This window comes from Arachis stenosperma, chromosome 2, assembly GCF_014773155.1.
Source record: "Arachis stenosperma cultivar V10309 chromosome 2, arast.V10309.gnm1.PFL2, whole genome shotgun sequence".
NCBI classification, from domain to species: domain Eukaryota; kingdom Viridiplantae; phylum Streptophyta; class Magnoliopsida; order Fabales; family Fabaceae; genus Arachis; species Arachis stenosperma.
The window spans coordinates 68,735,677-68,807,765 of NC_080378.1; the positions used below are offsets into that span (position 1 = coordinate 68,735,677).

Genomic DNA, 72,089 nt, shown 5'->3' on the forward strand with positions numbered 1-72,089 from the left:
AGTATATTTATTTTGCTTTGGAGAGAATATTTATACTTATGTTTTGGATGAAAATTTGATTTATAATTATAAAGACTTTAATGTTTATGAATATAAAAAATATAATTTTTTATGCCTTTAGAAATTATAAATTTATTAATATAGTTGTGAAATTATATATATTATTTAGTTGTTAATAGTAAAAAAAAAAAAAAAAAAAAGAGGAGCTTTGGCGGGCTTAACCCGCCAACCCGTAGTTAGACGGGGCGGAGTGAGATTTTAGAACCGCCTCACTAAGCGGGGCAGGACGGGCTTCTAGCGGGACGGAGCGAACTTTTTCGCTTACCACCCCTAATCAAAATAAGGAAATGAAAAAGTGCCATATAAAATTACTGTAAAAAAATATTTAAAAAATTAATTCATATTTATAAGATCATTAAAAGTAGTAATCGCTAGGTTAAAAATCCAACTTTTGAATTGATTCAAGTACATTCAATGTTATTTTATTTTAATATTTATATTTTAATTTTATTTAATAAAAAATGCAATATATTTGCATCTATCAAAATAGTTGATAATATAAATAGATGAAGCTGTAATTTTTGAAATAAAACTTAGTAAACATAACCTTAGATATTATACAAATAACTATTTGACATAGAGTCTTGCAATATTGTAGATTTATAATATGTTATAAATTTAATTAAACTTTTCATGATTTTTTAAAAACTATTTTTTATTAAATTTTTTTATTCATATTTATAATTACATATTTAACATTATTTTTATAAAATTTATTAGAATAAAGTACTATTTTTATCCTCAATATTTGAGCTAAATCCTAATTTAGTATCTAATATTTCAAATATTCTATTTTAGTTTTAAAAAAATTTTAAACATGTTCAATGTTGTCTCACAGTTAAATTTGATACAAACAATTAACATATTTAAAAACTAATATAATATTTGATTTGAATATGAAAATAAAATCAACTCATCAATGATCAGTAATGAAACAATTTTTTATTAATTATTTGAGTCAAATTTAGTAATAGAATAACATTAAATTCGTTTAAAATATTTTGAGACTGAAATAGAACGTTTAAAATATTAGAGACCAAATTAAAATTTAATATTAACATTAAAGAGTAAAATCGTACTTTATCCTATTTAATAATTGCTTATATTATTTATTTGAGTTGCATGTGCAGGACTAGTTCAGATAAAAAGAGGAGAATTCAAGGGAGCAAATTAGAGAAAACTTATGTTTATTTTAGTTTATGTTTTAAGTTAGTTTTTTAGAAAGAGAAATTAAACTATCTCCTTTCTCTAGAATTATGATTAGATTTAGAATTTTATCCAAGATTAATTTGATTTTACTTCAATTTCTTTAGTTGAGCTTCAAGAATTAAGCTCTAAATTGTCATTTTCTCCAATTTACTTTTGATTTGCATTTGGTTTCCAAAGTTCTTCCCTTTTTCATGTTATGAATGTTTATGTTAAATCTTTGATTTGAGTTTAACAATGTTGTCTTTGGGATATTTTGAATTTAAGTTTCTTGATGTTGATTTTACGTTAGTTGCGAATTTGGTTATCTTAGCTTTATATTTTTAATTACAAGTTTATGTTTAGTGATGTCTTCTACATATTTGATGAAATGTCTAGTTTAGAATTGAAGTAGTTTAATTGCTTAGCTTAAGAATATGACATAGGCTAGTCTTGAGCTACATATTTAAACTTAATTATTTGCAATTAAAGTAGTTGAAAAAATGACATAACCTTAACCTGTAAACTTATATCATGTAAACTTATTTTAGCGGAAGCATTAACTAGAATCTTAAAAGTTGCGATTTTTATACCTGGATTGATTGTCATAGTAAGTTTTGGTTACGGTAGAATTGAAATTTAAGATTGGTTTCTCTCCCTTTCCTTTTTTGTAGATGCTCATTAGGATGGCAGTTTCTCAATATTTTTAGTGAGTGAAAATTATAAAGACGTCGTGTATAAAGGCAGAGAGAGGACCACCTTTTATGTCTTTAAATTTAATGCGTCCATCAAACATTAGAATTAACGGATGAGATTAAATCATTAATAATTTATGAATAATTACAATTAGGTCACAACAGAAATTTAAATTACAATAAACTTCCAACATTACCTGCTTTCTATTTTATTATAGTTAATTGGTTAAGACTTAGTCAAGAAATTTTAGTAAACTTTCATTGTCAATGTAGGTTAACCTACTAGGACATCTTGACTATAATTGTATATATGTTTGACTGGATTGAGTGAACTACATTAGCAATGACCCAATCAACTCGCCAGATCATTTTACTTTGTTATTTACTCTTAATTTGTGCATTCACTTTCAAAAACTCTTAATTTTCATAATCAATCTATGTGCTCCTTACTTTAGAGACGACTCAATTTGTAAAACTTTTCGTTTATACTTTTTTAGAAGGTTTAAAGAATCTTTGCTCCTTCTATATTTAATTGTGAGAACATGACCAGAGAAAGGGGAGAGAGAGAGGTGCAAGAGTTAGCGCTTAGCTGCATTAGACAAAACATATACATATATATTACTTACACATTCCTTTAAATTGACACCACCAATCCTACCCTTAGAAGGGACTCCTAATCGGATCGATTCTAACAAAAGACAACCAGATACAAACCCTAATTCCTCTTTATTGAATCACCGAATGAAATGCAGCCCAATAGTCATGTGCTGGGAGAATTGCTCTAATTACTAGATCCAACAGGGATAGTCCTAACGATCTTCGTCCAGTGTTTGTTTGGGAAAATGGAACCATGCATCATGTAAGATCCAAGACTTTTGAAAAGTTTTACTTTGAACTAATCTCAAATCATATATTTATTCACAGTTTTATTTTCGGGAAATCATTTTATTGAGAATAATTTAAGGTAATTTTGATTTATTGGATTTGAAATAAATTAAGGTTTTTATCCAAACTCTATACTCCTGGATTATTTTTCTATTTATGATTTAAAGTTTTAAATATTAAAAAATAATGAGGTTTGGCTATTTAAATCAGAATTTCATTTAATTTTATAATTATTGAATTATTTTCTATAATTAAATTATAAAGTTGGTAGTTATGAAATAATAATAATTTTATATGATTTGGAGTAAATAAGTAATACTTTTATATATTAATACTGTTGTTTTGGAAAATAAAAGATTTAATTATATTATTTCTAATTATTTGATTTGGACATTTTATCGAAAATAATTTGTAAAAATTATAAACAAATAGTATCTTTTATATGTAAATAGTGTTGGATTTAACTTGGGTTTCAATTATTATATCATTTCTAATTTTATGTGAAATCACCAAACTACCCCTAACCCTAATTTTCAAAATAATGAAACCCTAATCCAGCGACCCGTTATCCAACCCGGTTCCCTTTTTCCCCTACACCCTTAGCCGCCGATAATTTCTCTTCCCCTAACTCAATAGCAGCAGTTGCAAATGAAAATGAAGAAAGAAAGAAACAGAAAGGGAAATAGAGAAGAGGGGGAGGACTAGAAGGGAAAGAGCGGAGGCAAGAAGGGAGGTGGCACCGGTGGGCGTCACTGCCACCGTCACCGCCGTCGTGACGCCACCAGGAGGTCGAAACCGAGGAGAGTGAGAGAGCAGCAGCGCCGAGAGGGAGAAGAGCGCTGCGCCCGCCGTCGCAGTCGCCGTCATGCCTTGCTGTGGTCAGCTTCGCCATCTCGCCGCTGACGTCGTTGAGCAGAGGAGAGTGACCACCATGAGGAGCCACCGTCCTCGCTCGTTGCTCCCCTGGAGTCGTCGCCGTCGATCCTTGCCCCTGTCGCCGCCGCGAATCACAAAGATCGAAGCCGAGGGAGAGGAATGTGCAAGGAGGGGGAGTGTTGCTGCTGGAGACGCGAGCTGGAGAAGCTGCCTTCAGCCGTCGCCGTTGCGCCAGTCACCGCCGTGTGTCGTCACTGCTGAAGGCAAAGAGAGGAGGCAAGAAGGGAGGTGGCGCTGGTGGGCGTCACTGCCACCATCGCCGCGTCGTGACGCCACCAGGAGGTTGGAACCGAAGAGAGTGAGAGAGCAGCAGCGCCGAGAGGGAGAAGAGCGTCGCGCCTGCCGTCGCAGTCACCGTCGTGCCTTGCTGCGGTCAGCTTCGCCGTCTCGCCGCTGACGTCGTTGAGCAGAGGAGAGTGACCACCATGAGGAGCCGCCGTCCTCACTCGTTGCTCCCCTGGAGTCATTGCCGTCGATCCTTGCCCCTGTCGCCACCGCGAATCGCAGAGATCAAAGCCGAGGGAGAGGAACGTGCAAGGAGGGGGAGTGTTGCTGCTGGAGACGCGAGCTGGAGGAGCTGCCTTCAGTCGTCGCCGTTGCGCCAGTCACCGCCGTGTGTCATCGCTGCTGTGTGTGCCACCGCCGCCACCTCTGGGTCTGTCACTGTTGAGCAGATCCGCGAAGAGAGAGAGAGAGAACCTGGGAAGAGGCCGCTGCCGGAGGAGAAACCAATTGCGCCGCCGAGGTTCTGGCCATCATCGTCGATGAGGGAGCTCACCAGAGTTGCTGGAGGCTGCCACTGCTCTGTCTGATTCTATGTTGAGCTGCGTCATTGGAGTTCTGGCCGCCGGAAAACCTCACAGTCGTCGCCGGAAAATCCTACCGGTAAGGGTTTAAGTTGGTCTTCGTTTTCTTTGGGTTTCCGGAAGCTTCATTGTCGTTGTATGTTAGTTTCAACTATTGTCACCAGAGATCTGGTCGCCGCCGCCATTCAAGGTGGTTACCGGGGCTGCCGCTAAGCCGGTTCAATGAACGCTGCTGTTTCGTTTTCTTAGTTCGGTAAGTAGTTGTGTTTTAGAAAACCTGCATTAGTATCTTGTTATGTTTGGTTATAAACTCTAAAGTCTTGGTAACGTAGGTATGAATTCCGTATGTTGCATGTCGCGTTTAAGTTGCTGTGAGTGAGGCGAAAGCGATCAGGAACCGAGTTGTGATTGCTGATGATTTCGGGTTGAGCTAAAAGGTTTCGTTAACGCATTTTGGGTTATGGTTTCGACGAGTCGAGGTAGGGGCTTTTCATAAAAACTAATTTATTTAAATTGGAAATTGTTATAAATAGATATGATGTGCGAAACGCATTTCTGGTGATTATGTGAGTCTTATGAATTGTCTAAGTTGTAATGGATGAATATGATTGCTGGTTTGATTGAAACAATGTATGATTTTGTTAAATTGGAGATTTCTGGATTGGTTGATTTGAAATGGTTTTTGATAATATGAAAGTTGAGTTTTTGTTTATTGGAAACTGATTTGCTCTTGAACCTGTTGGAAAGAGTTGATGATTAGTTTTGTTGGGACCCGGAAAGTGTGGCAAAGTCCAAGTTTTAGGGGAGATGTTGCCAAAATTGCTATAAAATCTGAGACTTTAATTAAAAACATTTTTTTTAAAAAAGAGAATGAATTAGGCTTTGAATTGAACTACGGATATATGAAATATGTTTGACTCTTTTATTAAGAAAATCTTTATATTTTAAATGTAAACTATTTTTGAAAAGGACTAGGTTCTAAAGTCAATTTAAAGATGAAAATAATTATGTTTTGGAAGTTGATTAAATAAGCAAATTTGAAGGAGTTTTAATGGATTAAAAAGGAACTTGGATTTGGATTAACTAATTTCACTTTACGAGGTTTTAGGAAAAGTTTGAAGTATTTTAGGAAACGTTGACTTAGTAAAACTGATACAATTCTTGAGCTTTTGGAAACAGATTTAAGAATGAAACTGAAATTGGTTTTCGGTTTAAATGACTTGGTTCTGGTTTAAGTAAGTTGGTTTTGAAATTGGTTCGGACTATTTAGATACATGACTTGATTTTGGTTCAAATCCTATTATTTTTCATTTTAAATCAAGAAATTAAGGTTTCAAAGGTTTTCAATGAATTTAAGGAAATGAGTTAGGTTATTCTTCCCTGAAGTCTTGAGGCTCTGCTGAAGAATTTATGACCAAATCCTAATTTAGAAATGAATGATTTTGGGTCTTTCAAAAGAGATTTTGAATTTGGCATGGTTTTAAGATTGTTTGGAAGTTTTGGAAAGATGTGGAAAGTGGCTCCATTTTAAAAAGTGATTCTTGGCAAGATGTGAATTGAATACGTTGTTATTTAAAAGTAAATGGGCTAAGAATAATTTTGAAGTAAGATATTGAGCCTGATTGATGGGTTGAAAATATTCTTCTGAAAAAGCATTGAACTACTGTTTTATATTGAGATTGTGAAACGCTATGCGCCCGGTAGGGGCCGAGGTTGGATCCCGCCTGTCGAGGTAGCGGCGGCGGCGTAAGGGCGGTGGTTCGTCCCACTTGCGCTTAGATGTGAGGTCCGTGGCAATAGATCCCACTCGCATCCCTTTGGATCATCAGAGCGTACAGGCGCAAAATCCTGGATAGTGATCCGAGCACTATATCTCGGAGGTTCCCACACCATGATTCCAAAGGGCAATGTCTCCATGGAGATGTGTCGGGTTGGCAATTGAACCGACAATGTGATATCACAGTCAGTAGGGCAGACATTCATCATTTGCATTTATGTAAAATTGTTTGGATGTGCATATTGTAATTGGTTTGCCTATGTGAATACTTATGTTAATTGCTAACTACTATATTTGCTGTAATTGCTATTGATTGTGTGAACTAAATTATCCGTGATTGTGTTTGATTGGTTGGTTTGTGATGAATTGATTGATGATTGAGTTGTTTGGGCCGGGGGCCGTGTTGGATTAGATGGGCTTGAGGCCGTGATTGGTATATTGAGTTCTAGTTTTGTATAAAGTATCTGACCGGTTCAGCATAGACTTAATGAACCTATGTTTGGAACGGGATGGTCATTTATACCGCGTAGGTAACTGCTTTCATGGTTGTGGTCTAGAAAAGTATGAAAAATCAAACTCTTACAACATAGACTTAGTGGAACCTATGTTTGAGACATGTTGGTCATTCATACTGTCTAGTAGGGGTGTGCATGGGCCGGGTGAAATCGGGTTTGATGTGACCCAGACCCGGCCCGAAATATATACCGCGCCTATTTATTAGACCCGAACCCGATCCTAGACCCGATAAAACCTATACACTTTTGGGCCACGATTATACCGGGTGAAAACCAGGCCGTTAACATTACATTACCTTGATACCTTCTTATAAGCTAGCATGTGAAAATATCCAAATTTCCAAGACTCCAACCATTATTTGACATCGTAAAATTCACTTAGAAAAATATAACAAGAACCAACTCTTCTCTAAAATTAAAGCATAACCATAATCAATACTAATATTGTCTAATAATACCAAATATTTAAATCAATACAAATAACACAATATTATGCATTAATTAGTCTAAAATCTTATGCATTTTAAACATAAAATATTAACTTATAGTCTTATAATAACTAATAACACAAAATATTAAGGTTTACAATACTTAAATTCCACATAAGAATAGCCATCATCCATCACTAATAACTCAAAATATTAATTGTGTATGATGACCGGGCCACCGGGCCGATTTCGGGTGACCCGAGCCATGACCCAGACCTGACCCGAAATAATGACCGGGTCTATTTTTAAGACCCTTACCCGGTCCTAGACCCGGTGAAATTACACCAAATTAGTCCCTAAATTGTTCGGGACCGGGCCGGGTCTTCGGACCGGACCGGGCCATGCACACCCCTACTGTCTAGGAAAAACCTTCCAGATTTTACAAGAAAGTAAAAAGGTTTTGTTTTAAATCATTTGAGAAATTTACCAAGTCTTCAAAAAAGAATTTTTCTGGATTTCGAATGTGTACCCAAGGTTTTTGGAAAGACTCATAAGACGAGCAATGATCACTGTACTCTAAGAATAGTTTTTATTTTACGTATCTTGTTATAGCAATTTCTGTAATCCTATAGTGAGAACAAGCGAGGACAAGGTTCTCACTTCCCTACAGGTTATTCCTTTTCAGGATATGGACGACAAAACTTCAGAAGAGTTACATTCCTTTTTCTGTTTATTCGTTATCTTGTTGTATTATCTTAGCTATTATTTTTCCTCGCCTTTATCTTTATTAAGTTTGTAAGAGGGATAGGAAGTTGTGATATGTATATTTGTAAGCTAGTATTATGTATATAAATATATCTTATGGTATTATATCTGTTTGTATGTACATGTATGTTTATGTTTTCAACGAAAAAGTGTTTAGGAAAGGTTATGCGGTTTTAAGTTTTAAATAAGCTCATATTTTAGTATTAAATATTAGAAGAGTCATCGTAATACTTGAGTTATCAGAGTGACGCAGCCGGAAGCGTGACACTTTGATAGTTAGGTGTTACACATCACAGATGATACTACTACATTTGGACTTGCCACTGCTAAAGTCTAGATGTTTGTCACGCCCATTCGAAAGTAAGCGAACGCAACCACCATTTCCATCTATAAAAGTTTGGAAGTAGGAAAATAGGTAGAAAACAAGTTGTGGCGAGACAGTTTTAGCAAGGGGAAAAGGATGAATGCAAAAGGGCGCGTTTAGGTGTTTTAATTAAGTTGTGGCTGAGGTATGTGATGTAGTGGCAAAAGTATTTGTCTCAAACTAAAGCCACACAAGTTCGAATTCTAGCAGTGGTAGCTAGGTTAGTGTGTGCGAATGGGTGTGTGAGTGTGTTTGTATGACAAAAAAAAAAGGTTTTTTAATTAAGTTCATTATCGAATGTCCTACTTATCACTTACCAAGTCGTAAAGTTTTTTGCTCAATTTCACGAGTTAAGCCCACTTTAGTTCTTGAGATTGGCGGGTTGCATTAATTTGGTCCTTAAGTTTTTTTTTTTAGTTTCCCACAGTATCTTCCAACCCGACAGGTCAAGGACTAATCCGTCGCGGATCTGAGCTCCATTTGAAGGACTGCCGCTGGCCAATGGGTTGCTGCATGCACAAAGCAGGATTCGAACCCCCAACACTTGTTTAAGCGGACGAGTGAGCTAGTCCCTGACATTAGCGAGTTGTATTGATTTGGTCCCTAAGTGTTTAATTGCTATACTTTGGTCGTCTAAATTTTAAAAAGTGCATCAATATAGTCCCTTATATATCTACTGTCACCAAAGCTCAACGTGGCTCAAGTCTTGTCACGTTGGACATATTAAAACGACGTCGTACGCGTTTTGGCGCTAAAAAAGGCACTAAACGACTTTATTTGAGGGGTTGAACAATACTAAAACGATACACCTCTCTCTTTTAGTATTGTTTAAATCCTCAAACGACATCATTTAGTACTCTTTTAGCACCAAAACGCGCACGACATCGTGTTAATATGTCCAGCGTATCAAGGTTTGAGCTACATCACTAACGGTATTAAACTTCTGTGACGAAAAATACACGAGAGACTACATTAAAGCACTTTTTTAATTTAGAAGGCCAAATTGTAACAATTAAAAAGTTAGGGACCAAATCAGTGCAACTCGGCCAAAGTAGGGCTCATATTTGATTAAATCCTAGCCCTAACAGGTTGAGTTTACCTAGAGTTCCCATCAACTTAATTGAATCTCTGTGCACTCTCCCATTTTGAAACCCCAAAGTAAGTAGCAATCACGGATCAAGATTTCTAGATTCATTTGCACACTTAAGCAAACACATCCATAACTAGCAATCATATGCTAATGCAATGCAATTTAAGACTCTTATCCGAATTTCGTCACGAGGACGCCATCTCAAAAATTCAGGTTGGTGCATAGCAACCAAGGTCTGACCCTTCAAGAACAAAAGCAGAGCTCTCTTGTCCTGGAATTTACCATCCATATCATAATCATAATCATAGGAACGGGAATAAAGCTCCCATGTCCTTCAATCACGATTCTCAAATCATTTATCATAACTATACCTTCATTGAGTCCAACCACACTCAGCACGAATCTTCAAATAGTTCAAGATCCTCAACCAAATCAAACCCTAGGTTACCATTAACTACCCAAACTAGACTCAAGCTTAATTAAATTTCACCCCTTTTCAAGAGCTTAAATAATTTCTTAGAGCCAAATATAGAATATTCTCTTTGCAGGTATCCACACTCTATTTTTGCTGGTCTAGAGTATATTTCATTACCCGAAGGAAGAACGAGCTCAACTTCAGTTGGACGAATTATGCCCCAAAGAGTTTGATCACACAAGAACAATACCAATCTTTATAAACCAAACATATATCAATAATTTCATAATTAATTACACTAATCATGTCATAATAAAATTATGATTATCAATCGTGTCAAACCTCCTTTCGTAGATTCATTAAGTCCCAAACACTCTAGATTTACTCTACTGGAGATCATAAGCTAAAATGCTCTACATTGTAACGTAGGCAAACGACATTGAAATTACAAACTCTATCCAAAAATGATCTTAAGGAAACAAACCTTCTAACTGAATCAGTTCCTATATTTTATGGGCAACCTAGCTCAAAATACAGGGCAAAACTAAAACTTCCCTATCTCAGAGATCAACTTCCTATTAGTTTATTGAAATATGAATATAACTCCTTAGAAACCTCTAACAGAGTTGATTTTAGACAGGGATATACTAGAAAGTAGAAACATCAAGTTTCCTAATAGTTTTGTGCACTTAAGAAGTCTTAGGCAACAAACTTCCAAAATCCATAATTAATTAGGGTAAGAATATACTAGAGACAATAAGCTTTCTAATGATTTTGCTCTCATGTGAATCCAAGCTTCATGGAATTAATTGTGTTCTTTAGATGCTTGTTCACTCTCGCTTGTTATTATGAACTCGTTATAATTGTTACTTCTCCTACTACTTTGCTTCTCTCAACTAAGAACACCTAAGAGTTCTCAACCTGGATTAGACTCCCATTTGCCAATGGTCAACCTTCTGCAAGCTAGAAAAAATAGTTGCATTAATGTGAAATTCAGCGACGATGGATCCAGAACCATGGTGACAAAATCCAACTCGGTGATTAGCATATATGATTTGCATGAGTGGCAAAGTGATTCACTCATTTAAAGTGTCAAACGTGACTTTTGATATCTTGCCCCCTTTGGAACGAACTTGCAAATGTTTCAAAAACTTTCGGCACAAGACAATATTGGGGAATCCCAAAAGAACCTGACAAAAACTTGGTATATACATGCACGAATGTCTGACCAGGGTTACTTTTCCATTTTGTAGAGGATAATAATATCAGCCATTACTAATTAACATTAATCCATATTTTCCAATAATGATATCCGGAATTTCTCTTTAAGTTCAGATTTTCAAACTAGCCATATCAATCAGATTTGACATGCTCATAGAACAACCCAAGCAGTTCCTGCCTATACATTTTATTCTGAAGAAAGGGCATGTAAAGAAACAGCTGGAAAAGCATAACCAACATTATTTATATATAACTTGTTATTTTGATCAGAAAGGATGATCTGTGGTGTTTCAGCAGTTCCTACATCTTTGACCAAAAGCGGCTCAGTGTAGCTTGAATCGACCCATGTGGCTCATCCGTGGGTAAGTATACATCATCGTTAAACTGCACAAACACCATCATTTAACAGCTTTAAGATATTAAATTAGGGTTTAAACTACCTATGCATTGGAAGCAAATTCCAATACATTGCATTCAAAATTTTATTTATGTTATTCAGCATATCAAAAGTTTTCATAAAAAACGGGGGATTACACACTAATCTTCTGTATCTTTTTATCTGTCACTTTGCTTAAACGCACAATTATTAAAAACTATAAATCAAGAGTGCCTAAACAACAACAATATAATTCAAGCTAATGAGGAGAGTTGAGGCAAGCTAATGTGGTTTTAATAAACTTGGACCATAAACTCGAAAAGTGAAAGGCAACATTGTAAAAATAATTCGATATTGGACTTATTATTATAGTATATTTTAATCAATGCAAATATTACTTTTGTTGCTTGACGATTTAATAGTATTTATATGAAATTAGCTTAATAATTGAATAAATATTGCATGACATAACCAGATACTTAAGTAACCAACATCAATAACCGAACTTGTACATTTGAGGACAAAACCAATCGAAATATAAACACATAAGATTGCTAATAGGATCAAGAGTATATCAGTTTTTTCAAAGTTTATGCAAGTTAACTTGTTTTTGGATGGTAAGCTTGTAAGACTGTAAAACCACGAGTGTAAAACTGAACTTGTCAATTCACAACCGTGGTTCTTTACCATTCACTGAACATTCATACTACCCCAGTCAATTCACAACTGTGGTTCTTTACCATTCTTTGCTATTTATGATTGGAATGATCCAACGTGATGGAATGGTGGGGAATGAAATGAAGGCTTCAACTTATGTGGCACATGGTGGACCTTTATGGTCTGAGGACTTGCATGACTTCATGAAAGAGTATTCAGTTTCACTGTTGGATACTTAATAATAGAATAGAATAGAACAAAATGGCATTGGATTGAATCCATTCTAATCTATTGAATATTCTTATTTTCCGGTCTCTCCAAATTTGGGCAAAAGGAGATGAAAGTGCAAGTTACTAAAATTCTTATTCTTCATCTTCTATTATTCTATTTACAGAAAACAGAGATGAAATTTCTTCCATTTCATGCTTTGATATCTTAAAAATGGGAAAATGTACAATTATTCCATTTCAGTCTATATTAATCCATTTCATTATATTCATTGGTTCTATTAATGCAGTGAACTGTTAGGGAAAAGAGGGAATACCTTTACAATTTGACCACCTGTATTTGAGATATTGACTGGTAGGAAATGAATATTTGGCATCTTTAGTTGAACAGAATCTATGTCAGGAAATCTGAAGCATAAAGTTAATTGTCAAACCCTACTTGATTGAACTAAAGAATAAATTTCAAGCGGGTTCTAGAGTGTGAGGTGCAGAGTGGATAAAGAAGCATGGATTGCCTCCCTAAACAGGGAGAGTATTGAAGAGATATATACCTGTTCAATGTGGCCCTTGCCATTTGATAGAGAGTGTTTTGAACAGATGGGCTGTACACCCCCTCATTCGGTGGACCGAAAAAGGTTTCAAGCAGAACTCTTTTAACATCGTTGTACCTCTCCATAAAGTAAAGCGGCTTCTGTGGGATGCTGCTTAGTGATTCATAAGAGTACCTACAATTTACATTAGAAGCATGACTCTATTTCCACATTTAACTATTGGTGGCAATAGTTATTGCGATATTATAACTTCTCTCCATGATGGTGCTAAATAATCCTAATGATGCTCAATAAAAATCTTTTAATTAATAAACGATAACTGAAGTGTAATAAAGTTGCTTAAAAGTCAGAATTAAGCCTGCAAGATATCTATGTGATTTTGGAGATTGATTTAAATCGTATAACTCTTTCCGACAAAAGAAACTTTTTCTGTTTTTACCTCTTCATTAAGATTTACTAATAGGGAAAAAAATGTCAATGTCTAAGGAAACAATGAAGTCTTACCTCCACAGACCAGTTACTTCTGTTGCCAGCATCCTTTCACGTGTTTCAGGAAGAGCTGTGTACTTGTCTCGTATAAACCCTTCAAAACCAGACTGCTCACAACAGATCCAAACTAAACTTAGAACAAAAATAAGGGATTGTATATCACAATCATGCTTTTAACTCTGTAAATCAAAGGGAGACCAATAGCAGCTACTATTTCGTAAAAGAGGGATCAGTGGAGAGTAAAAGAAAATTGACAGAATATTTGTCACAAAAACTCAGCATCATAGTATGGATGCCAGAAACCAGATCTCCAAGAAATGCTAGGTAGTTATCCATATGCTCATACAAATTTTGAAAGGTTTGAGTATTATAGTACTAAAAGCAGTTTGAGTATGTTACATAAAAAAAAAAAAAAAAAACTTTCCCAACTTTTCAAAATTTTAGTAGTCAAATTTAGAACTTAATCCTTTTTAATAGTTCAAAAGAGGTTTTCTTTCTCTTCCTCTAAATCTCATTGAAGGGGAGCCTTAGAGCAATAAATGAGTTGTCTCTGTACCTCAAGGTTACAGGTTCAAACCGTGGAAACAGACACTGGTAACATTATCAGGTTAGGCTGCTTAGATTACATCCTTTAGATGCGGCCCTTCCTAGGACCCTGCGTTAACACAGGATGCTTGGATACTGGGCTGCCCCTTTCCTCTAAACATTATTGGGCATTTAATAAACTCTAGAACATTTTTATAAATAAAAATTCTTCAGGTTCTTTAAAAAAAAAAATTTAGAAAAAATCTTCGTTGAAGGATGATCCTTTTTATAGATATAGATCTATTATATATAACTGCAAATATACTTTTTTGTGTTTCTTTTATCAATACCTACTTTATACATTGATATTCTTTCCAGCATTAGAGGGATAGAAGAAGGGGATCACGAGCAGGCAAAGGAATTTCCTTTCAACTCACAACCATATCATGTCATGCTTCTCCTATAATTGTGAAACCATAATATCAAAGTGATTCGCCAACTATAATATTAAGAATTTGGACCCAAAACAAAATACTGTTTACGAAATTATGTATTACATACACAGGAAATATTATATCAAAATCAAACTACAGGTTTCTATATAGCATACTTACCTTAGTAGTTTTCAGCACTGATAATCCTTCAACACCAGAAGTCAACTGTAGAGCACCAGACTTTTTTACTATTGCCTCAACTGTATGCCTCTCAGATCCAAGTTTGAAACCTTATAAAAATAAAATCAAAGGACTTGAGGGCTGAAAAGAAACAAATTGGAGTTTATTACTGTATCACGGAATCTAAAATTAGCTAGACCAGTATTCAACACAATATGATGAAAGTGGGATTTTTCCATTTGGACAATCTAATGAAATGTTCACTCAAATTGCTAGTTCCACTAAAAGTGCCATAAAGCAAGAAGTGAAATGCAAATTTGAAATATGTTAGGCAACCAAAATTTTTTAACAAATATTACAAATTGTATAACCAAAAGCAATTAGAAAAGGGTACAATCTATGAACTATACCATATTGAAACAAATAATATTGTAGAATGTAACATAGTCTAACAAACCATGCATATGAGGTTGACCATCCATGATGATGCGTTCCCATGGCTTTTCCACAATGTTCACAATAGCTGCAGTAACCTGTGAAAAGCCATAAAGCAACAAAAAACTATGGGGAGGAAGACAATATAACAAAAACAATAATAATAAAGCCTTATCCCACTAGATGGATAGACTACATAGATTAAACAACACCATTGTACCCTATCATATATCATATTCACAATGAAACCATTTATACGTAGATCTCCTTTGACTAAACCTAGTAAAAGGTCTTTTTAGATCTTCCTCGTATCTATCTTCTTGATCCACCCTCTTAATTGGATATTCCGTCGATCTTCTCCTCACATGTTCAATAACATGAGATTCTACCATCTTTTCAACAATAGGCACTACTCCAACTTTCTCTCTTATATCCCCATTCCTTGCATTGTCTATGAGTGTTTGGTCAATCATTCATCTAAGCATCCTCATCTCTACCACACTAAACTTATCCTCATTGAAAAATTAGGTTAACCAACCAATGGCTTTCCTCTTATAAACCTTTCCAAACTTCAATTGAAAAACCATAATGTGATATAAATAATTTGGTCAAAGAAAAATTGTTAGCAAGAAAATTTTAAAAGAAACAGCATAGTGCAAGAGGATTATAAAGGATAAAAGAAAACAAATGTAGATTTATTTGAATAATAATATTATACTGTATTTTACCATTCACCAACCTGCCTATAGAATGATATAAAGTGCTTGGCAAGCTCAATAGCAAAGTTCTCAACAGAAAGTATTTCAGAGCACTCCTTGGCTTTTGCATATACCTAGCAATATTTTCATAAAAAAAAATCAAAATTGAACAGATGTGATGATGGAGGATGAAAGACAAATAGCATATACAAGCAAATTCCTTGTTCTTTAAGTTTGTAGACAGTAATATATACCCAACCTATAGCATGAAATCAGGGTTGTAAACATTTTATGTGATCTGAGTTTAAATACTGGTATTATATTATAAGCATCTAAGACAGAAATACTTGCAGTTCTTGTATTTCCTAGAAGTGTAAGCAGAAAATATCGGTCTCTAATCAATATCTCTTTGTATTTCTGTCTATTTCTTTCTAGAGACAGGATCAAATCAAAACAAACCTAACATCATATCTATTTAGCCACTCCTTGAAAAAATACAATTGAAACCAACAGAAGGTACAAAGCAGCATATGAGATTCAGACATAATTGTTTTGTTAAAATGAGTAGATCAGACGACAACAGTTTATAACATTTACAATAGATCTTTTAATAGACTAAAATGTTGAACTAGTAAAGTTCAGAAAATCAAATAATTGATTTTAAATCCCATCAGAAAGCAAACATATTGCACTCCAAATATCAACATACAAACAGATAGATATCAGAGCTTAAAATGTTAACTTTGGATAGTGGTACAAATCACGCAGAAAATTACTAACACAGAAGAGAGGAAGAAGAAGGTTACAGTGTTCTTCATGGTGTCAGTGGCAACGATATCGGAGTTATCATCACGGAGATAAGAGTTGACACAATCAGAGAGGAGGCTGATGCTGACTCGCCACTCCACAACGTAGTGTTTTCCTTCCTTCGTCTTCCACACGCGAGCCACCCTTACCCTCTGTTTCCCATGCCTTTGCTCGAAGTTGAATCCCTCTACTCTTTCTGCCATGGGAAATTTCTCCCCTTTTCTTTTTTACTTTTTATTATAAGTTTAGAGTGTTCAGTGTTTGACCTGAGTGTCCATTCCGTTCCAATTTATATTGGAGATAAGACAGCAGAGATTTGCTGGTTTTGCTTTTCTCTCGGTTGGAGTCTGTGTGCGGATTACATCATCATCCTCATCCAAATTCCAAACACAAAGTTAACCGCTTCCTAGTACGTTTTGAATAACTGATTTGATTTAGAAATGATTAAACTATCTAACAGGTAGCTAAAATATTATACATAGTAAATAAAAAATATAATTAATAATATTTATATTTAAAAGAGAATGTGAATTATTTTTAAATTTAATTAATATAATTAATTTTTTATAATTATTTTTTTATTTAATTACACTAAAAATTAATTTTAAATTTAATGTGAATTAAATTTTAAAAATGCTTTTTTATTATTATTACATTCATAATTTTATAAATTTTTTTCTAAATAAAAATTTTAAAATTTGATATTATAAATCTAAAATATTTTAAATTATCTCAATATATTTTATAAAAATAAAAACATCTTATATTTGATTAGTCTTGTTCTAGCAAAGATACTCCTCCCGAGTTATGTGTCGGCCTCACGTCAATCCCAGTATGCCTGATAGCTTGAACCGAACCGGGAATATCCTCGTGAACTCGGACCCGAGTGTGGTACCTGCAAAAAGGACTCCGACGTCCAAGTCAGTAAAGGAATCACTTAAATAAAAGCGTGCGTATAATCAGGATGTTGTTTGATAGTATGTTACTTGTTGGAATGAATTTGCTCTCCCCTCTATCGTCGGTACCATGCCCGATTTATAGCCTAGTTAATGTGAAATTAGTCATTGGTTTCATTCGAGATCTTCGTGATCGATCTTGTGGCGAGATTGTAGTCTGTTATGATGGAGCCGTTTTTATGATAAGTCGTGCCGAGGTATAACTCAATTTTGTCCGAGATCACAGGGGTATAGTACAAGTCTCTATTTATTAAAAACATCTAATATTATAAGTTTTTAATCTGCAAAATAAAATAATAAATAATAAATTAACACTAATTCAGTAATTATAGATATTATATGTTTAAAATTATAAATGTTATATATATAAAATTATATATGCTAAATTAAACAATTTTAACAACTTCTACTATACAACTTATATTTTACATAAAACTATTAGAACATAAAAAATAGAAAATAAAATATAAACAAAAATTAAGAAATAAATTTTTAAAAGTGACTATTAACTTATTATATTAAAATCAATAAATAAGGATACATATGAGATAATAATTTGAAATATATAATAAGAGAAGAAGAAGATGACGATTTGGTGTTTTGTTGATGGTTGAATGATGATGTGTTTGGCATGAAATTGAGACTGAGATTATGTAGAAAACCAAGATTTTGGCCTGGTGTGCGTGTGCAAAAGGTGGTGGGTACGCCCCACTTAGAACGAAGCTCGTGCGTATACACAAGGGGTGATGCGTATGCACAAGAGAAAATGTGCAAGTTGTTCGTACGCACGGGGTGATGCGTATGCACGAGTGGGAAATGCTTTCTGATTGGTGCGTATGATACGGAATTTACAAACAATATTTGTAGAACTACCGGCAAGTGCACCAGGTCGTATCAAGTAATAAACTCACGATGAATGAGGTCGATCCCACGAGGATTAACGGATTAAGAAAACAATAGCTAATTGATTATTCTAGTTAGATGATCATAATTGAGTGATGAGCAAACAAGAAATGTAAATGACTTAAATAAAAAGTAAATGGAAGCAATAAGATGACAAGAAAGTAAATGACGAAAAAGTAAAGTACATGAAATTAAAGTGCAAGAAAGTAAATAACAAGAATGAAAAATAAAAAGAACATTGGGATCAAGAGATATTGCATTCTCAGGATCAATAGTTCTCATCTCCACTTCAATCATACAATCATTGATCTCTTGGCAAATCATAAGTGATTGAATTCCAATTCCTTGGAAATTCAATCTCTCGTAACTTAAGCAATTGCCAATTTCTTGATCTAATTATTCATGAGAAGAGATGAAGATTGGTCTCTGATTTAGAGTCACACAATTTCATAAATCAAGTTTTGGGATGATTATATGTCACATATCAATCCCAAACCCAATTTTATAACCACTATGAGAAAGAACTTCAAGCATAATTCTATTATTCCTTTTCCAAAGTTCACATAGAATTTATTAGATTCAATTCCTCTTCTGATAGAATTTGAATCATTAAAATGAAGATCGAAGATCTTTCTAAAGAAACAAAAAAAGAAGAAGAATTGAAGATGAAGAATGAAAATAAATTAATCCATTAAATTGTAACAGAGCTCTTTTTTCCAATTGAAGAGAGTTAGACATTCATAACTACAAAGAAACTACAAAATGTATAAAAAAGAAGGTGAAAGAGAGTAAGAGAGAATGAGAGTGGAAGGAATGTCTGAAGACTCCCCTCCCAGGGGTGTGTCTAACAAAATGAATCTAAGGTCCTATTTATAGCTATCCGAAATTACAAATTCAAATGAAATTTAATTCAAATTACATCAAATATAAATTTTATAACTACTTCTAGATGATTATTGTGGACTTGATTGCTTGTTAATAGGTCTTTGGACTTTGATTTATTGTGAATTGTGGCTTGTAAGAAGGCTGGAGTGGACTTGGTTGAAGGTTGGAGGCTGCAGGGGAAAGCTGGCGTGTGGTTCAAGTGCCACTTGATTGGCACGCCCATTCTGGATAAAAATTGCTTCCTGTAATTGTGGCCTAGTGTGCCACTTCTCCCCCATGCCACTCTACATGCCAGCACCAAAATGGTGCCCCTGGGAGTACAAATTCGAAGTCGTGTAAAATCCTCACACTGGTTACGCGCTGCTAAACACACACATTTTGCAATGCTGAAAGATGGGATCATTCGCGGTCCTAAACTGAATACCCAATATAAACTATTATATATTGTTGAAAAAAGCTCTATAAGTCACCTTTCTAACGCCACTAGAAGCGTGTCATTTGGATCTCTATAGCTCAAGTTATGCTCTTTCGAAGGTGAAGAGGTCAGTCTGTCAAAATGGTCCGACGTGCCACTTCCTAGACACGCCACTCCATACACCCAGATTGCAAGAAATTAAGGTACGAGGGAGTGCGGAATGAGACACGCTGGCCACACGCCAGTACACAATCCCATTTTGGCCGTCTGGGATAGTGGCCCAGCGTGCCACTTCGCAGGCACGTCTTAGTACATGCCAGGTTTACAATACTGAAAGAATAGTGATTTTCACCCTCAGCTTCAGCTTCCACTATAAAGTGTTATATATAGTTAGAAATTCTGGATGTATACTTTTCAATGCCGCTAGAGGCGCATCATTTTGACCTTTATATCTCAAGTTATATTCCTTTGAAAGTAAAGAGGTCAGGCTGGCATGTGACATGCTGATGCTATTCTCATGTTGCCTTTTCGGGGTTAATCACAACCTCAAATCTGGTGTCCACTATGAAGTGTTATATATGATTGTAAATCTCTGAAATTTTACTTTCTAATAACACTAGAATCATCTCATTTGGAGTTTTGTAGCTTAAATTATCCTTATTAGAGTGGGGAGAGGTCAATCTGTCCAACAAAGTGTGGCCCAGTGTGCCACTTCCCTTGCAGTCCATAGTGCACGCACAAGCACACACACACATGCCACATACACGCCACTCCACACGCCCTTGGCACGCTTTAGGGCCACGCTTTCAAAAGCGTGGCCTAAGGCTCTAAAGTGTATCCTAAGCTTTAAAGCGTGCCCAAAACTTTCTCTTTTTTTCTTTTGAGCTTGTTTTTTATTTTTTGCTTCTTTTTGTCTTATTTTCTATAAAATTTATCAAATCAAAAGGATCAAAGAAATTTCCAACTTAAGCACCAAAAATACTCCATAATTAAGCATTACGAATTGATTTCTTATGAAAAAGCATAGAAAACACAACATGATGCGCATGCATCACAACACTAAACTTAAGCTTTGCTTGTCCTCAAGAAAATAAAGAATCACGCAATACAATTTGACAATCCAAGGTGACAAGAGTAGCAATTTAATGTTCATGGTTGGCTAGTTTACTATGTATTCAACAATCACAAAAGAAATTCAAATGATTGATGTTTTTATCTAGCTCACTTTATGAAATATTTTCTTTATATTCCTTCGCTGAAACAAGCTTTTCATCTTTTTCTTAGCTTAGCTTCTTGGGTGCCTTGCACCATTTGTTTTTAGCTTTGACTTTAAATACTTTATTTTCAAGTATTACCACTTGATACATAAGCACCACATGCATTTTAACTAGAGAAATCTTTAAGCTCATATGTTTCTTTACTTTAATCTCTAATCATTGATGCACAGAGCTTTGAGCTTTGAGAGAGTGCTTTGTGCTTGAGCCTAGCCTTGACTCTAAGTATTTATTTTCAAGCTTTTTGCTTGATACATAAACACCACAAGTACTTGACTAATGATTTGTCATTGGTACTCAAAGCCTTCAGCTTTATCATTATTTCCCTTTTTCTTACTTGATCATTACTTGGTTTGCTTCTTCAAGGTTTTTCAAAATTTCAAAAATTTCACAAAATATTCCAGATGAAAACTTCAATTAAATAAATTCAAATGTGTTGAGCTAGAATAGTCATGCTATCCTTCCAATACTCATATGCACATGCTAGCTTCTTCTTTAATTACCTTGTTTGTTTATAATCATAATTGTAAACCCCGAGAAATTAATAAATAATTAGCCAATAAATTAATTATTATTAATAAAATTATTAAAATCGATTGTTATAATTTAGAGGAGTAGAAATATTAAAAATACGAATTTTGACGCTAATTTTAAATATTTTGACCTAAAAATAGACTAATACTGAACCGGTTAAACCGGGCCCGAACCGGACCCAAGGCTCAACCCGTTCACTCCCTTATAAGTGGCTTCAACCACTTCTCCCTCAATGAAAGGGAAATTCAAGTCGTTGAAAGGAGAAGAGAGAAATCGATGTAAAAGAAAAACCTAATGCCTCCGAAAATTCAATCGCCCATAACATTCAATCCGGAGCTCCGATTGACGAGCCGTCAGCGCCACGTGTTTATCTCAGAATTTTCTTTAATTCTATTAAAAAAATTGGTAAAAAATTAGCATTTTTCTCCCAGTTCTCCCTCTCCTCAATTTCGTGATTTTAAGGTTTGGGTATTGAGGAATTGAATGATGTTGATGGTTTAGGCAAACTATAGAAGCAGAGAATCACTGGGTTTTGTCCAATAGATTTGTGGGTAAGGTAAGAAACTATTGAACCCTTGTGAAATATTGAATTAGTGAATCCTATGATGATTATAGTGATATTGTGTGAAATGGATTGTGTTTTGGTTGATTTGAAGTTCAATTGGGAAGTTTGGAAAGAAATCCTGATAATTAGGCTTGAGGAATTGATGTTTAGAAGCATGGAGCTTGTGAAAGGAGAAATTTTTGTGGTGTTCCAAGTTTAGGGAGGAATCGGCCAACGTATGATTTTGGTTTCTCGTAGTTAATGTTTAATGTCACGTGAAAACTTAGGCTAGAAGACCTTCGGATAGGAATGAACTAAACGAATTATTTATGGATTATGTATATGGTATAAGATGTGTGGTCTGGTTGTATTAATGATTTGCTATTAGAGTTGGTTGGTTATGGAAAAAGATTTAATATTGGTATTTGTTTGATTTTGAAATAATTTGATACTGGAAATGATTTGCATGACTGAGAGGTGTTTGGTTTGGTGGTTGGGACCCTTGAAGGGTGGCAGAAATTTGAGTTTTAGAGGAGATACTACCGAAATTTCTATAAGAATTGAAGTTTTGGTTTGAAATGTTATTTTAAAAAGAAAAATATTATTATGTGGCTTGTATATTTGAGACTATTTGTAGACCCTCTGTCACAAGATTTGACCGAATACTTTAACTCCCTAGGTTCCCCCATGGGCATGCATACATATATAAATTTTAAATATTATATTATTGAGCTTGGAGTTTGACTCTATGGATATTATTTTTGAGCTTGGGGATGCATGCACAGAGGGACTATCCAATGGTTAACTACTAGGACATGTCGGCTTGGCAATATAACCAACAGATGAGACTCATCAGCCACAAGACAGGCATACATCATATGCATTTGTATGTTTTGCTTGAGTATGCATTGTTTTGGTTTGCTTAATTGCTTAATTCTGCTTATCTGTTACTTGTTCTACTTGCTGTAATTGTACCTCTATTTATGTTTTCTTTATTTGAATTGTATGTGTATGCTTCTGAGAGACCCTCTCTTGGCAGAAGAGTGAACAGAAGTTGTTCCACCGGTAATTCGGAGGATTGGAGGAGACAAAAAGTGAAGTGCTAACTTAAAGTTAGATTTAGAACTTGAATACCTTAGATAACTTACTTAATTTCTAGTTTTGTTGGGTCTCTAAGATGAAATCTGAGTGTCGAAGTTCTAGGAATGCCTCTGGCTTGCCCGGGACCTTTTATATTAACTATGTGGGCACCTTTACCATGCTGAGAACCTCCGATTCTCATTCCATATATATTCTGTTATTTTTCAGATGCAAGTCGAGAGTCAAGTCACTGAGCATCTGGAGTTTCTTGTGCAAGCGAAGTGTGGTTATTTTGGGATGTTGTATTTTGTATTTATGCTATGTATATATGTATATAGATTCTCCTTTGTATATATTTTATGTTTGTCCCTTCTAAAGGTTGACTTGGAGAAACAAGTGTTTATTCTATAGTTTGAGTTATATTTTGGGTTGTATAAATATATATAATTATATACTCTAGCCGGTCTTAGCTTCGTAGGTCGAGCCTGGAGCTTGATATCTGTGTTTTGGAACTCTGATCTATATATTATGTTTTTAGCCTTCTTTTGATCTTAGCTATCCATTTTACAATTATCCACGCGAGTGTGAAATAATTTACTGTTTTTGCTTTTGTTTAGCTTATTCTTCAAGGTTCCTAGATATAATTTCTTTCAACTATATTTATATAAGTCTTTTATTTTAGAGCTTGTAATATTTTGCCACCTCTGCTTTATGACTTAAGCGTAAGGCTCTGTGTGGTAGGGTATTACATTATGGTATCAGAGCCGTTCATTCCTGTATAGCCTGAGGGACGGACTGACTATGCTTCTGAGCATACTCTGGGTGTGTGTATATGCTAATTAGGATATCTAATTGATATATGTGGCATATTTGTTTATGAGAATGCATTTGGGACTTTGAAACATTAGACTTGAGATATTGAGACAGATCGCCTTAATATCACTTATTTGGTGTGAACAAGAACCAAATGATGACTCGTGGACGCAGACATGGTTGAGGTAGAGGCCAAAATATTAATGCGAAACCTGAATCCATTATGAATAATCCCATGAACTTTATGAATGATTTAGAAAACATGGCGGCTGCTATGCAGGTAACACCTGAGGCCATTGGTCAGCAAGTTAATAACGAAAACTGGGTAACGGCAGAAATGGGCTAATGACTTTAGCAACTTTTCTAAAGATAAACCCACCAACTTTTAGAGGAACCACAAATCCCACAGAGGCTGATAAGTGGTTTCAGGCAATGAAACGAGCTTTGCGAGTACAACAAGTGCCTGAAGATCAGTGTGTAGAGTTTGCTACTTATCAGCTGATGGGTAAAGCTCAGTATTGGTGGCAGGGGTCCCGACGCCTTCTGCAGCGAGATAATGTTGCAATCCATTGGGATGTATTCCAATCCAAATTTTAAAAGAAGTATTTCCCAAACTCAGTAAGGACGGCAAAGGAGCTTGAGTTTCTACAGCTGAAGTAGGGTCCTATGTCAGTAGCAGAGTAAACCAATCAATTTGAGAAATTTTGTTGGTTCTCTAGGATTTATCAAGGTGCTACGGGGGATTTTAAAGAATGAAAATGCATAAAATATGAAGGTGGTCTGTGGAGTGACATTCTAAGTACAGTGGGTTCGATGGAGATCAGAGTTTTCTCTGAAGTGGTAAACAAAAGCCGAGTTGCTAAGAATTGTGCAAGAAAGGCCATGTCAAACAAGGACGATCACTTAGCTTTTGTTAAGAGAGATCAGAGGAGGAACTTTGCACCTAGAGGACAAAATTTTGAGCGAGGAGGCTATGTTCCACAGCTATATCAAGGCCATAACACCTTCTGAAGATTCAACAATAATAACTAGGGAAGAGGCAAAGGAAAGCATATTCAAAATCCTCCCAATAACTTGACATGTAGGAGATGTAGGGTGGTGCACGGAATTGTGATCACACTTTTTCAAACTCTGGTACAACTAACTAGCAAGTGCACTGGGTCGTCCAAGTAATAAAACCTTACGCGAGTAAGGGCCGATCCCACGGAGATTGCTGGCTTGAAGCAAGCTATAGTCATCCTGTGAATCTTAGTCAGGTGAATTCAATTAGTTATGAGTTTTGATAATTGAAAGATAAATAAAATGCAAATTAAAATAAAGATACTTATGTAATTCATTGGTGGGAATTTCAGATAAGAGTTTGGAGATGCTTTGTTGCTTCTGAACCTCTGCTTTTTGATGCGGTAATTTATAGCCCACAAACTAACCGGCAAGTGCACCGGGTCGTACCAAGTAATACCTTACATGAGTAAGGGTCGATTCCACGAGGATTGATGGATTAAGCAACAGTTATTGAGTGATAAGCTTAGTTAGGCAAGCAGAAAAGGGTTTTGAGATATTCAAAAGGTTTAAATTCAAACTCAGAATATAAAAAAGATAGACAAATAAATAAGTTGGGAATAAAATATGGAGAAAATTGTTAAGGCTTCAAAGTTATCTATTTTTCCGGATTAACTTTTCTTACTAACTATTTTAATCATGTAGGATTTAATTCATGGCAAACTATATGTGACTAGACTCTAATTCCTTAGACCTTCCTAGTCTTCTCTAAAATTCATTAACTGCCAATTCCTTGGTCAATTAATTCCACAAGAATTTCAGTTTATATGCCACAAGAATCCTAATTATCCAAAATTAAGGGGATTATATGTCACGTATCCCGTTAAATACAAAGAATTAGAAATTCAGGATAATATGATTTCAAGCTATTGTTCAAGTAAAGAGCTTTTCCAAGTTTTACAAGAACTCAATTAGAACATGGGTCATACTTCTGTTCCACCCAAATTCATAAAATAAAAAATGAAAACAATTATTGAAATATAAATCAAAACAAGGGTTAAATTAGAAAGATCAAAGGAATTAATCCATACAAATAGACAGAGCTCCTAACCTTAACAATGGAGGACTAGTTGCTCATGGAATGTGGAATGTAAATTTGTATAGAATTCCGTAATGGAATCCCCCTAATGGAATCTCCTTTATAGAAGAGAAGTCTCCCCTTTTTATAACTAATCCTAATTAATTTAAAATCTAATTTTTAAAATTAAAATAATATCTTTTCCTATTTTAAAATCAAATTTGAATTTAAATCAGAATTAACTAACTACTTCGCGACTTATAACATGGGGACCATTTGCCTTCATTGGATCCGTGCCTAACTTGGGTGCTAAAATGGGGCCCAGAAATCATCCCCCAATGGTTTTTGCGTTTCCTGCATGTGGCGCATGTCACGCGTACGTGTCAGTCACGCGTATGCGTCGATGATCTTCTTCGCAAGTCACGCGGACGCATCGGTCACGCGCACGCGTCAGGCACGCGTGCGCGTCGCTCCTCGCAGCCATCTCCTTTGATTCTTGTGTTGCAGACTCTCAATCAAATCTAGTCGAATGCTACCTAAAATAAACAGTATTGCACAAAACTCAAAATAGCATCCATAACGGCTAAAATATAATTAATTCTTGATTAAACTCAACAAATTAGATGCAAATTCACTAGGAAAAGATAGAAAAGATGCTCACGCATCACAACACCAAACTTAAACTATTGCTTGTCCTCAAGCAACCAAAGCTAATATAAGCTTAGGATGTGAATTTGCATGAGAATGAGAGTTCGATAAAGCTCATGTCTCTTCTTATAGTGGGGTTTACAACTGCAATCCTGAATTGTTTTGGCATTTCACTTTATCATTTGAAGTTCAGAATGATTGGAATCCATAGGAACTCAAAATTCAGATAGTGTTATTGATTCTCCTAGTTCAGTATGTTGATTCTTGAACATAGCTACTTTATGAGTCTTGGCCGTGACCTTAAGCATTTTGTTTTCCAGTATTACCACCGGATACATAAATGCCACAGACACATAACTGGGTGAACCTTTTTAGATTGTGACTCAGCTTTGCTAGAGTCCCCAGTTAGATGTACCCAGAGTTCAGCACACTCTTTTTTCTTTGGATCACGACTTTAACCGCTCAGTCTCAAGCTTTTCACTTGACACCTTCACGCCACAAGCACATGATTAAGGACAGCTTGATTTAGCCGCTTAGGCCAGGATTTTATTCCTTTGGGCCCTCCTATCTATTAATGCTCAAAGCCTTGGATCCTTTTTACCCTTTGCCTTTTACTTTAAGGGGTTATTGGCTTTTTCTGTTTGCTTTTTCTTTCTTTTTTTCGCAAGCTTTGTGTTTTTCACTGCTTTTTCTTGTTTCAAGAATCAATTTTATGATTTTTCAGATTATCAATAACATTTCTCTTTTTTCATCATTCTTTCAAGAGCCAACAATTTTAACATTCATAAACTTCACTATAAAAATATGCACTGTTCATGTCATGCATTCAGAATTACAAAAAATACCACCACATTTAAGTAAATAAGACTACTTTTAAATTTAACTCAATTTCTCATGCAATACATCACTTCTATATTTTTTATTTGAATTCTAGTTTAGTGAGTAATACATGAGACATCTTTTCAGAATTAAAGCATTTAAGGGAAAACTAAACTAGACCTAGGATTTTCACTAATAAAGGATCATTCAACAGACAAAGCAAAATAGCCAAAAACTGGAACATAACATAGAAAAAGAGGGGAGGAATAAAAAAAATGAAAGGAACTCAACCACCTTAGTTATCCTAGTGGTCGTTTTATTCTTTAGGTTATGCTCCTCCGTGAAGATGATTCGCCTCCCTTTTGGTGCCATAGGAATAAATAGAAAAGCTTTAGGCGAAGCATCAACACTAAACTTAAATGTTTGCTTGTCCTCAAGCAAAGAAAATCTGAAAACAAAAACAAATGATAAGATGAAAGAAGAATAAAAGGATAAAGGAAAAAAAGAGAATTAGGATTGGGAGAGAAAGAAAGAAAATTAAAAATGGGCGGCAAACTAGTGTAATTGTGCGGCACAGATGACGCGTACGCGTGCAGCACGCGTACGCGTGGGTCGCAAAATTTTCTTAAGGACGCGTAAGCGTTAGGCACGAGTACGCGTGCCCTGGGGTTTGTGCAATTCACGCCAAACCAGCAGCGCACACGCACAACTCTCTGTTCGCGTGGCTAGGGAACCAATATTGGCATACGACGCGTTCGCGTCATGCACGCGCACGTGTGGATGGTCGTTTGGTCAAATGACGCGCACGCGTCAGGGACGCGTACGCGTGGTCAATTTTGTGTGTCTAGCACACTTTTAGCCCCAAACTAGCACAAGTCTCTGTCCAAACACATATATACGCCATTTTTCTTGGTCACGCGTTCGCATCAGTGACGCGCACGCGTGGAGTGCCAAAATCACCAATGACGCGCATGCGTGGGCTTATTTGTGCGAAAGGCATTATTCCTGCGCCACTCCCGTGCATCTCTCTGTTAAATTTTATTTTTCACGCACATGCATATGATGCGGACGCATCAGCGACGCTTGCGCATCATGTGCTCCTCTTTTTTTTATCCGGTTCCTGCTCTAAAATAATTGCATGATCAGAAAATTAGTAAGAATTCAATAAAAATCAAATAAGTAAGAAAATTACTATTACGAAAAATAAATAAGAATGAAAAGGAATGATCATACCACGGTGGGTTGTCTCCCACCAAGCACTTTTAGTTAAAGTCCTTAAGTTGGACATGTGGTGAGCTCCTTGTCATGGTGGCTTATGCTTGTATTGATCCAGGAATCTCCACCAATGTTTGTAATTCCAATGGCTACCGGGATCCCAAACTAGGCGTATAACGCCTTTGAGCAAGTTGAAGCAAGTGACAAGGCCCCAAGAGTGTTGATTGTGGGAATGAATTCCAGGGTCCCAAACCTTGCTTTTACACCCGTCTTCTTGTGGATCACCATTGTTTCCACCAGGTGGCAAGTGATCTGAATTCTCACAGAGACATCCAAATAACCTTCTAAACCCATTCAAGTGAGCTATACACCAATCCTTGTACTTCAATTTGGAGCATGCAACTATATTGAACCTTGCTTGACATCTCTTGCCATTAACCATCTTCCTCTTACTCTTAATGCCACAAAGAGCTCTAAGTTGACCATCCGTCTCTAGTAGCCCATATTCAAGTGGGAAAGCAAAGGTTAAGGATAGGAATTTTGCCCACTTAAATGTTGTATTGGATGATGATGGATTTGGAAGAGGTCTTGCAAGCTCCACTCCCTTGTGCTCTCCTTTGAATTCTTCTACCTCTTTGCAAGCTTCCTCAATTTCAACCTCTTCCTCTTGGTAGCTTTCTTCTAATTCAATCTCTTCTTCATTGCTTACCAAGGGAATTGGAGGTTGTGCATCTTCCTCTTCTTCCATATGTGAGGGTGGAAAGTTCTCTAATTCACTGGAGTATAAATTTCTTTGATTGGTTTCCTCACTTTCTTCTATAGGATCTTGCATTGTATCTCTTGGGAAGAAATTTGCTTGTTCCCCTTCCTGGTTCTTGATCATCGTCTGCACATAATTCTCTAAATTTTTGACACTCGTCTTTATATCATGCAGGAATTCTTTCATGAGGAGTGATGAGCGGATAATTTATACGCTTTTTGGCATTGTTTTTAAGTAGTTTTTAGTATGATCTAGTTACTTTTAGGGATGTTTTCATTAGTTTTTATGTTAAATTCACATTTCTGGACTTTACTAGGAGTTTGTGTGTTTTTCTATGATTTGAGGTAAATTCTGGCTGAAATTGAGGGACCTGAGCAAAACTCTGAAAAAGGCTGACAAAAGGACTGCTGATGCTGTTAGAATCTGACCTCCCTACCCTCAAAATGGATTTTCTGGAGCTACAGAACTCCAAATGGCGCGCTCTCAACGGCGTTGGAAAGTAGACATCCAGAGCTTTCCAGCAATATATAATAGTCTATACTTTATTCGGAAATTGACGATGTAACTTGGCGTTGAACGCCAGGTACATGCTGCTGTCTGGAGTTAAACGCCAGAAACACGTCATGATCCGGAGTTGAACGCCCAAAACACGTTATAACTTGGAGTTCAACTCCAAGAAAAGCCTCAGCTCGTGGATAGATCAAGCTCAGCCCAAACATACACCAAGTGGGCCCTGGAAGTGGATTTACGCATTAATTACTTACTTCTGTAAACCCTAGGAGCTAGTTTATTATAAATAGAACTTTTTACTATCATATTATCATTTTGGATCCTGGATTGTATTTTGATCCAGTGACCACGTTTTGGGGGCTGGCCATTCGGCCATGCCTGAACCTCTCTCACTTATGTATTTTCAACGGTGGAGTTTCTACACACCATAGATTAAGGGTGTGGAGCTCTGCTGTACCTCAAGTTTCAATGCAATTACTATTATTTTCTATCCAAATCAATTTTATTCTTAATCCAAGATATACGTTGCACTTCAACTTGATGAATGTGATAATTTGTGACACTCATCATCATTCTCACCTATGAACGCACGTGACTGACAACCACTTCCGTTCTACCTTAGGCCGGGCGCATATCTCTTAGATTTCCCAACAGAATCTTCGTGGTATAAGCTAGATAGATGGCGGCATTCATGAGGATCCGGAAAGTCTAAACCTTGTCTATGGTATTCCGAGTAGGATTCTGGGATTGAATGACTGTGACGAGCTTCAAACTCCTGAAGACTGGGCGTGATGACAAACGCAAAAGAATCAAGGGATTCTATTCCAACCTGATTGAGAACCGACAGATGATTAGCCGTGCCGTGACAGAGCATAGGACCATTTTCACTGAGAGGATGGGATGTAGCCATTGACAACGGTGATGCCCTACATACAGTTTGCCATGGAAAGAAGAAAGAAGAATTGGATGAAAGCAGCAGGAAAGCAGAGATTCAGAAGGAACACAGCATCTCCATACGCCTATCTGAAATTCCCACCATTGGATTACATGAGTAACTTTATCTTTATTTTCAGTTTATTTAATTTAATCCTATAATCTCTTAATTTAGTTATTTAACCTGACTGGGATTTACAAGGTGACCATAGCTTGCTTCATACCAACAATCTCTGTGGGATCGACCCTTACTCACGTAAGGTATTACTTGGACGACCCAGTGCACTTGCTGGTTAGTTGTGCGAAGTTGTGAACCATGGCATTGACACCAAGTTTTTGGAGCCATTACCTTGGATTGTTGAAGTGAAAAGAATGAATCATAATTTCGTGCACCAAGTTTTTGGCGCCGTTGCCGGGGATTGTTCGAGTATGGACAACTGACGGTTCATCTTGTTGCTCAGATTAGGTAATTTTTATTTTATTAAAAAAAAATTTCGAAAATCTTTTCAAAATCTTCTCCCTATTTTCGAAAATTATTCAAAAAATTTTTTAATATGCATTCTAGAGTTTCATGAAGCATGTTGAAGCCTGGCTGGCTGTAAAGCCATGTCTAAATTCTTTTGGACTGAGGCTTCAAAACCATCTTCATAGAGGCAAGCTAATTTGATTATTAGCTGTATGCTAAAGCTTGGCTGGCCATTGGCCATGTCTAGTGTTTTGGACCGGGGCTTTCACAAAAGCTTGGCTGGCTATTAAGCCATGTCTAATTCCTGGACTGGAGCTTTAAACTAACATTGCGAAGATTCCTGGAATTCATATTAAAAATTTTGAATTTCTTATTTTATTTTTCCTATATATTTTACGAAAAAAATCAAATAAAATACAAAAAAAATTAGAAAATCATAAAAATCAAAAATATTTTGTGTTTCTTGTTTGAGTCTTGTGTCAAGTCATAAGTTTGGTGTCAATTGCATGTTCATCTTTTTCTTGCATAAAATTTTCGAAAAATTCATGCATTCATAGCATTCATCATGATCTTCAAGTTGTTCTTGATGAACTTTCTTGTTTGATCTTCATATTTTCTTGTTTTGTGTTGTATGGTGTTTTTCATATGCATTCTTGCATTCATAGAGTCTAAACATGAAAAATTTCTAAGTTTGGTGTCTTGCATGTTTTCTTTTCTTGAAAATTTTTCAAAAATATGTTCTTGATTTTCATCATGATCTTCAAAGTGTTCTTGGTGTTCATCTTGACATTCATAGTGTTCTTGCATGCATCATGTGTTTTGATCCAAAATTTTCATGCATTGAGTATTTTTAGTGTTTTTCTCTCTCATCAAAAAAAAAATTTCAAAAATCAAAAAAATATCTTATCTTTTTAAATCTTATCTTTTTAAAATCTTTTTCAAAAATCATATCTTTTCCATTTTTTCATCATTTTCGAAAATTTCAAAAATCTTTTTCAAAATATTTTCAAAATCTTTTTCTTATCTTTACATCATATTTTCGAAAATTGCATCAAAAATTAATGTTTTGATTCAAAAATTTCAAGTTTGTTACTTTCTTGTTAAGAAAGATTCAAATTTTAAGTTCTAGAATCATATCTTGTGATTTCTTGTGAGTCAAGTCATTGATTGTGATTTTAAAATTCAAATCTTTTTTAAAACTAATTTCAATCTTATCTTTTCAAAACCATATCTTTTTAAATCATATCTTTTATATCATATTTTTTTCAAAATTTTATCTTTTTCAAAAAAATTTTAAAATATCTTTTCTAACTTTTTATCCTCTTATCTTTTCAAATTTGATTTTAATATCTTTTTCAACTAACTAATTAATTTTTTGTTTGTTTCTTATCTTTTTCAAAACCACCTAACTACTTTTTCCTCTCTAATTTTCGAAAATACCTCCCTCTTTTTCAAAAATTCTTTTTAATTAATTAATTGTTTTAAATTTTAAATTTTAATTATATCTTATCTTTAATTTTCGAAAATCACTAACCCATTTTTCAAAATTATTTTCGAATTTCTCTCCCCCTCATCTCTTTCTATTTATTTTATTTATTTACTAACATTTCTCTTCACCTCTCTTCATCTCCAATCACTGCCTCTATCCTCACCATTGTGATTGGATTCTCCACTTTTATTCCTTTCTTCTTCTACTAACAATAAGGAACCTCTTTACTGTGACATAGAGGATGTAAAACCCGGTTAATTAACGGCTAATTAACCCATAAATGAGAATTTATTCTAGAAAGCCTAAAATGTGATTTTTATGGCTAAATGTGATAGAGGGGATTGAGACGAGAATTTTGGTACCAATTTTATGGAATTCGGACCAAGATTGGACCGAACGGGCCAAACCGGGCCAACCGGACCCAAAGTGGGCCCTTGGCCCAACATAACTTAACCAAAACCATGTTTTTCATAAAAACCACAAAGTGCCATTTTCAAAACAAGCCATTTCCAATTCTTTTCAAAATCAATCAAAATATGCCAATTTCATCCCTTTTCTTTGAAATCAATCAAATGTATCAAATTCAACATCAAGCCTCCTCAACTCACACATTGACACATTACCACAATATACAAAATCACTATTTCATCATTTTAGCCCACTTCACCCAAGTGGCTCAAACTCAAACATATTGACATATCATATACTATTCCTCATGCCAATTTTCAACAACACCAATTCCAATTAACCATCATTATACATAATCAATATCATATTCACCATCAACATGGTTCAACCCACAATTCAACCATAACCAATCATTAAGCATATATCACAACATGCATACTTCTCATACATCATACCATTAAGGCATCAATAATTATCATCACATATATGACCACATCATATATCTCAATCATTTAACAACATCAACCATTCAATGCCTATCTTAGGGCCTCTAGCCTAAGTATTTCCTACCACATTACATATTAGATACGGGAAACCGAAACCATACCTTAGCAGATTTTCCCAAGCTCCACCGGAGCACTTCCCAACCACTTATCCACAAGCTCTCAAGGCCTCAACACCTCCAAGAACAGATTTTTCACCACCAAACCCTTTCCAAGATTTTCAAAGTCACCAATCAAGCTCCAATATTCACATATACACAACCTAAGCCACAACCATCATACCCATACACAACATCTCAATACCCAAACATCATAAAACAACAAAATCACACTAGGGTTGAGAATCTTACCACACCCAAGGTCCAAGGAGACAAGATTAACCTTCTCCTTCAAGAGAGTTGGGTCCTATAACATCAAAGAACCTAAAATCTCAACATTTTACCCATGAAACTCGAAAATAAGGGCTGGAATTTCGAACAGAAATTTGTGGCTTGCCTCAAGATTAATTGTATGGGTTTTGTAGAGCTCTCCACGGTGAACGCGTGGCCACAAACGGAGCGGCAATCGGAGCTCTAGATCAAAAGTTATGGTGGTTTGAAGATCAAGTGAGAGAGAGAAGTTGAGAGAATGTTCTTCCCTTCCTCTCCACCATTTCAGCGTGAATGTGTAACAAATGAGGAGAGAGAGTGCTGAAAACTAGGGTTTTGGTTAAGTTATGTTGGGCCAAGGGCCCACTTTGGGTCCGGTTGGCCCGGTTTGGCCCGTTCGGTCCAATCTTGGTCCGAATTCCATAAAATTGGTACCAAAATTCTCGTCTCAATCCCCTCTATCACATTTAGCCATAAAAATCACATTTTAGGCTTTCTAGAATAAATTCTCATTTATGGGTTAATTAGCCGTTAATTAACCGGGTTTTACATTCTATCCACCTAATTAGGAATTTTGCCCACAAAATTCAAATGCAATTACCTGAGAATAAATGCGGATAATCCGTTCGCATCTCCGACTCAAGTTCCCAAGTGTGTTCCTCAACACCGCCTCGACTCCATGCCACTTTGACTAAGGAAACATCTTTTCCACGCAACCGTTTAATACTAGTATCATCAATTCTGACTGGAGCCACTGGAAGCGTCAAATCTTCCCTTAACTGAACCGACTCAGGTTCTAACACATGGCTAGCATCAGGAGTGTACTTCCGAAGCTGCGACACGTGAAACACGTCGTGCAGGTTCGAAAGATGAGGTGGTAGAGCCATCCGATACGCCACCGGTCCAATCCTCTCTAGGATCTGAAACAGACCAATGTATCGAGGATTCAACTTCTTTGCTTTAATCGCCCTACCTACTCCCGTGGTCGGAGTAACCTTAAGGAAAACATGGTCTCCTTCCTCAAATTCTAAGGGCTTTCGCCTCTGATCGGCGTAACTCTTTTGACGACTCTGCGCCGTAAGCATCCTATCTCGGATTTTCCTGACTTGCTCAGTGGTCTCAGCTATCATTTCTGGCCCCAACAAGCTTTTCTCTCCAGCTTCATACCAACATAGCGGAGATTGACATTTTCTCCCATACAAGGCCTCATACGGAGCCATTCCGATGCTCGCATGATAACTATTATTGTATGCAAACTCCACCAATGGCATATACCGATCCCAACTCGCCGGTTGGTCCAAAACACAAGCTCTCAACATATCCTCTAGTGTTTGGATCGTCCTCTCAGATTGACCATCTGTTTGAGGATGGTAAGCCGTGCTCAAGCTTAATTGGGTTCCAAAAGCTTTCTGAAATGCACCCCAAAACCTTGAAGTGAAACGAGGATCTCTATCAGAGATTATAGTAGCAGGTACACCATGAAGTCTCACAATCTCCTTTATGTATAACCGTGCTAGCTCCTCAAGGGTGTAATTCATACGAATGGGCAAAAAGTGAGCTGACTTCGTCAGTCGGTCCACAATCACCCAAACAGCATCAAAACCAGTCCTAGTCCTTGGCAATCCCGACACAAGGTCTATTGCAATACTTTCCCACTTCCATTGTGGAATCTCTAAAGGTTGCAACATCCCGGAAGGTCTTTGATGTTCAATCTTTACCTTTTGACAAGTTAGGCACTTTGAAACATATTCCGCCACATCATTCTTCATACCCGGCCACCAAAACATCGCCTTTAAATCATGGTACATCTTAGTACTTCCCGGGTGAATGGAGAATCCGTTTTTGTGTGCCTCCTTTAAGATATCTTGCCTCAAAGTGCCAACATCCGGCACAATAGTCCTACCCTTGAATCTCCATAACCCATCTTTTTCTTCCGACACTCTCTACTGTTTTCCTTGCTCAATGGCCGGTAACACCTTCCATAACGCTTCATCATTTTGATGAGCCTTTAGGAGTTCGGACTTAAAGTCACTTGAGATTTCTAATTGGCTCAAACACAAGATTCCGGATACTTCTTGAGCACCAATTTTAAGACTCTCGAATCCCTCGAGCAACTTCTCCTCTTGAAGCATCATCCAAGCCGCATATAATGACTTCCGACTCAACGCATCCGCCACTACGTTTGCCTTTCCCGGATGGTAATGCAACTCAAAGTCGTAGTCCTTCAACAATTCCATCCACCTTCTCTGCCTCATATTAAGCTCTTTCTGATCAAAGAGATACTTCAAGCTCTTATGATCAGAGAAAACTTGGAACTTAACCCCATAGAGATAATGCCTCCACACCTTCAAGGCAAACACAACCGCAGCGAGTTCCAAATCGTGCGTAGGGTAACTAACTTCATGAGGTCTCAACTGTCGTGAGGCATACGCCACCACATTATGGTGCTGCGTCAGCACGCACCCTAGACCCTTCAATGAGGCGTCACAATACACCTCAAAAGGCTCATTCGGCTCGGGTAACACTAACACAGGTGCAGTAGTCAACTTTTTCTTCAATGTCTGAAAGCTCTCCTCGCACTCAAGAGTCCAAACAAACGGAGTGTCTTTGCGGGTTAACTTTGTCATTGGTAACGCTATTTGTGAAAAGCCCTTGATAAACCTTCTGTAATAGCTAGCTAAACCCAGAAAACTCCTTATCTCTGTTATGGTGGTTGGTTGTTTCCAATCCATCACTGCCTCCACCTTAGTTGGATCTACTGCTATTCCCTTCTTACTCACCACATGGCCCAAAAACTTCACCTCACTCTTCCAAAACTCACACTTAGACAGTTTTGCATAAAGTTTCTTCTCCTTTAGAATCTGCAACACGGTCCTCAAGTGTTCCGCATGCTCTTCTTCAGTCTTGGAATAAATTAGTATGTCATCAATGAAGACAACAACGAATTTATCCAGAAACGGACGGAAGACTCTATTCATGTAATCCATGAATACCGCAGGAGCGTTCGTCAACCCAAAGGACATTACAGTGTACTCGTAATGACCATAACGAGTTCTGAAAGCGGTTTTAGGGATATCCTCACCCCTCACCCTTATCTGGTGATAACCGGATCGCAAATCAACCTTGGAGAAAACTCCAGCTCCTTGTAACTGATCCATGAGATCATCAATTCTCGGCAATGGGTACTTATTCTTTATTGTAACCTTGTTCAACTGCCTGTAATCCACACAGAGCCGTATACTCCCATCCTTCTTCTTCACCAGTAACACTGGAGCGCCCCACGGAGAGACACTTGGCCGTATAAAATTCTTTCCCAACAAATCCTCTAACTGAGACTTTAGCTCGTTCATCTCTAACGGTGACATCCTATAAGGAGCACTTGAGATTGGTCCCGCCCCGGGCACCAACTCAATAGCAAACTCAACCTCTCGGTTAGGTGGAAACTCATCAATATCATCGGGAAACACTTCCGGAAACTCACACACAACCGGAATCTGTTCCAACCTTTGATCATCACCCGAAACGCCCGCGGTTAACAACATGATACCCTGACATTCGATTCCAGAACAGTTCACCATCATCGAGTTCAAGTAATAATTATTCACCACGACCGGCCCTTCTGTATCTTCCGGCATAAAGTACACCGACTTTGTAGAACAATCAAGCAGTACATGGTTCTTAGATAACCAATCCAATCCCAAGATAAGATCAAGACCGATCATCGGCAAGCAGACTAAATTATGAACAAAATCACGCTGCTTGAACCTAAAGGAAACTTCCGGGCATCCTAGCTTAGTTACCGTGGCTTCGTGGGTAGCATTGTACACCCTTAGATCATAACCTAAAGTTACAATCTTCAACCCTAACTCATGGGCTTTCTCAAATGCAATGAATGAATGTGATGCTCCCGAATCAAATAAAGCATTTAAAGTTTGACCAGCCATTTCACAATTACCTCGAATAAGTGTCTCGGATCCCTCAGCTCCTACAGCTGAAGTGGTGAACACCCGACCAGTCTGTTGTGCTTTCCCAGCACCTTATTTTTGCCTCTCAGGACAACTTGCGGCTTTATGCCCCGCCTTTCCACATTTGTAGCACAAACCCCATCCGGCCTTGCATGGTGCTCCCGGATGGTGACTCCCACACCTAGTACAAGCTTGATCATTCTGAGGCTGCTTCCCAAACTTCTTCCCTTGGAAATTGTTGTTGTTGTTGGGCCTCCTGAAAGAGCTTCCCCTCTTGAAAGACAGACCTCTAGGTGCAAAGCTCTTCCCTCGGTTCTGTGGAAATGAACCTTTGTGACTCCCTTTCTCAGCGGTTGCCCTTCTCACACACTCTTCAGCAACCCTACACTTGTTCACCAATTCGGAGAAAGTCCTAATCTCCATTGGTCCCACTGAACTGAAGATATCACTCCGGAGTCCTCCTTCATACTTAACACACTTCCATTCCTCATATTCCACCGGAGTCCCTTGGCACATATGAGAGAACCTGAACAGCTCCTCAAACTTGTCAGTATACTCTGATATGGACATAGTACCCTGCTTCAGCTGTAACAATTCAAGTTCCTTAGCCGTCCTAGCAGAAGTCGGAAAGTACTTCTTATAGAACTCTTCTTGAAAAACATTCCAGGTGATATAGTCATCACCCTGCTGCAGAAGACATCGGATGCCTTGCCACCAATGCGACGCTTCACCGGTGAGCATATAAGTGGCAAACTCGACACGCTGTCCTTCAGGTACCACTTGTGCTTGCAGTGCTCGCTCTATAGCCTGAAACCATGTATCAGCCTCAGTCGGGCTAGTAGTTCCCTTGAACTTAGGCGGATTAACCTTCAAAAAGTTTGCCAAGGTCATCGGGCCCTGAACTCCACCTCCATCATTACCATGGTTGTTCATCTGTTGACCAAGAGCCTCAGCAGTGGCTTGCATAGCAGCAGCCATGTTCTCCAACGCAGTCATAAAGTTCACAGGGTCATTAGGGTTACCCTCCGGCGCACGAGCATTCGTACGACATCTCGCCCTACCTCTACCGCGTCCACGAGGCGCCATCTGGTTCCTATACATACCAAACAATCGATATTAAGTTGATCAGTCTCAATATCGGAAGTCTAGTACTTCAAAGTCCCAAATGCATGCTCATGAACGTTTATGCCAATTATATCAAGCAGATATACTAATAGCACATAACACACACACAGAGAATGCACAGAAGCATAGTCAGTCCATCCCTCAGGCTCTATAGGAACGAACTACTCTGATACCATAATGTAACACCCTACTATACAGAGTCTTATGCTTAAGTCATAATTCAGAGATGGCAAGGTATTACGACCTCTAAAATAAAAATTTAGTACGTATAGTAGTATGAATGATTGATTATAACTAGGAGCCTTTATAGAAAAAGGGGTAAACAAAAATCGCAACTCAAAAGCGCAACACTCCGATCGATAACGTAACGAACAAGGATAAACCAACGCGAGATTATATATATACAAAGGAGAGTCAAAAACAGGAATATCAAGACTCAAGATCCGGCTGCGAAGATAACCGGTCCGAGCATAACAATATATACATATGATAAAATAAGGAAAACCCCAAAGGAAACCCAAAGGGACACAAATACATAAAACCTATTCTCCAAAAATCTCCCGTAAGAGGAGTCATCACAGTTTGTATTATTTAATGGAGATAAAAGTATCTAAGCAAAACATATAAACTAAACATAGTCCCTCAAGAACAAGGAATCTTCGCAAATCTAGGAGTCTCCAGCATGCCTCAACGGGAAATCGTACGTCCTGCATCTGAAAACCACAAAATCCACATGGGTGAGAACCAGAGGTCCCCAGCATGGTAACAGCTTCCACATATATAATACATAATAATAGAGGAAAGCCAAAGGCAATCCTAGAACTTCCTCCAGATAATATCAAAGCTTATAAACAAGCTAAACCATATAAGGGCATCTGACTAAAGATTCTTTAGTACATAACTTGGACTACGGATCTCTGTTTTGTACCAAATCTGTTTAGAAATGAAATTTGATCCGGGATGTCCATGCCGTTCGAAGAATGGGTGAAAAATGATTTAAAATGAGGAAGTTATGTCCATTGGAAGATAGGGGTTTGAATCTGTGAATTCTGCAGCTTTTAACTTAGAAAATTTTTAGCAGAATAACCCCTTGCGCGTAAGCGTACCTGGCGCGTATGCGCCGATCTTCCAGAAAACGCCATCCACGCGTGCGCGTGATGTGCGCGGGCGCGCCGATTGTGCTGCACTCAATGCCCAGCCATTTTCCAGAGAGTTATGCCAGAACTGTGCCAGTGTTGTGCCTGGGGCACGAGAACACCCGCGTGTACGCGTGGTTGACGCGTGCGCGTCGATTGGCAAACTTGTAATCCACGCGTTAGCGTGCATGACGCTTGCGCGTCGATGAGTTTTTGAGGCCATCCACGCGTGCGCGTGGAGTGCGCGTACGCGTGGCCCTGTTTTCATCCCAAAGTTGATTTTTGAGTTTTAAAAGCCAAATCTCATACTTCTAAGCCTCCGATCTCACCGTTTATGTCTTAAATCATTATGACATGCCTAGCTATTAGAAAGGGGCTAGTGAATGAAGTAACTTGCGAGTGAAGCAAGGGAAAAATGAATGATCAATGAGGATCAAGATGATTATGTGAGATGCGGAGGATGGTGGTGGAAGTGCTTGTTATGCCATGGGCCGAAAGGCTGTAATTGTTAATGAAATGGCTGGTTATGGATTTAACCGTGAGCCGGATTAGCTGTGTATGCTATGAATATTGGCTGGTTATGGATTTAACCGTGAGCCGGAATAGCTGTGTATGCTATGAATATTGGCTGGTTCTGGACTGAACCGTGAGCCGGATGGCTGATATGGATGTTGATCCATGGATAAGAATTCATGCATGTTGATGCTGAATTATTGATAATTGTGAATTGCACTTCCACTATCAGAGATACGAGTTTCCGTGGGTAGTAGCAGTGGCTAGCCACCACGTGCTCCAGGTGGAGGCTCGAGACTCTGTTGACCCTATGTCGTAAGTGTGGCCGGGCACTGTGAAAGACCCGGACGAGCTCGCCCCCGAAATATTCACCAGTGAGGGTGATGGATATGGATCATGTTTATGATCAAGTTTATAACGAGTATAACTCGAGTTGGGGATGCGCGACAGAGGGACAGTCCAATGGTTAGCTACCAGGACTTGTCGGGATGGCTCTATAACCGACAAGATGATATCATCGGCCACTAGGGACAGGCATTCATCATATGCATACTATGTGAATTGTTTGAGATTGCCTATTTGACTGCATATTACTTGCTAATTGTCTAAATGTCTTAACTGCTCCTATTTGTATATTCTTTGTCTGATATAATTGTGTTTGCTATAATATACTCCTGCTGGTGGTTGGGAGGTTTGAAGGAATTGGAAAGGGAAGTATTAGTTAGACTGAAGAATCTTTAGTCAGATGCCCTTATATGGTTTAGCTTGTTTATAAGCTTTGATATTATCTGGAGGAAGTTCTAGGATTGCCTTTGGCTTTCCTCTATTATTATGTATTATATATGTGGAAGCTGTTACCATGCTGGGGACCTCTGGTTCTCACCCATGCGGATTTTGTGGTTTTCAGATGTAGGACGTACGATTTCCCGCTGAGGCATGCTGGAGACTCCTAGATTTGCGAAGATTCCTTGTTCTTGGGGGACTATGTTTAGTTTATATGTTTTGCTTAGATACTTTTATCTCCATTAAATAATACAAACTGTGATGACTCCTCTTACGGGAGATTTTTGGAGAATAGGTTTTATGTATTTGTGTCCCTTTGGGTTTCCTTTGGGGTTTTCCTTATTTTATCATATGTATATATTGTTATGCTCGGACCGGTTATCTTCGCAGCCGGATCTTGAGTCTTGATATTCCTGTTTTTGACTCTCCTTTGTATATATATAATCTCGCGTTGGTTTATCCTTGTTCGTTACGTTATCGATCGGAGTGTTGCGCTTTTGAGTTGCGATTTTTGTTTACCCCTTTTTCTATAAAGGCTCCTAGTTATAATCAATCATTCATACTACTATACGTACTAAATTTTTATTTTAGAGGTCGTAATACCTTGCCATCTCTGAATTATGACTTAAGCATAAGACTCTGTATGGTAGGGTGTTACAGAGGATTCCTCTTTCTTTTCTTGTTCTCTTCTTCCCTATATGAGCAGGAGCAAGGACAAGAACATTCTTATTGAAGCAGATCATGAACCTGAAAGGACTCTGAAGAGGAAGTCAAGAGAAACTAAAAATCAACAATTCAGAGAAACCTCAAAAAAAAAAAAAAAGAGAGAAAAGGAAAGACAAAAAGCTTCCACCTCCGAGTCATGGGAGATGGAAAGACTCATCTAAAGGGTTTATAGCTCAGTGGTAGAATATTTAACTACAAATCAAGAGATCCCTGAGATACCTCAGGGGATAAATTATCCTCCATACAACTATTGGGAGCAAATAAGGATAAAAACACCAAAATCACTAGGGATCATGCAACAGAAGCAAGGAAAAGACATAAAGGAGCTCAAAAAGCACCATTGGATCTTCAAGAAGGCGCCACCCTCACTCAGGTGGACTCATTCCTTGTTCTTATTTTCTCTTCTTTTTCGGTTTTTATCCTTCATGTTTATCTATATTTTATGTCTCTACTTCATGATCATTAGTATGTAGTAACTATGCCTTAAAGATTATGAATAATTCCATGAATCATTCACCTCTCTTAAAAGAAAAATGTTTTAATTCAAAAGAGCAAGAAGTACATGAATTTCAAATTTATCCTTGAATTTAGTTTGATTATATTGATGTGGTGACAATACTTTTTGTTTTCTGAATGAATGCTTAAACAGTGCATATTTTTGATCTTGTTGTTTATGAATGTTAAAATTGTTGGCTCTTAAAAGAATGATGAACAAGGAGAAATGTTATTGACAATCTGAAAAATCATGAATTTGATTCTTGAAGCAAGAAAAAGCAGTGAATGGCGAAAAAAATAAATAAATAAAAAAATAATTGGCAAAAAAAAAAATATTTTGAAAAAAAAGAGAAAAAGCAAGCAGAAAAAGCCAATAGCCCTTAAAACCAAAAGGCAAGGGTAAAAAGGATCCAAAGCAAAAAAGAGTGTGCTTAAGAGCTCTGGACACATCTAATTGGGGACTCTAGCAAAGCTGAGTCACAATCTGAAAAGGTTCACCCAGTCATGTGTCTGTGGCATTTGTGTATCTGGTGGTAATACTGGAAAACAAAGTGCTTAGGGCCACGACCAAGACTCAAAAAGTAGCTGTGTTCAAGAATCAACATACTTAACTAGGAGAATCAATAACACTATCTGAAATTCTAAGTTCCTAGAGAAGCCAATCATTCTAAACTTCAAAGGAAAAAGTGAGATGCCAAAACTATTCAGAAGCAAAAAGCTACAAGTCCCGCTCATCTGATTAGAACTAATATTCATTGATATTCTAAATTTATAGTATATTCTCTTCTTTTTATCCTATTTTATTTTCAGTTGCTTGGGGACAAGCAACAATTTAACTTTGGTGTTGTGATGAGCGGATAATTTATACGCTTTTTGGCATTGTTTTTAAGTAGTTTTTAGTATGATCTAGTTACTTTTAGGGATGTTTTCATTAGTTTTTATGTTAAATTCACATTTCTGGACTTTACTAGGAGTTTGTGTGTTTTTCTATGATTTCAGGTAAATTCTGGCTGAAATTGAGGGACCTGAGCAAAACTCTGAAAAAGGCTGACAAATGGACTGCTGATGCTGTTGAAATCTGACCTCCCTGCACTCAAAATGGATTTTCTGGAGCTACAGAACTCCAAATGGCGCGCTCTCAACGGCGTTGAAAAGTAGACATCCATAGCTTTCCAGCAATATATAATAGTCCATACTTTATTCGGAAATTGACGACGTAACATGGCATTGAACGCCAAGTACATGCTGCTGTCTGGAGTTAAACGCCAGAAACACGTCATGATCCGGAGTTGAACGCCCAAAACACGTTATAACTTGGAGTTCAACTCCAAGAAAAGCCTCAGCTCGTGGATAGATCAAGCTCAGCCCAAACATACACCAAGTGGGCCCTGGAAGTGGATTTACGCATTAATTACTCACTTCTGTAAACCCTAGGAGCTAGTTTATTATAAATAGAACTTTTTACTATCATATTATCATTCTGGATCCTGGATTGTATTTTGATCCAGTGACCACGTTTTGGGGGCTGGCCATTCGGCCATGCCTGAACCTCTCTCACTTATGTATTTTCAACGGTGGAGTTTCTACACACCATAGATTAAGGGTGTGGAGCTCTGGTGTACCTCAAGTTTCAATGCAATTACTATTATTTTCTATCCAAATCAATTTTATTCTGAATCCAAGATATACGTTGCACTTCAACTTGATGAATGTGATGATCCATGACACTCATCATCATTCTCACCTATGAACGCGCGTGACTGACAACCACTTCCGTTCTACCTTAGGCCGGGCGCATATCTCTTAGATTCCTTAACAAAATCTTCGTGGTATAAGCTAGATAGATGGCGGCATTCATGAGGATCCGGAAAGTCTAAACCTTGTCTATGGTATTCCGAGTAGGATTCTGGGATTGAATGACTGTGACGAGCTTCAAACTCCTGAAGGCTGGGCGTGATGACAAACGCAAAAGAATCAAGGGATTCTATTCCAACCTGATTGAGAACCGACAGATGATTAGCCGTGCCGTGACAGAGCATAGGACCATTTTCACTGAGAGGATAGGATGTAGCCATTGACAATGGTGATGCCCTACATACAGCTTGCCATGGAAAGAAGAAAGAAGAATTGGATGAAAGCAGCAGGAAAGCAGAGATTCAGAAGGAACACAGCATCTCCATACGCCTATCTGAAATTTCCACCATTGGATTACATGAGTAACTTTATCTTTATTTTCAGTTTATTTAATTTAATCCTATAATCTCTTAATTTAGTTATTTAACCTGACTGGGATTTACAAGGTGACCATAGCTTGCTTCATACCAACAATCTCTGTGGGATCGACCCTTACTCACGTAAGGTATTACTTGGACGACCCAGTGCACTTGCTGGTTAGTTGTGCGAAGTTGTGAACGATGGCATTGACACTAAGTTTTTGGAGCCATTACCTTGGATTGTTGAAGTGAAAAGAATGAATCATAATTTCGTGCACCAAGGAGCTCAAGATCTGATGGTATTTGAGATGAATAAGGAGATTGTGGCTCTTGATATGAATACGAAGGAGATGATGGTTCTTGATATGAATAGGGAGATGGTGGCTCTTGGTATGGGTAGAAAGATGATGGTTCTTGATATGAATATTGAGATGGTGGTTCTTGATATGAATATGGAGGTGGTGGCTCTTGATAGTTGGAACATGGAGCATTGAAGTCTCTTTGGTTTTGACCTTGCCAACCAAAATTTGGATAGCTCCTCCATCCACCATAATATGAATCACTACTCGGGTGTGAGTAGTAATCCATGTGATCTCTCTCCATTATTTTTCCTTAGCATAAAACACAAAACAAAATTAAACGCACCATGTGGTAAACAGGAAAGCAAAGAAGACAGAACATAATTTTTTCTTCTTTTTTTGAAAATATTATTTTTTATTTTTATTTTTATTTTTTGTTTTTTTAAGAGAAAAATTACTACGGGGACACCAAATGTAATTTCAAAAATTAAGAGGAAAAATTTTAAATAAAGTAAATCAATATATATATATATTTCGAAATTTTTTTAAAAATAGATTTTAATAAAATTAAAAATAAAACGCCTAATCTAAGCAATCAAACAAGTAATAGTTGTTAATCACAGTCAATTCCCAGCAACGGCGCCAAAAACTTGATGCGGTATTTTATAGCCCACAAACTAACCGGCAAGTGCACCGGGTCGTACCAAGTAATACCTTACGTGAGTAAGGGTCGATCCCACGAGGATTGATGGATTAAGCAACAGTTATTGAGTGATAAGCTTAGTTAGGCAAGCAGAAAAGGGTTTTGAGATATTCAAAAGGTTTAAATTCGAACTCAGAATATAGAAAGGATAGACAAATAAATAAGTTGGGAATAAAATATGGAGAAAACTGTTAAGGCTTTAGAGTTATCTATTTTTCCGGATTAACTTTTCTTACTAACTATTTTAATCATGTAGGATTTAATTCATGGCAAACTATATGTGACTAGACCCAAATTCCTTAGACCTTCCTAGTCTCCTCTAAAATTCATTAACTGCCAATTCCTTGGTCAATTAATTCCAATTAGAAGGTGATGATCAAATTTCAGTTTATATGCCACAAGAATCCTAATTATCCAAAATTAAGGGGATTATATGTCACGTATCTTGTTAAATACAAATAATTAAAAATTCAGGATAATATATTTTCAAGCTATTGTTCAAGTAAAGAGCTTTTCCAAGTTTTACAAGAACTCAATTAGAACATGGGTCATACTTCCGTTCCACCCAAATTCATAAAATAAAGAACGAAAACAATTATTGAAATATAAATCAAAACATGGATTAAATTAGAAAGATCAAACGAATTAATCCATACAAATAAACAGAGCTCCTAACCTTAACAATGGAGGATTAGCTGCTCATGGAATGTGGAATATAACTTTGTATAGAATTCTGTAACGGAATCCCCCTAATGGAATCTCCTCCATAGAAGAGAAGTCTCCCCTTTTATAACTAATCCTAATTAATTTAAAATCTAATTTTTAAAATTAAAATAATATCTTTTCCTATTTTAAAATCAAATTTAAATTTAAATCAGAATTAACTAACTACTCCGCCTCTTATAACGTGGGGACCACTTGCCTTCACTGGTTCCGTGCCTAACTTGGATGCTAAAATGGGGCCCAGAAATCATCCCCCAGCGGTTTCTGCATTTTCTGCACGTGGCGCATGTCACGCGTACGCGTCGATGATATTCTTCGCAAGTCACGAGGACGCATCGGTCACGCGCACGCGTTGCTGAGCAAATCTTTAAATCACGCGTACATGTCAGTCACGCGCACACGTCGCCGTAGAAAGCTCCAATTCACGCGCACGCGTCAGGCACGCGTGCGCGTCGCTCCTCGCAGCCATCTCCTTTGATTCTTGTGCTACAGAAACTCCATCAAATCTAGCCGAATGCTACCTAAAATAAACAGTATTGCACAAAACTCAAAATAGCATCCATAGTGGCTAAAATATAATTAATTCTTGATTTAACTCAACAAATTAGATGCAAATTCACTAGGAAAAGATAGAAAAGATGCTCACGCATCACAACACCAAACTTAACTGTTGCTTGTCCTCAAGCAACCAAAACTAATATAAGCTTAGGATGTGAATTTGCATGAGAATGAGAGTTTGATTAAGCTCATGTCTTTTCTTATAGTGGGGTTTACAACTGCAATCTTGAATAGTTTTGGCATTTCACTTTATCCTTTAAAGTTCAGAATGATTGGAATCCATAGGAACTCAAAATTCAGATAGTGTTATTGATTCTCCTAGTTCAGTATGTTGATTCTTGAACATAGCTACTTTATGAGTCTTGGCCGTGACCCTAAGCATTTTGTTTTCCAGTATTACCACCGGATACATAAATGCCACAGACACATAACTGGGTGAACCTTTTCAGATTGTTACTCAGCTTTGCTAGAGTCCCTAGTTAGAGGTGCCCAGAGTTCTTAAGCACACTCTTTTTGCTTTGGATCACGACTTTAACCGCTCAGTCTCAAGCTTTTCACTTGACACCTTCACGCCACAAGCACATGGTTAAGGACAGCTTGATTTAGCCGCTTAGGCTAGGATTTTATTCCTTTGGGCCCTCCTATCCATTAATGCTCAAAGCCTTGGATCCTTTTTACCCTTTGCCTTTTACTTTAAAGGGTTATTAGCTTTTTCTGCTTGCTTTTTCTTTCTTTTTTTTGCAAGCTTTGTGTTTTTCACTGCTTTTTCTTGCTTCAAGAATCATTTTTATGATTTTTCAGATTATCAATAACATTTTTCTTTTTTCATCATTCTTTCAAGAGCCAACAATTTTAACATTCATAAACTTCACTATAAAAAATATGCACTGTTCATGTCATGCATTCAGAATTACAGAAAATACCACCACATTTAAGTAAACAAGACTACTCTTTAATTTAACTCAATTTCTCATGCAATACATCACTTCTTTATTTTTTTATTTGAATTCCAGTTTAGTGAGTAATACATGAGACATCTTTTCAGAATTAAAGCATTTAAGGGAAAACTAAACTAGACCTAGGATTCTCACTAATAAAGGATCATGCAACAGACAAAGCAAAATAGCCGAAACCGGAACATAACATAGAAAAAAAGGGGAGGAATAAAAAAAATGAAAGGAACTCAACCACCTTAGTTATCCTAGTGGTCATTTTATTCTTCAGGTTGTGCTCCTCCGTGAAGATGATTCGCCTCCCTTTTGGTGCCATAGGAATAAACAGAAAAGCTTTAAGCGAAGCGTCAACACCAAACTTAAATGTTTGCTTGTCCTCAAGCAAAGAAAATCTGAAAACAAAAACAAATGATAAGATGAAAGAAGAATAAAAGGATAAAGGAACAAGAGAGAATTAGGATTGGGAGAGAAAGAAAGAAAATTAAAACTAGGCGGCAAACTAGTGTAATTGTGCGGCGCTGGCGACGCGTACGCGTGCAGCACGCGTACGCGTGGGTCGCGAAATTTTCTTAAGGACGCGTAAGTGTCAGGCACGCGTAAGCGTGCCCTGGGTTTTGTGCAATTCGTGCGAAACCAGCCGCACGCACACAATTGGTTATGAGTTTTGGTAATTGAAAGATAAATAAAATGCAAATTAAAATAAAGATTCTTATGTAATTCATTGGTGGGAATTTCAGATAAGCGTTTGGAGATGCTTTGTTCCTTCTGAACCTCTGCTTTCCTATTGTCTTCATCCAATCATGCGTGCTCCCTTCCATGGCAAGCTGTATGTTAGTGGATCACTGTTGTCAATGGCTACCATTCGTCCTCTCAGTGAAAATGGTCCAGCTACAGTTTCTGTACGGCTAATCAACTGTCAAATTTCTCGTCTTGGATGAAAAATACCAGGCACAGCTACCGCACGGCTAATCATCTGTTGGTTCTCACTTGTGTCGGAATAGGATCTCTATCCTTTTGCATACTGTCACTGCGCCCAACATTCGTGAGTTTGAAGCTCGTCACAGTCATCCCATCCCAGATCCTACTTGGAATATCACAGACAAGGTTTAAACTTTTCGGATCTCAGAAATATTGCCAATTGCTTCTAGCCTATACCACGAAGGTTCTAATCTCACGGATTCGAATACTCTGTTGTCAGGAGAGGTAAGTCAAATCTGTGGATCAGAGGCCCAAGATACTATACTCCAGCTGTCGTCCAATGACTATGTTGAACATCATGTAGACTGCTTGTGGTTGTCAGGCATGCTGATCTTGGCTAAGCGAGTAACGAAGATAGGGGGTGATTGTCATGGGTCACCCCTTCATTCTGACTAACTGAATTAAGTGCGAGAGTATATCTTGGAGAAGAAGTAAATGTGAATTGAAAGAGAAACAATAGTACTTGCATTAATTCATGATGAACAGCAGAGCTCCGCACCTTAATCTTTGAGGTGTAGAAACTCCACCGTTGGAAAATACATAAGAGAAAAAAGTTTAAGCACGGCCGAATGGCCAGCCTCGCCAAATGTGCAAAATCACCTAAAAGTCTCAAAAAAGGATTCTGAATACAATAGGAAAAAGTGCTATTTATACTAAACTAGTCACTAGGGATTACAGAAAATAAATAACTAAGTGTAGATAGTGCAGAAATCTACTTCTATGGCCCACTTGGTGTGTGATTGGGCTGAGCATTGAGCTTTACACGTGCATAGGCTTTTTCTGGAGTTAAACATCAGCTTGGATGCCAGTTTGGGCGTTTAACTCCCGTTCTGGTGCCAGTTCCGACGTTTTACGCTAGAAAAGGGTCACTGGTGGACGTTTTAATGCCAGTTTGGGCCATCAAATCTCAGGCAAAGTATTAACTATTATACATTGCTAGAAAGCCCAAGATCTTAGCTTTCCATCCCAATCGAGAACGCGCCAATTGGACTTTTGTAGCTCCAGAAAAACGTGTTTGCGTGCAGGGAGGTCAGAATCCAACAGCATCTGCAGTCCTTTCTCAACCTCTGAATCAGATTTTTGCTCAGGTCCCTCAATTTCAACCAGAAAATACCTGAAATTATAGAAAAATACACAAACTCATAGTAAAGTCAGGAATTGTGATTTTTGCATAAAAACTAATAAAAATATAATAAAAAATGAATAAAATATGCTAAAAACTATGTAAAAACAATGCCAAAAAGCGTATAAATTATCCGCTCATCACAACACCAAACTTAAATTGTTGCTTGTTCCCAAACAACTAAAAACAAAATAGGATAAAAAGAAGAGAAAATACAATAAATTTCAAAATATCAATGAAGCTTAGTTCCAATTAGATGAGCGAGACTAGTAGCTTTATGCTTCTGAACAGTTTTGGCATCTCACTTTATCCTTTGAAGTTCAGAATGATTGGCATCCATAAGAACTCAAAATTTAGATAGTGTTATTGATTCTCCTAGTTTAGTATGTTGATTCTTGAACACAACTACTTTATGAGTCTTGGCCGTGACCCTTAGCATTTTGTTTTCCAGTATTACCACCGGATACATAAATGCTACGGACACATAACTGGGTGAACCTTTTCAGATTGTGACTCAGCTTTGCTAGAGTCCCTAGTTAGAGGTGCCCAGAGTTCTTAAGTACACTCTTTTTGCTTTGGATCACGACTTTTACCACTCAGTCTCAAGCTTTTCACTTGGACCTTCATGACACAAGTATATGGTTAGGGACAGCTTGATTTAGCCGCTTAGGCCAGGATTTTATTCCCTTGGGCCCTCCTATCCACTGATGCTCAAAGCCTTGGATCCTCTTTACCCTTGCCTTTTAGTTTAAAGGGTTACTGGCTTTTTTCTTGCCTTTTCTTTTTCTTTATTTTTTGCCATTTTTTCGCAAGCTTTGTGTTTTTCACTGCTTTTTCTTGCTTCAAGAATCAATTTTATGATTTTTTAGATTATCAATAACATTTCTCTTTTTTCATTATTCTTTCAAGAGCCAACAATTTTAACATTCATAAACTTCACTATCAAAAATTATGCACTATTCAAGCATTCATTCAGAAAATAAAAAGTATTGCCACCACATCAAAATAATTAAACTATTTTCAAGATAGAATTCAAAATTCATGTACTTCTTGTTCTTTTGCAAATAGAAACATTTTTCATTTAAGAAAGGTGAAGGATTCATGGAACATTCATAGCTTTAAGACATAGACTCTAAACACTAATGATCATGTAATAAAGACACAAACATAGACAAAACATAAAGCAAATGAAATAAAAAACAGAAAAATAAGAACAAGGAAATTAAAGAACGGGTCCACCTTAGTGACGGCGGCTAGTTCTTCCTCTTGAAGATCCTATGGAGTGCTTTTGCTCCTCAATATCTCTTCCTTGCCTTTGTTGCTCCTCCCTCAGGGCTCTATGATCTTCTCTGATTTCATGGAGGATGATGGAGTGCTCTTGGTGCTCCACTCTTAGTTGCTCCATGTTGGAACTTAATTCTTCTAAAGAGGTATTGAGTTGCTCCCAATAGTTGTGTGGAGGGAAGTGCATCCCTTGAGGTATCTCAGGAATTTCTTGATGAGAGACTTTCTCATGCTCTTGTTGAGGTCCATGAGTGGGCTCTCTTGTTTGCTCCATCCTCTTTCTAGTGATGGGCTTTTGAGATGAATCTCTCCATCTCTCATGACTCAGAGTTGAAAGAAACTGCCTTCCCTTTTCTCTTCCTAGAGGTTTCTCCGGCCTTAGGTGTCATTAATGGTTATGGAAAAACAAAAAGCAGAGCTTTTTTTCCACACAAAAATTAAAAGGTTTGCTCATCCTCGAGCAAAAGATGAAAGAAAGGATTAGAGGAAGAAGAGATGGAGGAGATGGAGGTGTGTGAATGGTTCGGCCAAGGGGGGTTTTAGGTGGTTATGATATGTGAAAATGAAGGAGTAATGAGGGGCTTATATAGGAGTGGAGTAGAGAGGGAATTCTTGTAATAGGGGTTGGGTTTTAGGTGGGTTTTATAATGGTTTTGGAGGAGAAATGGAGGTGATTGGTGGAGGTTATTTTGGGAAAGAGTGTTATGGAAAGGTGTGAAAAGGAGAGAGAGTGAGTTGGGGTAGGTGGAGATCCTGTGGGATCCACAAATCCTGAGATGTCAAGGATTTCTCATCTCTGTACCTTTCTGGCATTTAAACGCCCTCTGTGTGCCATTTCTGGCATTTAACGCTAGCTCTACTACCCATTCTGGCATTAAACGCCAGGGTAATGCCCCTTTCTGGCGTTTAACGCCAACCAGACACCAAGCACCCCTTTTTTTGGCATTAAACGCCAGTCTGTCTGCCAAGTCTGGCGTTTAACGCCCAGAATGCTGTCAGATTGGGCGTTAAACGCCCATTTTGCTATCTTTACTGGCATTTAAACGCCAGTAAGCCTGTCCTCCAGGGTGTGCTGTTTTTGATTCCGCTTTAATTCTTCAGCTATTTTTGTGACTCCACATGATCATCAACCTAAATAAAATAGAAACTAACAATGGAAAATAAAATGAAAAAGTAATTAACATAGATAAATGAGATTGGGTTGCCTCCCAATAAGCGCTTCTTTAATGTCAATAGCTTGAAAGTAAGCTCCTACAGAGCTTCACAGGTACTCAGAGCATGATTGTGGCCTCCCAACACCAAACTTAGAGTTTGAATGTGGGGGCTCTGCTTAACTCTGTATGGAGAGAATTGGTTGAAGCTTTTCATGCTTCTTCTCCATGTTTACAGAGGAAGATCCTTGAGCCTTAAACACAAGGTAGTCCTCATTCAATTGAAGGACTAAGTCTCCTCTATCTATATCAATCACATCCCCTTGCTGTGGCTAGGAAGGGTCTTCCAAGGATGATGGATTCATCCTCATCCTTCACAGTGTCTAGGATTATGAAGTCAGCAGGGATGTAAATGCCTTCAATCTTCACTAAGGCGTCCTCTATAAGTCTATAAGCCTGTTTCATTGATTTGTCTGCCATCTTTAGTGAGATTCTTGTAGCTTGTACCTCAAAGATCCCTAGTTTCTCCATTACAGAGAGTGGCATGAGGTTTATACCTGACCCCAGGTCACACAGAACGTTCTCAAAGGTCATAGTGCCTATGGTACAAGGTATTAAGAATCTTCTGGGATCTGGTTTCTTCTGAGATAATTTCTGCTGAACCAAGGCATTCAGTTCACTGATGAGCAATGGAGATTCATCCTCCCAAGTCTCATTACCAAATAACTTGGCATTCAGCTTCATGGTTGCTCCTAGGTATTGAGCAACTTGTTCTTCAACAATATCTTCATCTTTTTCAGAGGAAGAATACTTATCGGAGCTCATGAATGGTAATAGGAAGTTTAGTGGAATCTCTATGGTCTCTATATGAGCCTCAGATTCCTTTGGTTCCCCATTAGGGAACTTCTTAGTGGTCAGTGGACGTCTATTGAGGTCTTCCTCACTGGAAATCACTGCCTCTTCCTCCTCTATAGGTTCGGCCATTTTGGTTATATTGATGGCCTTGCACTTTCTCATTGGATTCTCTTCTGTATTGCTTGGGAGAGTACTAGGATGAGTTTCAGTAACTCTTTTACTCAGATGACTCACTTGTGTCTCCAAGTTTCTGATGAAGGACCTTGTTTCAGTCATGAAACTGAGAGTGGCCTTAGATAGATTAGAGACTATGGTTGCTAAGCCAGAGAGGCTCTGCTCAGAATTCTCTATCTGTTGCTGATAAGATGATGGAAAAGGCTTGCTATTGCCAAACCTATTTCTCCCACCATTATTGTTATTGAAGCCTTGTTGAGGCTTCTGTTGATCCTTCCATGAGAAATTTGGATGATTTCACCATGAAGGATTATAGGTATTTCCATAGGATTCTCCTATGTAATTCACCTCTTCCATTACAGGATTCTCAGGGTCATAAGCTTCTCCTTCAGAGGAGGCATCTTTAGTACTACCGGATGCAGCTTGCAATCCAGTCAGATTCTGAGAAATCATATTGACATGCTGAGTCATTATTTTGTTCTGAGCCAATATGGCATTCAGAGTAAAAATCCAATGTTGCATAAGTAGAATGGAAGCTAATGGTGGTATATGTGTTTGATTAAATGCATAACTCATGAAATAAGTGCTGCATAATATCATTTTCATTGAAGTGTGAGCTAGCTTGCTGTTATGAAGGTTCCTATCAATAGAGAAAAAGCCCTTGAGAACAGAAATTTAAAACAGAAAGAAAAGGAAGAAGAGAAAGCCAATGTGGCAAGAAAAAAAACAAAGAATAAAGGCTGGACACCAATAGCTTGGACCCTAGGACACATGCCTGTAGTGTTCTTGTACTAGGATATGCTTGGATAAGTAAATTCTAAGGGGTATTTTAAAACCTGGTCACTTAGATCAACTGATTTGGGATGACCAATTGAAAGTCCACAATAAAGAGCAACCTAGATACAGAACATTTAGTTATCCAAAGAGATGCTGGGCATCAATGATCCTAGGAAGAAGTAGTGAGCCATGTGTCTGTGGTGGAAGATGTTGATTTAAAAATAAAGCCAAAGGCTATTACTACAACATTAGACACCAAGCCTTCAAAAAAATAATAAGCTTGATAAGCAACATGAGAAAAGAAAAGTTAGCAAGGGAGCAAAGAAAGAATAAACCTTATAACAGCAAGTTTAGCAAGCCTTTGAGGAAGAATGTATATTATGTAACAGCAACAATAATTGAGTTATCATTATCTGCATAAAAACCCCATGAATCACATTCTGCTATATGCCTAATAAGGATATGTTTCTGTTCTTGTTCATTTCATTTTCTCTTAGTTTTGATGCTTGCTTGGGGACAAGCAAGATTTAAGTTTGGTGTTGTGATGACAGGTCATCATATACCCATTTTTCAAGCTAATTTCACTTGTTTTACTAGTCTTTATGCACTTTCTTGCATCCTAAGTAAGTGATTTGGAGTGAAAATGCATAACTTCTTTAAATCAAACAACCACCATGAAATTAATGTTAACTCATGAGGTTTAAGCTGAATTTACTTGATTTTTAATTGATTTATAAGCCTTGTGAATTTAGTGATACTTTGAGTAGTTGTTTTGGTTTATTGTAGGTGAAGAAAAGAAGAAAAGAGGAAGCGTGGCCCAAGAGAGAAAAAGTGTGGCGCATAAAAGGAGGAAGCAAGCATTGCCCTCCACAAGGGCACACTGCCCTCAAGGAGGGCAACATAAGGAAGCAAACTTTGAAAGGCAACACTGCCCTGCCCTCCTCAAGGGCGGAGCACAAATTGGTGTCATGGATCAAGTTGAGCAAAAATTCTGCCCTGCCCTCCTCAAGGGCAATATCGGGCCTTCATGGAAAATAAATCAAAGGAAAAAGCCTACCAATGCTTGCCACAAGGATCGAACACGGCACCATGAGGAAGCAAGGAACTAAGCCTCACTTTGGTACCAAGAAAACCAAGAAAAATAGGTAGCGTGCGCGTCACCCAAGTCTCGAACACGGAGCTTCAGCCTCGGCACATTGCCCTGCCCTCTGCAAGGGCAGGGCAGCATTTTGTGGTGCACGGCCAGCGCACCAAATTGGCGCACCAAGGGAGCTTCGGCAGCAACATAGCACACGCACAGGCAGATTCTGGTGCACCAAAAATTTCTGCCCTGCCCTCCACAAGGGCAGGGCAGCATCCTGCAGCTCTACACGCCCAACTCGCACGCACCAAGAGCCACACGCACAAATTCCTGCCCTGCCCTCCACAAGGGCAGGGCAGCCTCCTGGAAGCAAATGTTCTTGGGCTAAAAAATTGAATTAAAAATCCAATTTAATTCATTTCTTCACCAAATCAAAAGCCCATCCAAATCCCAAGATCCAAGAATAGAAAGTGTATAAATAGGAGATAGTTTGATGTAATTAGGAGCTTCTCTTTGGAGCTTTGAACCTTTCTTTTCACTTTTGACTTTTGAACCTTCTTTGGGTTTTTGAATTTTTACTTTGAATATTGAGAGCTAGGACTTCACTGAGATTTCTGAGAATTGGAGAGGAGAATTGATCTCTCTTCTTCCTTGTTCTTGCTTGAGCTTTTTCTACTTTTCTTGTTTGAATCTTGGGTGTTAAGAATTGAGGAAATTCTGTCTCAATCTCCACTCAAGAACTCTTTAATTTCTTTTCTGCATAATTAAGTTCAATCACATTTCCTTTACTGCTTCTTCTTTAATTTCTTGCTAATTGCTTTGTGAACTTGGATCTGGGAAGGCAATTGAGATCTAGACCTTGCTATCTAGTCTCTGGAGTCCTGAGACCCAATTTTCCTTTTGGTTCTTCTATGAACCCCTGCTGCAATTTAATTTCCCTTTCTGTTTGAGATTTAACAGAATTCAAATCATTTCTTGCTTTGATAATTGTTGCAATTTACTTTCCCTTGCTTGAATTTTGACAACCCAGTCCTCAAATCCCTTTTCATTTCTGCAATTTATATTTCTTGCACTTTAAGTTACTGCAATTTACATTCTTGCACTTTAAGTTTCAGTCATTTAATTTCTTATTCTTTAAGATTCAGCTCTTTTACTTTCAATTTTCTTTAATTTCTGCAATTCATCCCTCTCCCTTTACATTTCATGCTATTTACTTACTGTTGGATACAAAATCACTCAACCAATACTTGATTCGCTTGACTAAATCAACCACTGAACTAAAATTGCTCAATCCTTCAATCCCTGTGGGATCGACCTCACTCCCGTGAGTTTTATTACTTGATGCGACCCGGTACACTTGCCGGTGAGTTTTGTGTTGGATCGTTTTCCACACATCAGCTGCATTAGAGAAACTAATTGAGGCTTAATCTCAAAGTTGTTTGCTCCAATGGCAGGAATTGAGATGCTTCTTCCATAGAAGTTGGAAGTTGGTGCAGTATAGTCACCAAGCATCTTCTTTGCATCTCTAGCATTGTTGTTGGGTTCGGCTGCCATGTCTGCTTCTTTTTCAAAATTTTCTGTAAGGTCCTCTCTGGAGTGTTGTGCTTTAGCTTCTCTTAGCTTCCTCTTCAGAGACCTTTCAGGTTCAGGATTAGCTTCAACAAGAATGTCCTTTCAGGTCCTCCCTGGCTAGCATTAAACGCTAGAAATTCTTTGTTACTGGGCTTTTTTTTTCTGAACGCCCAGGATGCTGCTGTTTCTGGCATTAAACGCCTAAAATGCTGCCCATTCTGGCGTTTAACGCACAGAATGATACCTTTACTGGCGTTAAACACCTAGAATAATAGCCATTCTGGCGTTTAACGCCCAAAGCGTCTCTTTACTGGCGTTTTAATGCCAGTGAGCTCTTTTTCTCTGTGATTCCTCTTCTTTATGTTCTGAACCTTCATTTCTATGTATTATTTACTGAAAAGATATATATATATATATATATATATATATATATATATATATTTAATTTTTGAAATTTTGACTTGACTAACAAGAAACAACTAAATTTAAAAAATTTTTGACCAAGTCAACTCAAAATTTCAAAAACTATGAGAAGAAAAAGGAAAAGATATTTTTTTTACTTTTGAATTTTTAATGAAGAGAGAGAAAAACAACAAAATAAAACAAAACATAAAATTTTATGATAAAAACAAGTAGTGCATGCAAGAACACTTTGAATGTGAAGATGAACACCAAGAACACTTCGAAGATCATGATGAACTTCAAGAACATATTTTTGAAAATTTTTAAGAAAAGAAAGACATGCAAGACACCAAACTTAAAAACTTTTGTACTAGGGACACTAACAATTCGAAAATGCACCAGAAAAGTAAGAAAAGACACAAAACAAGAAAAATTAAAGATCAAACAAGGAAAATCATCAAGAACAACTTAAAGATCAAAGAAGAACACAATGCATGAATTTTTGAAAATCTAAGAAAAATTAAAATTATGCAGTTGACATCAAACTTAAAATTTGACATTAGACTCAAACAAGAAACACAAATTTTTTGGTTTTATGATTTTATTAATTTTTTTGCATTATTTTATTTTATTGTATTTATTTTTTTAAAACTTTTTTGAAAAGAAAATAAAGGTTGAAACAAGAAAGAAGGTTACCTAATCTAAGCAACAAGATGAACCGTCAGTTGTTCAAAGTCGAACAATCCCTGGCAACGGCGCCAAAAACTTGGTGCATGGAATTGTGATCACACTTTTTCCAACTCTGGTACAACTAACCAGCAAGTGCACTGGGTCGTCTAAGTAATAAAACCTTACACGAGTAAGGGTCGATCCCACGGAGATTGCTGGCTTGAAGTAAGCTATAGTCATCTTGTAAATCTTAGTCAGGCAGATTCAATTAGTTATGAGTTTTGATAATTGAAAGAGAAATAAAATGCAAATTAAAATAAAGATTCTTATGTAATTCATTGGTGGGAATTTCAGATAAGCATTTGGAGATGCTTTGTTGCTTCTGAACCTCTGCTTTCCTATTGTCTTCATCCAATCATGCGTGCTCCCTTCCATGGCAAGCTGTATGTTAGTGGATCACTGTTGTCAATGGCTACCATTCGTCCTCTCAGTGAAAATGGTCCAGCTATAGTTTCTGTACGGCTAATCAACTGTTAGATTTCTCATCTCAGATGAAAAATACCAGGCACAGCTACCGCACGGCTAATCATCTGTCCGTTCTCACTTCTGTCGGAATAGGATCTCTCTATCCTTTTGCACACTGTCACTGCGCCCAACATTCGTGAGTTTGAAGCTCGTCACAGTCATCCCATCCCAGATCCTACTCGGAATACCACAGACAAGGTTTAGACTTTCCAGATCTCAGGAATGCTGCCAATTGCTTCTAGCCTATATCACGAAGGTTCTAATCTCATGGATTTGAATGCTCTGTTGTCAGGAGAGGCAAGTCAAATCCGTGGATCAGAGACCCAAGAGACTATACTTTGGCTGTCATCCAATGACTACGTTGAACATCATGTAGACCGCTTGTGGTTGTCAGGCACGCAAATCTTGGCTAAGCGAGTAACGAAGATAGTGGGTGATTGTCACGGGTCACCCCTTCATTCTGACTTAACTGAATTAAGTGCAAAAGTATATCTTGGAGAAGAAGTAAGCGTGAATTGAAAGAGAAATAATAGTACTTACATTTATTCATGAAGAACAGCAAAACTCCGCACCTTAATCTATGAGGTGTAGAAACTCCACCGTTGGAAAATACATAAGAGAAAAAGGTCTAGGCATGGCCGAATGGCCAGCCTCCCCAAATGTGCAAAATGGCCTAAAAGTCTCAAAGAAGGATTCCGAATACATTAGGAAAAAGTGCTATTTATACTAAACTAGTTACTAGGAATTACAGAAAATAAGTAACTAAGTGCAGATAGTGCAGAAATCCACTTTCGAGGCCCACTTGGTGTGTGCTTGGGCTGAGCATTGATCTTTACATGTGCATAGGCTTTTTTTGGAGTTAAACGCCAGCTTGGATGCCAGCTTGGGTGTTTAACTCCCGTTCTGGTGCCAGTTTCGACGTTTTACGCTAGAAAAGCTCTGGTGGGCGTTTTAACGCCAATTTGGGCCATCAAATCTCGAGTAAAGTATAGACTATTATACATTTCTGGAAAGCCCAAGATGTTAGCTTTCCATCCCAATTGAGATCGCGCCAATTGGACTTATGTAGCTCCAGAAAAACGTGTTTGAGTGTAGGGAGTTCAGAATCCAACGGCATCTGCAGTCCTTTCTCAGCCTCTGAATCAGATTTTCGCTCAGTTCCCTCAATTTCAGCCATAAAATACCTGAAATTATAGAAAAACACACAAACTCTTAGTAAAGTCTAGAATTGTGATTTTTGGATAAAAACTAATAAAATATAATAAAAAATGAATTAAACATGCTAAAAACTATGTAAAAATAATGCCAAATAGCGTATAAATTATCCGCTCATCATAGGGTATATCATCCTAACACTCCATGTAGATCTGGACTGGGTGTATGCTACTACTGTGGTGGAGCCAGACATTTGTCTTGGAATTATCCAGAGAGGAAGAGATAGGAACCTAAGAGAGTTCAACAGCAGGGACGTATGTTTACTATGTCAGCGGATGGTGCTAAAAGGTCAGACACTCTAATCAGAGGTAAATGTGAAATTGGTGGTAAAATCTTAATTGCTTTATATAATACTGGGCATCACATTTGTGTATATTATTTGCGAAAATCAGTGAGTTAGGATTGAAGATAACCATGCTAACCTATGATTTGCAAGTACATACTCCTGCCTTTAAGGTTGTCGTAACTAAATTAGGCTGTCAACAAGTTCCGTTTCAAATTAAGTACTGAACTTTTGTCCATGACTTGATTTGCTTGCCGATGACTGAACTTGATTTAATTATGGGTCTGGATTGGGTGTCAAGGTATCACGTACTACTAAACAATTTTGAACGGCCGGTGCAATTTATGTCGGAAGGGTCTAAAGGACCGGTGGTGGCGAATGGATATTACATGAATTCTATCATGGTGAATTATAATGGAAGTGAGTGTTTGAGATTCATACTATTGGCTGCCAGTGTGTCGGGCGACGAAAAAAGTTTGAATCAGATTCCAATTTCAAATGAATTTCCAGAATTATCCCTGAGGATATACCTGAATTTCCTCCTTCTCGAGAAATTAAATTTGCGATTGAGATGGTTCCTAGAGTAGGACCAATTTCAATTGCGCCTTACCAAATGTCACCTTTGGAACTGGCTAAACTTAAGGCTCAGCTGGAGGAGTTAATGAGTAAGAAGTTCATTCATCCGAGCATTTCTCCGTGGGGAGCACCGGTGTTATTGGTGAGAAAAAAGGATGGAAGTATGCGGCTGTGTGTAGATTACAGATAGCTAAGTAACTATAAAGAATAAATACCCGTTGCCGATAATTAATGATCTGATGGACCAATTGCAAGGAGTTAGTGTCTTTTCTAAGATTGACTTAAGGTCTAGTTATCACCATATAAGAGTGAGAGATGAAGATATCTCAAAAACCGCTTTCAAAACTCGATATGGTCACTATGAATACACTGTGATGTTATTTGGGTTAACCAATGCCCCTGTTGTGTTCATGGACCATATGAATCGGATATTTCATCCTTTCTTAGGTAGATTCGTCATAGTCTTCATTGATGATATTCTAATCTACTCTAAGACTGAGGAGGAGCACGCGGAACACTTGCGGATCATGCTACAGATTCTGAAAGAGAGGAAGTTGTAGGCTAAACTTTCTAAATGTGAATTCTGGAAGAATAAGGTGAAATTTTTGGGTCACGTAGTGAGTAAGTAGCGAATAGCTATGGATCCTTCTAAAGTTGAGGCAGTAATAGATTGGGGACAACCTACATCAGTAACAGAGATAAAAAGCTTCTTAGGTTTAGCAGGATATTATCAAATATTTATCAAGGGCTTTTCACAAATTGCATTGCCTTTGACAAAGTTAACTCGAAAGGATGCGCCATTTGTCTAGACATCAGAATGTGGGGAGAGCTTTCATGCCTTGAAGCAGAAACTAACTTCAACACCTGTGCTTGTATTATCCAAACCTAATGAGCCTTTTGAGGTGTATTCCGATGCTTCTTTGAAAGGTCTGGTGTGTGTGTTAATGCAACACCAGAACGTGGTAGTTTATGCATCGCGTCAGCTGAGACCTCATAAGTTGAACTACCCAACTCATTACTTGGAATTAACGGTGGTTGTATTTTCATTGAAGATTTGGAGGCATTACTTGTACGGAGTGAATTTTTAAGTCTTCTCTGATAACAAGAGTCTCAAGTATCTCTTTGATCAGAAGGAGCTCAACATGCGGCAAAGGAGGTGGATGGAGTTGCTGGAGGATTACGACTTTGAGTTAAGTTTCCACCTAGGGAAAGGCGAATGTTGTAGCGAATGCATTGAGTAAAAAATTGTTGATGGTCGCTTGGATGATGATTAAAGAAGAGGAGTTGGTGAGCAAGTTTGGGGATTTGAGACTGGGTATCGCAGAATCTAATGGGAGTGTATACCTGAACCAACTGCAGATCTCTAGTGACTTCAAGTATGATATTTTAAAAGCTCAACAAGACAAAAAGGAATTACAGAAGGTGTTTCCAGCAATTGAGAAAGAAAAGTGATGGGGAGTTTCGTGGAACAGAGACGAGATATGGAGGTACAAGGGTAGGATTTGCGTACCGAATGTTGGGAATTTGCGGCAAGATATCTTGAAGGAAGCGCATAGGTGATGAACAAAAATTGTATATCGGTAAAGAATTTCACAAATGAATTCTCATTGCAAGTATAGTTCTAAACCAACAAACAATTCCTCAATCAAAAATTTGTTTGTCACATGTACAAACCCCAATAAAATAACCGAGAGTATTAATCCTAGGTTGTTCTCCCTAGGAATTGCAATGAAGTGCTCAATTATTGGCTATGAAGGAATGTTTTGTGGTTTTTGTAACAAGGAACAAGAAATGTAAATAGCAAAAGAAATAAGCTAACAACTAAGAAAGCTCTTGGCAAGGAATGAGAACTAGAAGTCCTATCCTCATTATCATCATCAATTATAACAAGAATTGTCCATTGCTCCACTTAGTTAACCACTAATTATGAAGGAAAGTCAAGTGGATATAATCAACTTGAGTCCACAAATCCTAGTCAAATCATAGTGAAAGACTAGCTTTAGTGGCATTTAAATCAATTAGCAACTTCCAATTATCAATCAACTAAAGACTTTGACAATTTAAGAGTCTCTAATTATTCAACTCAAGCCAAGAGAAGAAGAATCTACACTAAAATCCAACCAAGCATTTTATCAAATACTTGGAAGGCATAAAAGGAAAGCATGGTAAAATGACAAGAAATGTAAATTCTAACAACTACCAAAAGCAAGAAATCAACAATAGCAAAGCAATTAAACAATAAGAACACAAAATATGAAATTGCATTAAAGGAAATTAAAATCCAACATGAGTGTATGAACATAAAAGAGGCATGAAAAGGGAACTAACACTACAAACTAAGAAAATTAAGATGAAGGAACAAGAAAGCATAAAGAAAACAAGAATTAAAACCTAGATCTAAGAAGAGATTTGAATCTAGTCTAATCTTAATTCTAGAGAGAAGAGAGAGCTTCTCTCTCTAGAATTCTATCCTAAAACATGATGAAAACTAAACTATGACTCTTTCGTTCATTCCCCATTCAATGCTTGGGTTCAATAACATCAGAAATGAGTTGGATTGGGCCCAAAATGAGCTAGAAATTACTAGCCACGTTTTCCCCTAAAATGGCCCACGCTGATCTGCAATGCGTGTGCGTGGATCAATGCATTCGCATCACCAAACGCAAGGAAACTATGGCAAATTTTATATTATTTTGAATCCCCAGATGTTAGCTTTCCAACACAACTGGAACCGCCTCATTTGGACCTCTGTAGCTCAAGTTATGATTGTTTTAGTATGAAGAGGTCAGGATTGACAACTTAGCAATTCCTTCATTTCTTCATGAGTTCTCCATTTTTACATGCTTTTCTCTTCACTTCTTCCATCCAATACTTGCCTTACGATCCTGAAATCACTTAACAAACATATCAAGGCATCGAATGAAATTAAAGTGAATTAAATTTAGCTATTTTAAGGCCCAAAAGCATGTTTTCACACTTAAGCAAAAATTTAGGGAGAATTACAAAACCATGCTATTTCATTAAATAAATGTGAGAAAAGTTGATAAAATCCACTCAATTCAGCATAAAATATACCACGAAATAGTGGTGCATCAAATCTCCCCACACTTAAACCAAGCATGTTCTCATGCTAAGAATAAAGAAGGACAAGAAAAGAGGTATGAACATTTATTCAATGCAGAGAAACTATATAAACCTATCTACATGCATGCAACTAAATGCAAAGTGATTCTACCTACTTGGTTAAAAATGAATCAATCTCCAAGAACAAATATAAGCAAGTAGCGCAAAGATAGTATGATGATTCATGAATCCCACCAATTCAAATATCAAAATAAAGTTCAAATAGACTTGCAAGAAGAAAGCTCATGAAAGCTGGGAACAAGGAATTGAGCACCGAACCCTCACCGAAAGTGTATCCGCTCTAGTCGCTCAAGTGTATAGGGTCGATCCATTCAATTATCCTCTAATCGTGCTTTCTAAGATTTGTTTTTCATCTAACAAAAAACAATTATTCAATGCATGCATACATTTGTCATGAGGACTTGTTCATAGGTTGTAATGGGGTTAGGGTAAAGGTAAAGGATGCATATGGTCAAGTGAGCTTGAAATTTGAATCTTTGATTAACCTAAGCTTCCCACCAAACACATATAACAACCTATACAATTCTAATACAATGCCTAGCTACCCATGATTCCCACTTTTTTTTCCACATACTCATGCATTCTCTTTAATTCACATTCCATATGCATTGTTATTAATACTTTACTTTGGGGCATTTTGTCCCCTTTTTATTGCATTTTTATATATATTTTTCTTTTTCTATTTTTTTCTTTTTATTTTTCTTTTGATATATCTTTTTCTTTATTTTGTATATTTTTTCTTTTTTGCAATAAAGTATATACAAACATATCAATGCATATGGTTTAAACATAATTAATACATGAGTACGTACCCAATTCCCATGATTTTCAATGAAAATACAAAACACCCTTTTACCTCAACCAATATCCCAACTTTTCCCACACTTGAATGATACACACATTCACTAGCCTAAGCTGATCAAAGATCCAAATTAAGGACGTTTATTATTTTTCGCTTTAAGGCTTGTAATGTGCTAATTAACCCATAAATGATGTAAAACCCGGTTAATTAACGGCTAATTAACCCATAAATGAGAATTTATTCTAGAAAGCCTAAAATGTGATTTTTATGGCTAAATGTGATAGAGGAGACTGAGACGAGAATTTTGGTACCAATTTTATAGAATTCGGACCAAGATTGGACCGAACGGGCCAAACCGGGCCAACCGGACCCAAAGTGGGCCCTTGGCCCAACATAACTAAACCAAAACCCTAGTTTTCAGCACTCTCTCTCCTCACAACACTCAAAAACACGCTGAAAAGTAGAGGGATGGGGGAAGAACACTCTCTCAACCTTCTATCTCTCACTTGATCTTCAAACCACCATAACTTTTGATCTAGAGCTCCGATTGCCGCTCCGTTTGCGGCCACGCGTTCACCGCGGAGAGCTCTACAAAACCCATACAACTAATCTTGAGGTAAGCCACGTGTTTCTGTTCGAAATTCCAGCCCTTATTTTCGAGTTTCATGGGTGAAATGTTGAGATTTTGGGTTCTTTGATGTTATAGGATCCAACTCTCTTGAAGGAGAAGGTTAATCTTGTCTCCTTGGACCTTGGGTGTGGTAAGATTCTCAACTCTAGTGTATTTTGTTGTTTTATGATGTTTGGGTTTTGAGATGTTGTGTATGGGTATGATGGTTGTGGCTTAGGTTGTGTATATGTGAATATTGGAGCTTAATTGGTGACTTTGAAAAGCTTGGAAAGGGTTTGGTGGTGAAAAATCTGTTCTTGGAGGTGTTGAGGCCTTGAGAGCTTGTGGATAAGTGGTTTGGAAGTGCTCCGGTGGAGCTTGGGAGAATCGGCTAAGGTATGGTTTCGGTTTCCCGTATCTAATATGTAATGTGGTAGGAAATACTTAGGCTAGAGGCCCTAAGATAGGCATTGAATTGTTGATGTTGTTGAATGATTGAGATATATGATATGGTCATATATGTGATGATGATTATTGATGCCTTGGTGGTATGATGTATGAGAGATATGCATGTTGTGATATATGCTTGATGATTGGTTATGGTTGAATTGTGGGTTGAACCATGTTGATGGTGAGTATGATGTTGATTGTGTACAATAATGATTTATTGGAATTGGTGTTGTTGAGAATTGGCATGAGGAATAGTATATGATATGTCAATGTGTTTGAGTTTGAGCCACTTGGGTGAAGTGGGGTAAAATGATGAGATAGTGATTTTGGTAAATTGTGGTAATGTGTCAATGTGTGAGTTGAGGAGGCTTGATGTTGAATTTGATACATTTTGATTGATTTCAAAGAAAAGGGATGAAATTGGCATGTTTTGATTGATTTCGAAAAGAGTTGAAAATGGTTTGTTTTGAAAATGGCATATTGTGGTTTTGTATGAAAATATGGTTTTTGGGCATACTTTGACGGGACATAACTTGGACTACGGATCTCCGTTTTGTACCAAATCTGTTTAGAAATGAAATTGGATCCGGGATGTCCATACCGTTCGAAGAACGGGTGAAAAACGATTTAAAATGAGGAAGTTATGTCCGTTGGAAGATTGGGGTTTAAATCTGTGAATTCTGCAGCTTTTAACTTAGAAAATTTTTAGCAGAATGACCCCTTGCGCGTGGGCGCACCTGGCGCGTACGCGCCGATCTTCCGAGGAGTGCCATCCACGCGTACGCGTGATGTGCGCGGGCGCGCCGATTGTGCTGCACCCAATGCCCAGCCATTTTCCAGAGAGTTATGCCAGAACTGTGCTAGTGTTGTGCTTGGGGCACGAGAACACCCACGCGTACGCGTGGTTGACGCGTGCGCGTCGATTGGCAAATTGTGGAATCCACGCGTTAGCGTGCATGACGCTTGTGCGTTGATAAGTTTTTGAGGCCATCCACGCGTGCGCGTGGAGTGCGCGTACGCGCGGCCCTGTTTTCATCCCAAAGTTGACTTTTGAGTTTTAAAAGCCAAATCTCATACTTCTAAGCCTCCGATCTCACCATTTATATCTTAAATCATTATGGCATGCCTAGCTATTAAAAAGGGGCTAGTGAATGAGGTAACTTGCGAGTGAAGCAATGGAAAATGAATGATCAATGAGGATCAAAGATGATTAAGTGAGATGCGGAGGATGGTGGTGGAAGTGCTTGTTATGCCATTGGCCGAAGGGCCGTAATTATTTGTGAATTGGCTGGGTTTGGATTGAACCATGAGCCGGAATAGCTGTGTATGCTATGAATATTGGCTGGTTATGGATTTAACCGTGAGCCGGAATGGCTGATATGGATGTTGATCCATGGATGAGGATTCATGCATGTTTATGCTGAATTATTGATAATTGTGAATTGCACTTCCACTACCAGAGATACGAGTTTCCCTGGGTAGTAGCAGTGGCTAGCCACCACGTGCTCCAGGTTGAGACTTGATACTCTGTTGACCCTATGTCGTAAGTGTGGCCGGGCACTGTGAAAGACCCGGATGAGCTCGCCCCCGAAATGTTCACCAGTGAGGGTGATGGATATGGATCATGTTTATGATCAAGTTTATAACGAGTAAAACTCGAGTTGGGGATGCGCGACAGAGGGACAGTCCAATGGTTAGCGACCAGGACTTGTCGGGTTGGCTCTATAACCGACAAGATGATATCATCAGCCACTAGGGACAGGCATTCATCATATGCATACTATGTGAATTGTTTGAGATTGCCTATTTGACTGCATATTACTTGCTAATTGTCTAAATGTCTTAACTGCTCCTATTTGTATATTCTTTGTCTGATATAACTGTGCTTGCTATAATATACTCTTGCTGGTGGTTGGGAGGTTAGAAGGAATTGGAAAGGGAAGTATTAGTTAGACTGAAGAATCTTTAGTCAGATGCCCTTATATGGTTTAGCTTGTTTATAAGCTTTGATATTATCTGGAGGAAGTTCTAGGATTGCCTTTGGCTTTCCTCTATTATTATGTATTATATATGTGGAAGCTGTTACCATGCTGGGGACCTCTGGTTCTCACCCATGCGGATTTTGTGGTTTTCAGATGCAGGGCGTGAGGTTTCCCGCTGAGGCATGCTGGAGACTTCTAGATTTGCGAAGATTCCTTTTTGGGGACTATGTTTTTGGTTTATATGTTTTGCTTAGATACTTTTATCTCCATTAAATAATACAAACTATGATGACTCCTCTTATGGGAGATTTTGGAGAATATGTTTTATGTATTTGTGTCCCATTGGGTTTCCTTTGGGGTTTCCTTATGTTATCATATGTATATATTGCTATGCTCGGACCGGTTTTCTTCGCAGCCGGATTTTGAGTCTTGATATTCCTGTTTTTGACACTCCTTTGTATATATATAATCTCGCGTTGGTTATCCTTGTTCGTTACGTTATCGATCGGAGTGTTGCGCTTTTGAGTTGCGATTTTTGTTTACCCCTTTTTCTACAAAGGCTCCTAGTTATAATCAATCATTCATACTACTATACGTACTAAATTTTTACATTTGAGGTCGTAATACCTTGCCATCTCTGAATTATGACTTAAGCATAAGACTCTGTATGGTAGGGTGTTACATTATGGTATCAGAGCAGTTCGTTCCTGTAGAGCCTGAGGGATGGACTGACAATGCTTCTGTGCATTCTCTGTGTATGTGTTATGTGCTATTAGTATATCTGCTTGATATAATTGGCATAAACGTTCATGAGCATGCATTTGGGACTTTGAAGCACTAGACTTCCGATATTGAGACTGATCAACTTAATATCGATTGTTGGGTGTGTATAGGAACCAGATGGCGCCTCGTGGACGCGGTAGAGGTAGTGCGAGAGGTCGTACGAATGCTCATGCACCGGAGAATAACCCTAATGACCCGGTGAACTTTATGGCTGCGTTGGAGAGCATGGCTGCTGCTATGCAAGCCACTGCTGAGGCTCTTGGTCAACAGATGAACAACCATGGTAATGATGGAGGTGGAGTTCAAGGCCCGATGACACTGGCAAACTTTTTGAAGGTTAATCCGCCTAAGTTCAAGGGAACTACTAGCCCGACTGAGGCTAATACATGGTTTCAGGCTATAGAGCGAGCACTGCAAGCACAAGTGGTACCTGAAGGGCAGCGTGTCGAGTTTGCCACCTATATGCTCACAGGTGAAGCGTCGCATTGGTGGCAAGGCATCCGACGCCTTCTGCAGCAGGGTGATGACTATATCACCTGGAATGTCTTTCAAGAAGAGTTCTATAAGAAGTACTTTCCGACTTCTGCTAGGACGGCTAAGGAACTTGAATTGTTACAGCTGAAGCAGGGTACTATGTCCATATCAGAGTATACTGACAAGTTTGAGGAGCTGTTCAGGTTCTCTCGTATGTGCCAAGGGACTCCGGTGGAATATGAGGAATGGAAGTGTGTTAAGTATGAAGGAGGACTCCGGAGTGATATCTTCAGTTCAGTGGGACCAATGGAGATTAGGACTTTCTCCGAATTAGTGAACAAGTGTAGGGTTGCTGAGGAGTGTGTGAAAAGGGCAACCGCTGAGAAAGGGAGTCACAAAGGTTCATTTCCACAGAACCGAGGGAAGAGCTTTGCACCTAGAGGTCCGTCTTTCAAGAGGGGAAGCTCATTTAGGAGGCCCAACAACAACAACAACTCCCAAGGAAAGAAGTTTGGGAAGCAGCCTCAGAATGATCAAGCTGGCACTAGGTGTGGGAGTCACCATCCGGGAGCACCATGCAAGGCCAGATGTGGTTTGTGCTACAATTGCGGAAAGGCGGGGCATAAAGCCGCAAGTTGTCCGGAGAGGCAGAAACAAGGTGCTGGGAAGGCACAACAGACTGGTCGGGTGTTCACCACTTCAGCTATAGGTGCTGAGGGATCTGAGACACTCATTCGAGATAACTGTGAATTAGCTGGTCAACTTTAAATGCTTTATTTGATTCGGGAGCATCACATTCATTCATTGCATTTGAGAGAGCCCATGAGTTAGGGTTGAAGATTGTAACTTTAGGTTATGATCTAAGAGTGTACAATGCTACCCATGAAGCCACGGTAACTAGGCTAGGATGCCCGGAAGTTTCCTTTAGGTTCAAGCAGCGTGATTTTGTTCATAATTTAATCTGCTTACCGATGGTCGGTCTTGATCTTATCTTGGGATTGGACTGGTTATCTAAGAACCATGTTCTGCTGGATTGTTCTACAAAGTCGGTGTACTTTATGCCGGAGGATACAGAAGGGCCGGTCGTGGTAAATAATTATTACTTGAATTCGATGATGGTGAACTGTTCTGGAACCGAATGTCAGGGTATCATGTTGTTAACCGCGGGCGTTTCGGGTGATGATCAAAGGTTGGAGCAGATTCCGGTTGTGTGTGAGTTTCCGAAAGTGTTTTCCGATGATATTGATGAATTTCCACCTAACCGAGAGGTTGAGTTTGCTATTGAATTGGTGCCCGGGGCGGGACCAATCTCAAGTGCTCCTTATAGGATGTCACCGTTAGAGATGAACGAGCTAAAGTCTCAGTTAGAGGATTTGTTGGGAAAGAATTTCATACGACCAAGTGTCTCTCCGTGGGGTGCTCCAGTGTTACTGGTGAAGAAGAAGGATGGGAGTATGCGGCTCTGTGTGGATTACAGGCAGCTGAACAAGGTTACAATAAAGAACAAGTACCCATTGCCGAGAATTGATGATCTCATGGATCAGTTACAAGGAGCTGGAGTTTTCTCCAAGATTGATTTGCGATCCGGTTATCACCAGATAAGGGTGAGGGGTGAGGATATCCCTAAAACCGCTTTCAGGACTCGTTATGGTCACTACGAGTACACTGTAATGTCTTTTGGGTTGACGAACGCTCCTGCGGTATTCATGGATTACATGAATAGAGTCTTCCGTCCGTTTCTGGATAAATTCGTTGTTGTCTTCATTGATGACATACTGATTTATTCCAAGACTGAAGAAGAGCATGCGGAACACTTGAGGACCGTGTTGCAGATTCTAAAGGAGAAGAAACTCTATGCAAAACTGTCTAAGTGTGAGTTTTGGAAGAGTGAGGTGAAGTTTTTGGGTCACGTGGTGAGTAAGAAGGGAATAGCAGTAGATCTAACTAAGGTGGAGGCTGTGATGGATTGGAAACAACCAACCACCATAACAGAGATAAGGAGTTTTCTGGGTTTAGCTGGCTATTACAGAAGGTTTATCAAGGGCTTTTCACAGATAGCGTTACCAATGACAAAGTTAACCCGCAAAGACACTCCGTTTGTTTGGACTCCTGAGTGCGAGGAGAGCTTTCAGACATTGAAGAAAAAGTTGACCACTGTACCTGTGTTAGTGTTACCCGAGCCGAATGAGCCATTTGAGGTGTATTGTGATGCCTCATTAAAGGGTCTAGGGTGCGTGCTGATGCAGCATCATAATGTGGTGGCGTATGCCTCACGACAGTTGAGACCTCATGAAGTTAGTTACCCTACGCACGATTTGGAACTCGCTGCGGTTGTGTTTGCCTTGAAGGTGTGGAGGCATTATCTCTATGGGGTTAAGTTCCAAGTCTTCCCTGATCATAAGAGCTTGAAGTATCTCTTTGATCAGAAAGAGCTTAATATGAGGCAGAGAAGGTGGATAGAATTGTTGAAAGACTACGACTTTGAGTTGCATTACCATCCGGGAAAGGCAAACGTAGTGGCGGATGCGTTGAGTCGGAAGTCATTATATGCGGCTTGGATGATGTTTCAAGAGGAGAAGTTGCTCAAGGGATTCGAGAGTCTGAAAATTGGTACTCAAGAAGTATCCGGAACCTTGTGTTTGAGCCGATTAGAAATCTCAAGTGACTTTAAGTCCGAACTCCTAAAGGCTCATCAAAATGATGAAGCGTTATGGAAGGTGTTACCGGCCATTGAGCAAGGAAAACAGTGGAGAGTGTCGGAAGAAAAAGATGGGTTATGGAGATTCAAGGGTAGGATCGTTGTGCCGGATGTTGGCACTTTGAGGCAAGATATCTTAAAGGAGGCACACAAAAGCGGATTCTCCAT

At 38.0% G+C, this 72,089-nt stretch overlaps 1 protein-coding gene across 1 annotated transcript; it reads right to left on the reverse strand.

The window, feature by feature from the left end:
- Positions 1-11,099: 11,099 nt before the first annotated feature.
- LOC130961095 (uricase-2 isozyme 2-like) lies at positions 11,100-16,911 on the reverse strand. The gene is made up of 8 exons (XM_057886774.1): positions 16,521-16,911; positions 15,756-15,848; positions 15,039-15,114; positions 14,582-14,691; positions 13,458-13,549; positions 12,954-13,127; positions 12,720-12,810; positions 11,100-11,526 (listed from the first exon to the last, which is right to left on the reverse strand). The coding sequence occupies exons 1-8, from the start codon at positions 16,722-16,724 to the stop codon at positions 11,443-11,445; spliced, it is 924 nt and encodes a 307-aa protein (XP_057742757.1). The 5' UTR covers positions 16,725-16,911; the 3' UTR covers positions 11,100-11,442.
- Positions 16,912-72,089: the final 55,178 nt, after the last annotated feature.

Coding starts and splice junctions, on each gene's coding strand:
- LOC130961095 (XM_057886774.1), bottom strand. CDS start 16,724: ATGGCAGAAAGAGTAGAGGGATTCAACTTCGAGCAAAGGCATGGGAAA. Junction 13,128..13,457: donor GAAGTAACTGGTCTGTGGAG/GTAAGACTTCAT, acceptor TGTAAATTGTAG/GTACTCTTATGAATCACTAA. Junction 12,811..12,953: donor GCAAGGGCCACATTGAACAG/GTATATATCTCT, acceptor TTTATGCTTCAG/ATTTCCTGACATAGATTCTG.